The 69,709-nt window shown below is 54.6% G+C and overlaps 1 protein-coding gene and 1 long non-coding RNA gene across 3 annotated transcripts in view; both read left to right on the top strand.

The window, feature by feature from the left end:
* The window catches only part of LOC115638722, a 10,690-nt gene extending 1,065 nt beyond the window's left edge, over nt 1-9,625 (top strand). The window contains exons 2-3 of the long non-coding RNA XR_003997514.1: nt 2,659-2,926; nt 9,496-9,625. This is a non-coding gene — a long non-coding RNA (uncharacterized LOC115638722). The remainder of the gene's footprint in view (nt 1-2,658; nt 2,927-9,495) is intronic.
* An 11,246-nt stretch (nt 9,626-20,871) lies between these two features.
* On the top strand, nt 20,872-60,300 carry KCNN1 (potassium calcium-activated channel subfamily N member 1). 2 transcript variants are annotated; one of them, XM_030540652.1, is made up of 9 exons: nt 20,872-20,974; nt 29,300-29,743; nt 31,712-31,807; nt 36,677-37,095; nt 48,972-49,113; nt 49,667-49,777; nt 50,066-50,193; nt 55,810-55,879; nt 57,129-60,300. In XM_030540652.1, exons 2-9 carry the CDS (start codon nt 29,381-29,383, stop codon nt 57,414-57,416), a joined length of 1,617 nt encoding a protein of 538 aa, XP_030396512.1. In that variant the 5' UTR covers nt 20,872-20,974; nt 29,300-29,380; the 3' UTR covers nt 57,417-60,300. The 2 variants fall into 2 exon arrangements, with proteins under 2 accessions (XP_030396512.1, XP_030396511.1); XM_030540651.1 differs by lacking the exons at nt 20,872-20,974; nt 29,300-29,743 and adding exons at nt 31,501-31,558; nt 54,127-54,135.
* Nucleotides 60,301-69,709: the final 9,409 nt, after the last annotated feature.

Raw genomic sequence — 69,709 nt, 5'->3', positions numbered from 1 at the left:
GGCAGGGAAGATGTGTGTGTTGGGGCACTAGGGAGTGGGGGTTCTGTGCGGGGTGCTGGGCAGTTGTGGTGGGGCTGTGGGCAGGGAAGTGCTGGGCAGAGGTGATGGTGTGCAGGGTGCTGTGCAGTTGCGGGGGGGTTTGGCAGGGGGCGCTGGGCATAGGGAGTGGGGGGGTGTTCGTGTTGGGCGAGGGGGGGCTGTGTGGCATGACATGGGCCAGTCCCCGAGGGCAAGGGGCAGGCTGGCAGCAGAGGGCCGAGTGGGCCACTGTGCATCTGGCAACTGCCAGTTTGTAAATAGTGCCCTCACACTGGGCTGGGTGGAGTGGGGCTGCCTCTCTCATGCCCCATTGCCCCTGGCCAGCCCCTCGCTCTGGGGACCGACCTCCCCATGCCAGGCTCCATTGCCCCCATGGGGGGTCCACAGATATGTTTGGCACCAAAAGGTTAATCTGGCCCTGCTTGTGAGTCAGTCCTTTAGCTGCGTGGTGGCAGGTGCCACCACATATGATGGTGCTTGTTCAAGATCCCACATCCCCTCTGTGCAAAGTGCTGCTTATCCCAAACCACTGCACAGCTGCACCCCAGAGGAGGCTGCATTTCAGGTTCAGAGGAAGGGATTTTTTGTCAACAGAGGCTTTGTGACCCCAAGCTGGGCTCTCCGAGTGGAAAATGTTCTGACTCAATGTCTATTAAGATTAAGTATCAGCCTGCCGGCCTCTGTATTAAATAACGCCGCTTAGAGGACAGAATGTCTGTGCCTGGTACAAGATCCATGTTGTTCAATATGGTCATCGAGAATCTGGAAAGGGGGTGAACAGGGAGGTGGCAAAGTTTGCAGATGATACAATATCACTTTGGAGAGTTAAATCCAGAGCTGGCTGTGAAGAGTTACAAAGGGATCTCACTAAACTGGGTGACTGGGCAACAAAACGGCAAATGAAATTCAATGTTGATCAGTGGAAAGTAACGCACGTTGGAAACCATAATCCCAATGGTAACCAAACAATAAGAGTCTAAATTAGCTGTTATCACTCAAAAAAAGATCCTGGAGCCATCATAGGTAGTTCGCTGCAGAATGAGCAGATGTTTTCAGAGAACAGAATGGTAGGAGGCGTTAGGAAAGGGACAGATAAAACAGAAAATACAATGCCACTGTCGAAATCCGTGGGACCCCCACACCTTGAGTACTGCACACAGTTCTGGTCACCCCAGCTCCAAAAAGGTACAGAGAAGGGCAACAACAATGATTAAGGGTATGGAACAGCTTCCATATAAATTGAGATTTAAAAGACTGGTACTGTTCATCTTAGAAAAGAGACGACTGGGGGGGGGGCTATGATAGAGGGCTATAAAATCATGGCTGGTGTGGAGGAAGTGAATAAGGAAGTGTCATTTACCCCTTCACATAATACAATAGCCAGGGGTCACTCAATGAAATCAATAGGCAACAGGTTTAAAATAAACACAAAGAAGCACTTCTTCACACAACGCACAGTCAACCTGTGGGACTCATTGCCAGGGGATGTTGTGAGACCAAAAATATAACTGTTCAAAAAAGAATTAGCTAAATTCTTGGAGGATAAATCCACCAGTGGCTGTTAGCCAAGGGATTGTCCAGGTGTCCCTAAACTTCTGTTTGCCAGAAGCTGGGAGTGGACAACACAGGAAGGATCACTCAATAAACTATTCATTCCCTCTGAAGCATCCATCGCTGGCCACTGTTGGAAGACAGGTTGCTGGGCTAGATGGACCATTGGTCTGACCCAGTGTGGCCGTTCTTATGTTCATATCTGCATTGTTATTGCCAAGGAGTTATAATGCTGTGAGGATTGCAACTCTCATCCTTATGGCTTCATGTAGATCTTTGCACTCTGGATAACACAGCTGATACAAGGAGGCGCCTCTGTATGCCATGCGCTAAAGCAGGACAGAACCTTGTGGCTGCTTGAACTGGGGTTTGGAGAAGGCAGCTAACTGCAGTGGATATAGCTGTGCTGGAGAAGGGGTTCCCAGAGCAGAAATACCTTGGTTGTGGGGGGAGGGTGCTACACAGGAGGGATAGGGCTGGGTTGTGGGAGGCTGGGAGGTTGTTCATCATGGGCTGAGCCAGGTTTCAGGGGATGGGACTAGAGGTGGGTTTTGGAGGGGGATTCTCATGGCCAGGTGAACTGGGTTGAGGAGCGAGTGGAGAGGTTACCTAGAGCAGACCTGGCTGGGTTGCTGGTGGGTGGGAGGATGTGCATGCTGGATGGAGCTGGGTTGCAGGTGTTAGGGTGGGGCTGGTTTTTGGAGAGGTCGTCATGGCAGCAGGGGCTGGCGCTGGGATTGGCAGGGTTCCCCTGGTAGCGATGGGGGTGGGTTTTGGAGGGGTTGTGATGGCAGTGATGTGAGTGGGGCTGGATCACAGCAGCAGTTCTTTCCATCCACACTCTGGGGCGTTCAAGCCCTGGGAACCTCAGAGGTGCCAGGCCAGACGTTTTAATCAACTGTCATTACATGGCCGGGCAATACATTTTCCCTGGTGGAGACATTTGTATTGATGTCCTGACAGGGGGAAAGATTTAATAAAGCCCATTTATGATGACATCAATATAACCTATTAGTGAAACATCGGCTAAGTGATGGTTAATAAAATATTTACTTGGATCCATCTCAGAGGACCACTCGGCGATGCGCTCTCCCTGACCTAATTTGGGAGCCCACAGGAAACGCTGACCCCAAAAGCTGCTCCAGCCTCAACGTGTCTGAAATGCCTCTTGCTCCTGTGTCTCTGCCGCTGCGGACGGAGGATCCATTGCTGGGGTGAGGATGGCCATTGGCAATGTACAAAATGGGTTTGCGGAGAGAAGCTGGATTGGGGTGTTTCCAGCAGCTGGAGGAGCAGCTTCCTGAGGATTGCAAGCTAGAGAGAGAAGAAATCGCAGGTAACATATGAAATAAATGAAAGGTTGGGAGTGGTGTCTAGTTGTTAGCGCAGGGAACTGGGAGCCCGAACGCTTGGGTTCTGTTCCCAGCTCGACGAGGGGAGGGAGTCTAGGGATTAAAGCAGGGAGTTGTGAGTCACATTCCAGCCTTAGGTCTGGGAGTGGAGTGTGCTCTAATGATTAGTGGGGGTGGGGGGAAGGGCTGGGAATTAGGATACCTGGGTTCCTTTTTTGTGAGGAGGCCTCTTGTGTTCTACCCGCAGTGCTGTTGGGGAATATTGCCTAGTGGTTAGTGTTCGGTGGGACTGGGAGTCAGGACACCTGGGTTCTGTTGACTCACATGTGACCTTGAACAAATTGCTCCTGGACCTTTGCTTGCCCCAGCCAGAAGACGACAGCATGTTTGTCAGGAGAGGGAGGGGAGTTGTGAGGCTCTGTGGAGGTTGGCAAAGAGCTCAGGAAGAGCCCAGAGAAGAGCTGGGTATAAAGTCTGCTGGCAGGATGTCTCAGGGAGGTGCTGAAGTTGCAGCCCCAGCTGAGCTGCACTAGAACCAAGTAATTCTGGGGGTTGTGGTTATTCCTTGGGTTTCTTCTATGAGCCCCCGGGGAGCAGTCAGGTGGACGGGCGGCAGCGCAGGGACTAACCTGCCCATTAATAGAGCTGCCAGCTTCCTGGCACATTCACCTTCTGCCCCCCTGCCCGAGGGGCTGGGTGAATGACACAGGCAGGGACGTGGAAGGGGGAAGGAAGGGATAAGCCAATTCTCAATTACCCCTTTCCTGCCCAGTTCCCATAGCTGGAAAGTAACGAGGTCAAGATTAATGGAAGTTCTCCAGCCCACAGTGGACAGTGTGAAACCTGCAACCTCCGTCAGCCTCAGAAACTGGCAGTAATTAAAACATGGTGACAGGGGTGGGATTAGAAACCAACCTGGGCACTTAAGAGCCAGGCCTGGAGGGGGCATTAAAGCCCCACATTATCCCCGGCTTTCACCAGTAGACATTCTACCCCTCCCAACTGGGAATGGAAGTCAGGAGTCCTGGTTCCCTACCCCCACCAGCTGCTCCGAGCACCAGGAAACACTCCCCTCTGATCTACGGTAGCACGGAGGCGTCCCGACTCCCAGTGCTATCCTGGTCCTTCCACTAGAGCCCACTAGCGTCCCAGGGCCGAAAATGGAACTCAGGAGTCCTGGCTCCCGGCACCCTATGCGCCACTCATAGGAAGGCCCTGGGAAGTGGGGCCAGCTCCCCACCTGTGCTGCCTTGGCTGCTGACATCCAGGGCAGCCCACACGCCCGGTTGCACCTTCAGTCGTGGGTCGTCTGCACAGATGCACTTTTCCCTTGGCCACTTGATCCTGGCACGAGAAGGGTTAACGGGCTTTGGATTCTCCAGCCTTGCCCCCCTTTCCCCCATCCCTTTGGGTTATGGGTGAGGCAGGTCTGGGTCTCCTCTCCCCCCCGCCCCCATCCTGACCCCCAGGTGATTCCCCAAGGGCGCCAGTCCATTGCATGTTGAGGCTCCAGGGGTCCGTGTCCTTTGGAGGTGATGCCATTAGCTCCCTGCCCGAGCCCCACAAAGGAGCCTTAAGGAATCTCAGCCCTGGGAGCTAAAGCCCTGATCTTGGCTGGGGGCAGTGGGACCTATCATGCCACCCTCCCCCCGTATCCCCTCTCTCCCCTGCCCTCCAGGACTCACTCCCTGAGCAATGGGTGCTAGAGAGGGGAGAAGGCCAGGGTTGTCCTTCTCCGTATATTCCCCAGCACTGCGTCCACTGTGCTTTCAAACACCCTCCGGGGCCTCCGTCGCTCCCCTTGGCAAACAGTTCCTCTGGCAGGTAGATTTCTCCAGCAGGAGGCGTTTTCCCTGCTTTCCTCCTCCTTGTCTCTCTCAGACCTTCCCCGCCAATGGGCCCCTCACCCTGGTGTCCGTTCCCCTCGCTCCACACACGTGCTGACTCAGCTGCTGGCTGCGTTGCCATTTCCACACTGGGGTTTGCACGGCCAGGCAGGAGGGGCAGTGCCGGTTCTGGCTCCCAGCGAGAAGCAGGAATCCTTACAAATGCTTTGTGCCCTGGGGCAAGGGGTGGTATGTTTTGTGGGCTGGTGGGGGGCACAGCAGGCCTTTGAGATGCCCTCACTGATGGCTGGCCTGAGGCACGCCCGGGCCAGAGTGAAGATGGGACAAGCCCAAGAGCCGGAACGGCAGCTCGGTGGGATGCAGAGCGGAGGCAGAGGGCTGTGATGTCTTGTGGCTCATCCCTGCTATAGAATAGAACATGTGAGGTCCTGGCCAGGCCTGAAGGAATCATGACGCGTAACAGGCAGATGCCCCAAAGTGAGCGGCAGGAGTGATGGTAACAGGCAGATTAAAAGTGGGGGCCACTGCGCTTAGTGGGAGCAGTGTCCCTGTCACCATCCCTCCTCCCCCATCTCTGTGGGGCATCCTCCCCCCCCCCAGTTATGCCCTGTGATTCACCTAGGGTTTGTCTTCACTGCGGAGTGAGCTCAGGTTACAGCTGGAGTCCCATCCACACACAGCCCAAACCCGGCACGCCAGCACACTGGTGCTTTTACCAGCAGTTGGCTGGCTGGGCTGGGGGGTCCGAGCTACAGCTCAAGCGAGCACAGCACATTAGCCTCTGGGACACAGTGTTATTTCAACGGGAGGCTGCTCTCACTTGGGCTTACCTGGAGTTAACCCTGCAGGGAAACCAGACCAGATGACAAGCTCTTTCGGGGGAGGGGACTGCCTTTCATTGCCTGTGTATACTGCACCGAGCACTGGGGGAGGGCCCGGGGTGCGGCTGCTGATTGGAGCCTCTGGGCCATGCTGCAAAGCATCCAGCAATCGTGTGCATTTGCGAGGCAAATGGGCCCCATCCCTCTTAAAGAGAAAGGGTCCGGCTTTTAATTAACGTGACTCAAAATGTGGAGGGTGGGGCAAGCCTCCTTCTCAGACACTGAGGCCTGCTTCCCCGCTTCCTTTGCACATCATGTAATTGTTTGCACCAGTGGAAAGGGAGCGTGTCCACTCTGATCTGGGAGCAGTTTGCACCTTCTTAGCCTGGGTGTCAATGGCTGGGCAAGGCTTGGGGAGATGGGGGATCAGGCCTCCGGTCTCTGGCTGGGTGAGTCCCACTCTAAGTACGTCTCCTTTGTAGCCAGCCTGCCAGGTTCATTTTTCCTCTCCATCAGAATATTAAAAAGAAGTTGGAGACCATTTTCGTGCAATAAATTTGGCACAATGGAGAGAAAATGATCTGGCTCTGGAGCCTTGCCAGCATCCCCATATATAATACTCAGCGTCTGGGTGCTTGCCCTCCACAGGTAGTAAAATATCCTCTTCTGCTCTGACAGTGCTGCTCCCGCCCAGGACCGAATAGCAGGCTGCTTGTTCATGGCATTGCCTCTGCCCCAGAGAACAGTGCCCGCCCCTGCCCTGGGCGCTTTGGCTTTACAAGGAAGGGGAACACACTATCATTCGAGAAGGCAGCTGCACCTCTTGGTCTGGGTCAAATGATCAGACACAGCAAGTGTGCCCTAGGAAAGTCACACATCAGGCAGGGTAACCTCCCACTCCCCTGGCACGTCCCAGCTGAATAGAATCCAGGTATCCTGACTCCCCGTGCTGGGCCTTCACAACTCCACCCTTCCTCAAGATGGCCAGGGCCCTGCAAAATATTCCTAGCACCCCTTTATGCCTCACATCCCCAGGTATTCCTAGCACCCCCTCTCAGTCATGCTAGGTGGATCTGGTCTGGGGGTTCTGTTACAAGTTTGCATCGTGTTTGTTTGTACGCTGGGGGGAAGTTTTCAAACTTGAGGCCAAATTGTACAGAATTTGCCATATTAAAAAAAACAGTGATTCCAGGTGAAACTAACAGTTGTCATCTTTATTTTATTTACTAAGGCCTTTGATGGTGCAACATACATGGATCCAGACCAAAATCAATGGTCCTGATCCTCTTGCTTATACCAGTTTTATATTAGTATAACCTTATACGCGGCAGTGGAATCATTCCTGATTTCCACCAGCGTGAGCGAGGAAAGAATGGTTGAAATAAGAACCTGATTTTTGACAAGGAGAGGAATTAAGCATTAGAACGACTTACCTAGGGATGGGGGGATTCTCCACAGTTGCAGAAATGTAGAGTTGGAAGGGATCCTGAGAGACCATCAAGTCCAGCCCCCTGTACCGAGGCAGGACCAAGTAAACCTAGACCAACCCTAGCAGGTGTTTGTCCAACCTGTTCTTAAAAACCTCCAGCGATGAGGGTTCCACGACCTTCCTTGGAAGCCTGTTCCAGAGCGTAACTACCCTGAAAGCTTGTCCTAATATCTAAGCTAAATCTCCCTTGCTGCAGATTAATCCCTATCTTCTGTGGACAGGGAGAACAAATGATCACCGTCCTCTTTATAACAGCCCTTAATATATTTGAAGAGTCTTATCAGCCTCCCTCTCCCCCTCTTTTCTCAAGACCGAACATGCTCAGCTTTTAAATGTTTCCCTCCGAGCTCAGGATTTCTAACCCTTTGATCCTTTTTGTAGCTCTCTTCTGGACTTTCTCCAATTTGTCCACGTTTCTGAAGGTGCAGTGCCCAGAACCGAATGCAATGCTCCAGCTGAGGCCTCACCAGCGCTGACTAGAGCTGGACAATCACCTCCTGGGTCTTACATATGACACTCCTGCTGATACGCCCCACAATTATAACTGCATCACATTGTTGACTCTCATCCAATCTGTGATCCACTATAACCCTCCAGATCCTTTTTAGCTGTACTGTCACCTCACCAGTTATTCCCCATTTTGTAGTTGTGCATTTGATTTTTCCTACTTATGTGTAGTACTTTACATTTGTCTGTATTGATTTTCATCTTGTTGATTTCAGACCAATTCTCCAAATTGTCAAGGTCATTTGAATTCTAATCCTGTCCTCCAAAGTGCTTCCAACCCCTCCCAGCTTGGCGTCAGCTGCAAATGTTATAAGCTTCTTCTCCACTCAGTGATCCAAGTCATTAATGAAAATATTGAACAGTACTGGAGCCAGGACTGATCACCAGGGTACCCCACTTGGGACACCCTCCCAGTTTGACAGTGAACCACTGATAACTACTCTCTCAGTACATTCTTTCAACTATTTGTGCACCCACCTTCTTTTCCATCTAGACCCCATTTCCCTAGTTTGCTTAGGAGAATGTCACTGGGACTGTGTCAAAAGCCTGACTAGAATCAAGATAGATCACATCTCCTGCTCCCCGCCCCCACCCCGATCCACTAGACCAGTAATCCGTCAAAGAAGGAAATTGGTTTGGTTTGGCATGATTTGTTCTTGACAAAGCCGTGCTGGCTACTCCTTGGAACCCCATTATCTTCTGATTGCTTAATAATTTATTCCAGTATCTTTCCAGGTATCAAAGTTAAGATAACTGGTCTATAATTCTAGCGTTCCGATTTGTTCCCTATTTTAAAGATAAGTGCAATGTTTGTCCTTCTCTAGTCCCCTGGGACCTCCTCTGTCCTCCACGGGTTCTCAAAGATAATTGCTAACGGTTCCGAGATTGCTTCAGCCAGTTCCCTAAGTACCCTACGGTGAAATTCATCTGGCCCTGCTGACTTGAATACATCTCACTTCTCTATATTCTTTAATCCATTTCCACTTCCTGCTTGTTAATATTATTTGTGTTGCGTATCTGGTCACCATTAACCTTTTCAGTGAAATCTGAAGCAACATTCACACTGAACATCTCAGCCTTCTGGATCTCATCCATAATTAGCTCTCCTTACCCCATAAGTAGGGGACTTCCATCACTTATAGCTGTTTAAATGAAGATTAGATCTTTCTAAAAGATATGCTTTAGCTCAGCCACATGCTGTGCTCAGACATGGGGCAGGAATGACCGGCTGAAATTCTGTGCCCTGTGTTACACAGGAGGTCAGATTAGCTGATCATAATGGTCCATCTGGCCTTTAAATTTGAGTCATTAATTATTGCAAGAGGGGAAAAAAATCTTAAACTCTAGTCTTGTCACGTAAAAAGTTTTTCAGTTTCTCCTTCAAGGTGCTAATAATTATTCCAAAGAACATGTGGGCTGCAAAGTCCCACTGAACACTAGCCTTAAAGGATGTGTCTAACCCTATAATGCTGCATACAGTAGCTCTGCACACGGATTCTGTACCAGACCTATGGCAGGTTGGGAGAGATTTTTACTGATGATTTATACCAGTCTGATCCCTAGTGTGGACGCAGTTATACTGGTATAAGAGTGCCTTAGGTTAGTACCACGTATGCCCCTTGCCATGAGGGAACAGCTCTGCTAGTACATGTCAGGATAACTGGATCCACAGTAGGGCAGGTTGCACTGCTTTACATATACAGGGAACGCTAAAGTGGTTCAACTTTCTAGTGTAGACAAGGCCCCAAAGTGGCACCAGTTTACCTACACTGGTATCAAGTTATATCTTCAGTGTGATGTTGTGGGTAGCTCTGGGCTGGCTGTTTGTGAGTCTGTTGTAGCTCTTCCATGCTGATGACTTCTGTTTGCTCTCTTCCCCTCCCCCCTAGGTGTTTAGGGAACCCAATGGCACCTGGTCCCCAGGAGACAGACAGAGCAGGAGCCCTCGCTAGAACCGCTGCTCCCCATCCCCACGCAGACACGCCCCAGGTGCTCTAAGAGCCAAAGGCCGATTCCAGCTGGGTGCCCCTGGCGCGGAGCAGGTAAGGCGCAGGATGGCAAGGCCAGGCCCAGGTGCCCAGAGGTTGGGGCTCCTGCAGATCCAGTGATCTCCCCTGGGGTGCGTTTTGGTTGCAGTAGAGGGGCTCCTTTTTCCTGGCCACAGGGCAGGGCAGGCTGGGAGGTCCCTGCCTGCTTCACCTGCCCACGGAGTGAGAGGATGGGTGGGGTGGGGGCCGGAAGGGCTTCCCCAGGCTGCTCTCTGGGACTGGGCTGGTTCCATCTGAGCTGCTGCAGGGCGATGGGGGGGCAGCTCAGACCCCCCCCCCGCGGCCAGGGGGGCAGGGAACATCTCCCCCCGTCGAGGGGGCGTGGCCCAGAGCCGGGGGAGGGAGCGGGGGGGGGTGCGTCAGGAGGGCAGTTCTGGCCGAGCCCACCAATCAGGCGGCCGCCCGGGCTCCCCCAGCGCCCCGGGGAGCCGCGGCAGCGCCAGCGGGGCCGGGCTGGCCATGCCGCGGCGCTCGCAGGGAGCCGTCCCGCAGCACCACCCGCAGCGCGGCGCCTCGCCCCGCCAGCCCCCGCAGCGGCCGGGACCTGCCCTGCGCCACCAGCCCTCCGCGGGGCACCCGCTGCCGGCAGCGCTTCCCCGCGGGAGCCCCCGCCAGCTGCACCCCCGAGCCCCCGACCCGGGAGGGCCCGGCCCCCCCCGCCGCCGCTGCTGCGCATCGGAGCCGCCCCCTGCCCCGGGCGGCTGCCGCCTCCTGCGGGGTCAGCAGCCGGGCTGCGGAGCAGAGGAGCGGGCTCGCTGGCACCAGCCCCCGCCTCAGCCGGGCGGCCCCGAGCAGCGCTTCCCCCGCCAGCCTCCGCCGCACCTGCAGCCGGCGAGCCGCGGCGAGCCGCCGGGGGGGAGCGAACCACCGCACCGGCTCGAGCGCTTCCCGCAGCGCGGCCGCGGCCAGCAGCGAGCCGGGGGCGAGGCGGGGCGGCGAGCTCCGAGCCCGCCGCCGTGCCAGCGGCTCCCCAACTTCTCCAGCCCCAGCGGCTCCTGCGCCTCGCAGCGCTGCGAGGGGCGGCCCCGGAGCCCCCCGGCACGGCAGGTAGGTCGGGGTGTGTGTGTGTGTGGATTGTAAAGCTCACACAATGCAGCACTGGGGGGTGGGGGCGAGGATCCATTGCAGCCGGCAGAGGAGAGATCAGTAAAGTGGGGAGAGAGAGAACCCGATAGACCCAATGCGGGGCGGGGGGGTTAACGATGCTTGGCTGCAGGCAGATCTTTGTCCGAAGAGCCTGGGACTTACCAGCGCAAATGTAGGTACCGGGGTTGTGTTAAATACCCGATTTCTTTCTGTGTGGTTAGGAAGGGGGTAGATATATAGGTTCCTAGGAAACTGGGACATTTTTCTTTATCGATGTCCGCCCCCCCACCCCGGCCTGAACCGCTGGGTTTTAGAAGATTTTGATGACAGGCGCAAACTTTGCCTTCTTCCCTCCGCGCATCATGCTGTGGGGGTGCAGCCCTGGCCTTGCAGAGTGGGGTGGGGGTGTGGGGTGGGCTCCTCGCTCAGGTCTGGGTGCTGAGCCCTGCTTTCTGAGCTGAAGGCTGTGACGCTGAATTGGGGGAGGGGGGATTCTTGAAAGTGGCTGAAAATTCAGTGCTGGGCTTTGTCCTTCCCTGAGACTGACCGGTCCGCGGGGGTCTGTGCACCGGGGCCCAAGGAATGATTCAGGGATAATTGTGTTTGTAAGGGCGTGAAATGCTCTCTGGGGCCTTACCCAGCAGTTCTCAGCCTCGGGGTCACAATCCCACAGGTGTCAGGGGGTCATGCCCACCCTGCTCTTCCTGCAGTGTGAAATGGGAAAAGGGGGGCAGGGTCCTGGCTAGACCCCAGGTGTCCGGGAGGAGGGTGATCTCTGTGTGGGGAAAGGGGCCTGGGTTTGGAGATGGTTAAGAATCCGTGTCCTTGTCACTCCCAGTCTCTTCCCTTAACCTTGAGTTTCACCCCATTCTGTTTTCTGATTGGCTGGTGGTTTTCCTGTCAGTCGTAGCTAAGGTGCTGTTTGATTCCATCTCCGGATGAGTCCCAAATGCTGGCACTCTGGGGTAGGGGAAATGAAAATAAACATGCAGTGGCCTCACCTGTCTAGGGTCTGCTGACCTATGGCACCTGAACATGTCTCTGATCTTCCTCACGCTGGTGTTCAGTAAACCTTGAATGAGCAGGGGGCTTGGAATTAGGGGAGCGTTCTTCAAACGGAACATTGGGCAGAGACCCAGTCAGTCCAAGGGAATTAGTAGCTGTGGCAGATAGAGGTGAGGATAGCTTGTGTGTGTGTATCCATCAGCTCAGAGAACTATCCAAAGTAAAGGCTGAAGTTTTCAATAGGAGCCTAAATGAGTTAAGTGCATACATTCCATGGAATTCCGATGGATAGGGAGCACCCAACTCCTTTTACACTCCTTTGAAAATCTCACTCAATATATTTGGGCTTGATCCAAAGCCATTGAGTTCAGTGAGTTTAAATCAGGCGTTTACATCTAATGAAGGTCTTTGTGTCTTATTCGATCTCAGCTGGACCATTGGAATTTTCTCTTTTTTAATTAACCTGTTGATTGATTGCAAGGTTTTCTATAGAGGATAAAAGATCCCTGATAATTCATCAGAGAGACTGAAAAAACGAAATGCATTATCTTTGTGCTTTTGCCTTTTGTAACTTCTCAAAAGGGATCCAAGACTTTAATATTAGAAGTCCTGAGTTGCGAGTAATGGCTTGTATAGAAGGCGTTTGGAGCTTTTCCAGAGTAACACCTGGTTTGGTTTTTTATCATAATGTCACTTCCTAACGGAGTGGGAGTGTGGAGTATGGTCGGGCAGTGTCAGCCATGTGAAGATGGGTTAGCAAGTTTAGTGTCTGCAAACAGCTGCATCTCCAGGTAGGTATTGACTTGGCCGGCTTAGCAGGTCAGTGTTTCTGCAGTAAAGTCCAGCCATCCAACCCTAGAACTCTGCAGTAGCTTGACAGTATTTCCCAAACCTGGCTTGCAGAAAGAGGTGTGCAAAAGCCATTGAATTGCTATTGCAAAGTCAATTTATATGGATATGAAAGGAAGGGGCCTCTCTCTCTCTCTCTCTCTCTGCACCCACTGGGTTTATAGAATTAGCAGCAATGTGCATTTAAAATGGTCTGTCACCAGCAACTGTAGGTCGCAGCGACTGGAGGGAGGAGGCTGGTTGGGACTTAGGATAAGAGGGAAGGAAAATAGAAATGTCACACTCGTGTCTTCGCTGCCTCCATCACGGGCTGGGAGATGAATCAGAGCAGTGCTGGGGAAGTGGACTCCGAAATAGGTCCAGGAAGGGGGAGAATCAAATTTTTGAAAACTGCTTGATTAAATGTAGCCTTTTATCAGTATCGGTCAGTTCAACCCAGTGTGAAAATTTATCTTTTTAGAGCAAGGGAAATCCTGTGCTGTTTTGCAGGACCTTTGAATGACACCCTTTACTTTTAATACTCTTCCTACTGCCCCCCACCTCCCCCACACACACAAAGTGCTGGTGTCTTTCCATAAATGGTCCAGATCAGCTGGGGTAAATCAGCCCTAGTTCTGATTAAATCAGTAGGGCCAGGTCCCCAACCGGTGTAAATTTGCACCGCTCCATTGAAGCCAATGGGCCGGATCCCCACCTGTTATAAATCAGTGTCACTCTCTTGCTGTCAGTGATGCTTTCCTGATTTAAACCAGCGGAGGATCTGGCCCAGAGTGTTGCAATGGTGATGGATCAGTGATGAGATCAAAATCTACCCTTTTCGACTTTGTTTAGCTAAGGGACGGGTTGTGACCTGAGGATATTTGATAACTGCCTCTTGTATGGGGATTGTGGGAGGTTTTAAAAAAGAAACGTAATAAAGAACCTTTGTATGGCTGCAGATCCAGGCTTCGTGACTTGTCCTGAGCAGCATTTGTTTGCCGAGAAAGGCCTTCTAATCTATTACAGTGGGGGGACTAGGTGTGCAAAGGGAGGCTACAGCCGTGCAAAGGGAGGCAGGCAGCATTGAGCAAGAAAGCTGGGATCCCAGGGAAGGGAACTGCCCATCCAGTGACAGTCATGGGGTTCCCCACTACGGAGGCGAGTCCCGCGACACTGACACACGTGCAGCTCCCGAGTTCTGTAATTTGAGTATTTCCCACAATAAAATGCATCCACGCCAAAAAGTCCAAAATGCATCTCAGCGTTGCACCTGGATCTCAGAGCGACGGGGTCTATAAAAGGACACTCTTGCCCCCAAATAAGCATCCCTGGCCCACTCTTCCCCCCAGCCCCTGCCAATCACAGCCCCAGGGAAGAGGCTTTGCAATCTGCCCTTGAGAAGGGGTGGGATGTGTGTGTTTGTGTCTCTCTCTCATAGACACCCCTCTCCTAGTGACTTGTCTGTATCAAGAATGGAGGAGCTCTGATGTATGGGCCCGATCCTGCAAGCTTTTCTTAGCATATCTGGCTGACTCTGGGAGGGAAGGCTCCTGGCAGAGGGAAAAAGGGTTTTCAGGATCAGAACTGCTGCCTGGATCCTCTGATCTCCATGAAAGCAGGAAGGGGGATTTCTAGAGCAACAGCCTGATGCTTTGCTGTTCTGTGACTTTCACCGAGGATGGCAAAGCGCATCCCAAACAACCCCCTCCCCCGACTCAATAAACGATAAAAAGCCCGGGCCTGGGCAGGGGGTGGCAGCGCCCATTAGCATCAGGCAAGCAAACAGGGGAACGAGGGCAGGGGACACGTGGCTGAAGGTCGCGCAGTGAGTCGGGGACAGACCTGCGAACAGACCCGAGGCAGCAAGATTCCAAATTGCCTCTGTTATTCCCCCTGACAGCTGGGAGTAGAACCCAGGAGTCCTGCCTCCGCCTGCCCCATTAGCCCACCCTCCACTAAAGCAAGATTTGGAATGATACAGATGCTAAAAGCACAGCTGTGCCATCTCCCGTAGCCAATGAAAAGAAAGGGCATGGAGTCTTTCGCTTTCAGGGTCAGGGCTGCTCTGCTCTTACCAGTTGTTGCATGACCTTGGCCAAGCCACTTCCCTCTTTGGGCCTCCGTTTCCCCATCGGTACAATGCAAGATAATCCCTGCCTAGCCCATGCCCAAAGGGCTCCCAGCTCCTTGGTGGGGAGCTGGTGCAGAAGGGCACCCGCTAAAACCAAGAGGCAGCACAGAGCAGTCTCAGTCCGTTGCATGTCCTCAGTCCCCATTTAAAAGATCGTTAACAAGGTGCCATCTGTGTCTGAAGATAGAGAACAGAAATGTGCTGAGCCAAGCTGGAGCCGCGTTTATACAGGGCAGGAAACCAGTGGCAGCGCCTTCGCCTAGTGGGGGCTTTTCCAATTAACTTGATTGCCAAGGGGCCAAGAATTGCGTCTAAGGCGCAGAGTTTATTATATAACGTGACCCAGCAGCTGCAGGACCCACAGCAGATGCATGTAAACGGCTGTCGTTGCACGGGCATTTCAGTTGTGGAAGGCAATGCTGTGTAAAAGCTCAGAGGCTCTGGACTGAGACTCAGGAAACCTGGGTTCTATTCCCAGCTCTGCCACTGATCTGCTGAGTGACCTACGGCAAGTCATCTTCCCTTCTCTGTGCCTCAGTTTCCCCTTTGTGTGTGTTGCCTGCGGTATAAATCTTTGGGTTGGGGACTGTCTCTCATTATGTGTCCTGATCTCAGTTGGGCCTTCTAGGTGCTACTCTAATACAAAGCTAGAACAAGCATACGGAGGGAGTGCTGTATGCTAGGGAGAGTACACAACTGGGCATCAGGACTTCTGGTTCTCTTCTTGCCTTAAGGAGGGTGTGTGGCCTAGAGATGAAGGCACTGGGATGTCAGTCAGGACTCTTGGCTTCTAGCCCCAGCTCAGCACTTGGGCAAGTCACTTCCCTGCTCTGTGCCTCAGTTTCCCCACCTGTAAAATGCAGATAGTGAGTTCTGCTTAGCTTCTGTGGTGACCGGCACCATATGACTGCTGAGCACAATGATCGTCTGCTATGAATAACTCCGGAGTGGTTGCCTTATTGCGAATGCTTCCTTGTTCCATGCAATGCTCTGGACCTGAGGCCTGTTGCCGAGTGGATAATCAGCTGTTCTAGCACATCCGTCAAATAGCATTTAATAAAAGCCAATCCTCAGGTGGGAACTCGGTGCCAATGCCGGACAACGTGTGACTTACGGGAACACGGTGTGGCTCTTTGTCTCCCTCTAGTATCAGAGGGGTAGCCGTGTTAGTCTGGATCTGTAAAAGCAGCAAAGAATCCTGTGGCACCTTATAGACTAACAGACGTTTTGGAGCATGAGCTTTCGTGGGTGAATACCCACTTCCTCAAATGCATGTAGTGGAAATTTCCAGGGGCAGGTATATGTATGCTAGCAAGCAAGCTAGAGATAACGAGGTCAGTTCAGTCAGGGAGGATGAGGCCCTGTTCTAGCAGTTGAGGTGTGAAAACCCCTCTAGTGACTGGACCATATAGAGCAGTTTGAGTCTGTTACAGTCTTAAGGTGACTGCACCTGGCCCTTTAGTGCGGGCAGTAGGGGCTGGGGATTTGAGCTCCCAGGTGCAATCCGCACAAGCCGGGGTGTTGTTACAAGTGATGGCTTAAATGCACGATGCTGCATAACAGCAGTTGCATATGAAGGTTCCCCATGCTTTGCAGTTTGCCTGGTGATTTATGCTGAGAAGGCAAGAGAATGGATCATACCCTTGCACATCCTGAGGGCTGGGGCTGTGGTTCATCACTGTACGCTGCAGGGGATGCTGCCGGAACCCCACAGTGAGTTTCTCCCCTCTGTTTGCCATCAATCCCCACCCTACAGACACATCCCTGAAAGATCAGAGAGCTGGCCTCCCACCAGCCCCGTCCCCATCCACCCACTGTGGCCCCGACGGCCACTGGCTCGATAGGCTTCTTGCACAGCATGGGTGACATCACGCCCTGCTGAGCTTGGCTGTGCTGGGATTAAAGAGCAGAATCCCAGCGCTCCCCTCTGGCCCCTGCTGCGACAGGGCCGGAGCTGAGCCAAGAGGCGAAGGCCTGACCTCTGCCATCACATACCCCGGTGTCGAGTGGCTCCCATGAGTTCAACTACCAACGGCCAAATCCAGCCCAAAGTCCGTGGTGAGGGGAGCAGCCAGCAGGAAGAAGAGAGGCTGAGGGGGATTTTCCACCTCACAGAGGTTCCCAGCTTGGGGGTCACAACCCCCACCCTCCCCAAACTGGATCCCGGCCAGATCCTGGCTTGATGGGTGGGTGATCTCAGTGCACGCGAGGTCATGCTGATGCTTTTCGAAATGGCATCCCCTGTGCATGAGGCCAGACAAGACCACATCCGGTTTGGCTGGTAGCAGACAGAGACTACGTCATAGAAGAACAGGACTGGCTGGCTTATCCCCAGACGAATGGCCAGCCACGTGCATGTGGATCTAGCCAGCTTTAGAAACCCCCGGCACCAGCGGTGATGGAACAGTTTTTTATAGTGGGGGTGCCGACGGCGGAAACTGTGTATTTGAGGTGTTGTTACTACTTCCAGCCGGCGGTGCGGCAGCACCCCGGGTTCCAGCACCTGTGGCCTGAAGCAGGCAGCCCACCAGAACCACTTAGAAAGGCCGTTACTGAGCACAGTGGCCGGTGATCATCCTGTGTGGCGTTGGGATGGCTGGGAGCCCGCAGCCCTGGAGAGAGGCCAGAGCTGGGGCAAACTGCCGTCGCTCGGGAATTGTTTCCTAAGAGGCAGTGTGTGAAAGGTGCCCAATAGAAGCAGACAGCTAATTAATCTCCCCCTCATTTCAGAAACGTTAAGGAAGAAATAGTCCAGCGGCTGCCTTCGGGTCGTGGCTGACGGCACAGGCACGGAGCACTCCCATCCAGAAGACAAATTGCAGGCCCATTGCACTTAGAAAAAGCAAACCAAAAGGCAAAAAGAATGATCAGCAGAGGAAAATGTTGCATTTGAGACTGTCCTCTGCCAGCAACCCCGCCGGCCCCTTGTATTCCTTTAGCACAAGTGCGGGCATCGGGACACATGCGTTCTGTTCCAGCCACCGGGAGGGGAGTGGTGTGTAGTGGTGAACAGGGGATTGGGAGTTAGGATTACTGGGTTCTATTCCTGGCCCGAGGAGGGGAGGCTAATGTGTTTGAGCAGAGGGGAGAGGGCACCAAGGCTCTACTCCCAACCAGGATTTGCTGGGTGACATGGAAAGAAAAGGTGGGTAAGAGAATATCTTGGATTGGCCGATCTTCTCTTGGTGGAAGAGGTTGATATGATTGAATTTTCTCGCCTGTCCAAACTTACCCCAGAGCGATTCTTCAACTCAGAAGAACAGGGGAGAAAATCAAATGATTCCAACCTCACTCTGTCCAATACAAGATATTCCCTCCCCCAGCCTTGTCTCTCTCGTACCCTGGGACCAACACGGCTACACCAACCCTGCAGACAACAACATGTGACCTTGAGGAGGTCGCTTCTGGCGAAGGTTTTATCCCCCAGCTGCAGCCGTAGTAAGTAAGGCCTTGGTTACACTTTACAAGTTTTATTTGTATGACTATATTGGTTAGGTAGGGTTGATTTTTACCTGAAATAATTATACAGGTGAGAGCCCTCGTGTGGACATAGTTATATTAGTGTAAAGGTACCTTACACATATACAGCTTATTCCCCACCCTGTATGCGAATAGTTATGTGCTATGTGTGCATTCACACTAGGGTCTTTGTACCACTTTAACTAGACTGCATGCAGTGCTATTTTCTAATGTAGACAAGGCCTGCATGTCTCTGGGTCTCTGCTTTCTCATCTGTAAAGTGGGGGAAATAGAGCTGGCTGAGAATTTTTGACCCAAACTTTCTTTTTTGGGTGAAAGATGAAGATTTAGGTCAGCTGAAACATTTCACAAATTTGCATTGAGTTTGGCGAACCGTTTTGGTTTAAAAAAAAGTCAAAACACTTTGAACATTTTCTTAACAAAAAAAAATTTGACTTTTTGATTCAAAATTTTCGTTAGAAACTTTTTTTCAAAATAAAAGGGAAAAGAAGCTGGAAACTGAATGACATTTTTTCAACTTTTTGATTTGCCAAAAATGCCCCAAAGTGTTGGTTTTGGGGGCAAAAAGACAAAAGGCAAAAAGAATGGTCAGCAGAGCCCAAAATGATTTTTTCCCCCGGGACTCCTAGCAAGCCAAAAAATCCATGATTTGTGCAGCGGGAAGTGATAAAAATACTTATCTACTATCACAGTCTTAAATTGTACCTGGCATGAGGAAAGAATAATAGAGAGTTCCTGCAAATGAGACCATCCTTTCTCCTTTGGTGGAGGACAGAAAGGATCAGCCGGACGGAGGAGTTGTTTATTATTATTATTTATTTGTTTGTTTTTATTACTGACATTTTCTGTTGAAGCTGAATGATTCAAGAGGTTGAAGTGGCGTTTGTGAGGCCAGGTCTGGGCTGGCCCCTCACAAAACTGAGTGGACATTTTCCCTGCAAACCATTTCAGTTTTGACAAAAACCAAAATTTTTCCTTTGGAAGAATGTTCATGCAGCTAATTCCTGCCAGCTCTGACTCTGAGCAGAGAAGTTAGCTACAAAGCTCCATCCTGGGATGGAGAATCCTGGGGTCAGAGAGCTGCCCCAGCCACCCAGGACCTGGACACCTACCCCAAATTTGCAGTTTCTCATTTTCAGCTCTCACGGGAGAGTTTGCACATTATTGCGGGGGAAGGGGGGTGTCAGGGAGGTACCACCCTGATGCTCATAGTAATGGGAACCCAATCTCTTACCTGACTGCCCCAGACAGGGCCTGCTCCTTCCTGTCCTCACAACTGAAGCAGTTACATGGCCCATCACACCCTCTCTGCTCCACATAGTTTATCAGATTTTCTCCTCTCCCCCAGTTTAGCCTGGGCACCATCTCTGAACCTTTCTCTGGTCTGGGCTACAGAGAAATCCCTGTGGATGCTAATGCCACCTCTCCAACCTTGTCACGTCACAGCACAGAGAGCACTTAGCTGTGGCAGAAGAAATGGTGATGGGGTGGGGAGGGATTACAGTCCTCAAAAATATCAGGTCTCTGCTAGTGAAATTCATGCTCTGTCAGGGCCCGATCCTGCTCCTCTGAGTCACGGGGAGCTGGAGCGGTTTGCCTGGGAATGGATCCAGTGATTATGGAACTGGGACTTTGCCAGGAGAAGGGCCCACTTTACATATGGGGAAACTGAGGCAAGTGGGGTAGGGGAGGTGACTTGCCCAAAGTCACAGGGGAACTCAGTGCCAAGCTGAAAATAGAACCCAGGAGTCCTGGTCTCCCCCCCCCCCAACCACTAGACCACCCTCCCTCCAAACGTTGGGGACAGAACCCAGGAGTCCTCTTTCACTTGAGCTCTAACCAGTATCCTGACGTGGGGGGAGGGGGCGTCTTCCTGTTTTGATATCCCTGGGCATGAGGGACCCTTTTCAGGGATGCTGAGTCTGTGGTCCCAGCTTTGCCTGTGGGTTGTAACATTTCACAGCCTGTATCTATTTTTTTTTCCCCCAATCCCAAGCCCTATTTTTAAAACTGGCATGTTGGAAAGTTTGACTTTTATATTTAGCCAAAGTTCCATCCTGTGCTTACTCGCCGAGCTCTGTCGCTGCTTTGGTGCCCAGAGGCTGCTGAGAATATTATTTCAGCCCAAATATTTGTCCACTAAATCACGTACACAATTACGGTGATGACCCTGGACGAGCGCTCTCTATTTTTAATGCCTGCTCTTGGTGTGTGCCATGCAGGGAATCATGAGGAATGCCGCCAAACAGTTAAGAAAAACCAACCCCTCCAAGTAATTCCCACCACGCCCACAGCTGGCGTGAGACCATATCAAATCTGGGTTTTGTAAGAGACCTCAGCTCTTGATCCTTTTAGAAAACGGTTTTCGAATTAGTAATAATTCCGTATGTGTATTTCATTGCTGGTTCACTTCTATAGCGACTCAGGCTCTGTGCTTTGGGCAGGGGCTATCTTGCATTTTGTTTGTACAGCACCGAGTGTGATTGGATTCTGGGCTATGGCAAATAAATAACAGCAATATTAACCAAATTATGTAGTGAGCAAAATGCGAACTGCCCCTTTAAGAAGAAGGAGGGGGCACTTGGCGTGGGACCTTTCCGGGGGCCAGTGGGCAGGGTGTACTGCTGTGGAGTGGCTGGCACGGAGCTGGGGGATGAGGACTCAGCTTCACCACTGAAGTTTGCGGAGCTTTGCTGCTTTGCACCAGCTTTGGAGCTGGACAACTCGGGACGGCAATGCATTACGGAGCCTTTCGCTGCGACGTTGCGGGTTCAAATCCAGGCTGGACTGGTAGGGGGCAAAAGCCATCTCCAGCTAAAACCTCTTTGGGCAGCCCCTGGGTGCAGTGAGTTTGACGGGACTCAGCCCACAAGTCAGGGAGTGCTGCTGATGTTCTGGAAAGCTGCTGGCAGGGTTAAAGAGGTCAGGCTGGGCTCACTTCTGCGTCCTGCAGGCTGGGCCTGGGTGGGGGCAGCGGTCCCTCTATCCTAGGGATGAGGGAGGATCATGCCAGGGGCCAGTTATCAGGGGGAGCTTGTGATCCACGCTACGCACTCCTGTGGCTGGACAGAAGCCGGGATGTCCATCTGGCACCTCGTCCCAGCTCCAGGGGGCTTGTGCGGCTGCCACCTCTTCATCCACTGGGGGTAACCCCAGCGAACGGAGCGAGAGCTGACGAAGGGCTACGAGCATTGGCCAGGCAGGTTGGACCCAAGTGATTGCTGGAAAGAAAGGGTGGAGGCTGCTCTGAACTAGGGTTCTGGGAAAGGGATTGGGGAGGGGGAGACGCTGTGGGTTGAAAGAACAGAAGTACTTGTGGCACCTTAGAGACTAACAAATGTATTAGTTAGTTCTGCAATCGGTGAAGTGGGCTGTAGCCCACGAAAGCTTATGCTCAAATAAATTTATTAGTCTCTAAGGTGCCACAAGGACTCCTGTTCTTTTTGCGGATACAGACTAGCACGGCTGCTGCTCTAAAAACTGTGGGTTGAGGCGAGCGAGGAGCATGTGATGGAGCAGGTGGATTTGGGTGAGGGCCGGCTAACTCCCGCTGAGCAGAAGAGTGGGGATCTCATTTGGAGCAGCTCAGCCTTCTGCTCGTACAGTGGCTTTCATCTGGGGAACGGAGGCCAATGCCGATTCCGAAGTGTCACCCACAGCACCCCCTACCATCACGCTGGGGCATCGGGGTCCCGCAGCGGCTTAGAAGTGAGATCTGCTGAGTCCCCACAGTGTCCCCTAGCGCCACGCAGGACCAGTGGGGGGTCAATGCTGAGTCACCAGCACGCAGCCTGCGTCACCTGTGGCTGTTTTGCACCCTGGCCTGACCCTGCTTAGCTTGGGAGGTCTGCCGGCGATCACAGCTGGAGATGGGGTCACTGGAGAAGACACCTCTCCTGAGCAAGCGTGTTCTGCTGACTCATGCTGGGGAGGGCAAACTGGGCCCGGGGAGACAGAAAGCAAGAGAGGTTTCCTGGCACCAATTCCTCATGGGCACGGAGCCGCCGACTGCGTCCGAACCCCCGTCCCCATGGCACCAAGAAAACGCCGTCTCTTTCTTTTCTGCTGGTCTCTCTCTCCTTTCCATGTGGAGGGCAGGGGCTTTCTCGCTTGCCTTCCGCGCTCTCCTCATGGCCTGTGAATGCTGATGAGAGTATTGCTGAGCCTCTCCCTGGCCACGGTTCGCTCTCTGCTCTGTCTCATAGCCTGTGGATTTTGGAGTATTTGCTTTTACAAGGGTGCCTCTGATGGACTGCGAGGGAGGTGACATGAACTAGGTTTGAACATGAAATGGGTTTCTTCCTTTAACAGCCGAAGCGTGGGGTCTTTGCATCTCCCAGAGACTAAAGAGGCCATAAGTGGAGAAGACAGAGAGGATATCTGGGCATGCTGAGGTTTAGCAGAGGGGTGTAGGGGGATGTATGCACAAATGTTGTGTGAGATTGGCCCCAGGCTCATGTGTGCCTGTGTGTGACCAGTATGTGTGTGAGATCAGAACCGAGCCGGGGTGCGTGTCCACCGCTAGGTCTCTGGGACCGTGTGTGCACAGGGCTGGATCAACACATAGATAAACTAGGCATGTGTCTAGGTCCCAAATTTGGGTGGGATGAGGGGCAAAATATGGGGAGGGGGTGGTTGTTTTTTTGTAAACTGCTCCTGTAGTTATTTCGGTCGTCTGCCCCTGGCTCGCAGTCAGCCTGCCCTTTGTCACTGGCAAGCGCGCCACAGAACGTCCCGAATTTCCTGTGCTCTGTAATTCAGCGTGTCTAGGGGCTGCGTACGCAGGAGCATCAGTTCCCCCGCGGTCTCTCCCAGTGTCAGATTCCAGGGCAGCATGACAGGGTAATTTTTGCTTGATTTCCTCCTTCCCCCCCGTTTAAAGCAACTCCGCTACCCAGCCCTGTAATTACCCCGACAGTGCTGCATGGAGGGTGGGGTTCCACAGGCAGTGTTCTGGTGGGGGGCGGGGGGAGAGCAGCATGCCGGGGGCGTGAATGCTGGGGCTGTAATTATCCCAGGCAGCCATGTCACTCCCACTTGGCTGGAAGGAGGTCACTGCTGCCAGAGGGCTCTGGGGGAAGCAGACCCCTGGGGCAGCGCTCGGCAGGTCCTGGTGGGTGCAGGAAGACAGATTGGTACCTTGGCTCCTTGCTGCCTGGCCACTAGGGCTAACTGCTGCTTGAGTTGCAAGTGGGAATGAGAGAAAGGGAAAACCTACACTTGCCTAACGTGTGTGTGTGTGTGTGTGTGTGCGTGTGCGTGCGCAGTTGTTTGCACCCATCTCTGTGTGTGTTAGCATGTGCATCTACAGCAGTGTCTGTGTGAGAATGCATGTGATTACAAGTTGTGTATGCGTGTGAGAGAGAGAGAGCATGTGTGTATGATTTTGAGTGTGTGTCATCTGCATTGTGTCAGATGGCATGTGTGCACCTCTACGCTGGAAACTAGAGGCAGCAACGTTTTTCGACTGCAACTTTTATTTTTTTTCAGTGCAAAATGCAGGTTCGGCGACTCCGGAATGTTTTGTGAATTTGCCAAATGGTTTCAGTGGAAAAGAAACCTTAAAACAATATCTGCAAAACTCCAAATTCTGCAATTCGATGATTCAAAACGACTTTCTGTTCTGAAGTTTCCTTTGCTGCTGTTAAAAAATCGAAACCATTTTAAAATGCTCAAAATGAAAGCAAAACATTTTGTTCAACCCAAAGCAATGATCCCTTTACTTTCGATTTGTCAAAAAATGTGAAACTTTTCCAGGGCCGCCCAGAGGATTCAGGGGCCCTGGGGCAAAGCGGGGGAGCTGCGAAGCTTGTACTCACCCGGCGGCATTTCGGCAGGGGGCCCCTCAGTCGCTCCACATCTTCAGCAGCACTGAATGGTCCCCCTGCTGAAATGCTGCCCAAGACCCAGAATCACTGAAGGGCCCCCCTGCTGCTGAAATGCCGGCCAAAGACCCAGACTGCCACCAGGCCAGGGTTCGCGGGGCCCCTGCGGGGCCCGGGGCCTGGGGCAAATTGCCCCACTTGCCTCCCCCCCCCAGGGCAGCCCTGAACTTTTCATTTGCAATGTGACCCCAAATGATTTTTTCCCTCATTCTTTTTCGGCGTTGCCAGTGAAGCGAGAAATCCATCAGGCACACGGCGCTAGTGGGAACGACACTGAGGTATTACCCCATTCTTCTGGGGCAGGAGTTTCTGGCCCAGGGAAAATCTGATCTACCCCACCCTTTGGGACCTGCTTTGCTGTCTCTGAACCCACCTCCTGTGCTTTAATCAACTTCCCTGTAACTGGCATCCTGTGTTTGTCTCATCTCAGGTCCTTTGGAGACAAGTCTTAGGTCCGTCCCCCTCAGCCTCCAAACCCTGGGCCAGAACAGAACATCTCCACTCCTGCTGGCTCCCTTGACTTTGTTCTTGTGATCCTTGTTCATTATTTTCTGTTCAGATAAGCAGTGTAGCTCTCAAGGGCCCTGGATAGAGAGGAGATTTTGTTCCGTCTGCCTCCTGCTGGGAAGAAACTGGGGAGAGCGAATTTACCAAGGAGTTCTTGGCTGGAGTAATCCCATGCCAGCCAGGTGTGAAGTGGGGATGCTCTGGGAGTCCGCCTGTCACACTGCTGGGTCTTCTCTGCTAAGCCGAGCCAGTCCTGGTTAGTAGTTGGATGGGAGACCAACACGGAAAATGCAAGTGGTGCAGGAGATCCTGGTGTCGAAGGATCGTTCCTGAATTGTTGCTATGCAGCTTCAGATGGTGCCTTTCAGATGAACTGTGCAGCCAACCCGCTGTCATGAAGGATTCCTGTTGCTCTCTTTAAGCAGATGGTGCACTGCACCCTAGAGGTGGCTGCATTTCAATGGTCGGTGGCGGGATCCCTGTATGTCTGCTTTGGGGTGACAGCACTGGGTCAGGGCTGCTCCTACTGTGGGGTTATTCTCTGGAGATGAGTTCCTCCACACAGTGGTTTGTGCAGAGCCTGAAAGAAGCATAGTGCTGTAGAAGGGCTAAATATTATCGCTTATTCAGACTCGGATTGCTGCTTCTCTCACTAGATCAGTCACCCTCCAGGAGCTGCGGCTCCTCTGATGCCCCAGCCAGCACCCACGCACAGATCCACAGGTGACCTGAGCCATCTCACTCTGTGCCAATGCTCACCCGCTCCAGAGTCAACAGCCAGGCAGTACCAGTCGGCCCAGAATCTCCTGGGGTGATGGGGTCTCAAGGTTGAAGGAGGACACAGCCACCCACGGTCTTTGCGCCTAGGAAGGTCTCGGAACTATGGGGGAGACTCCCCACATTTGGTCTGTTGTCACATGGGGCTGCGGTTTTGATGATGCGGCATCACCCAACTTACCCCCTGTCCTTAGCCTCCCTGTTGAGGTTGCAAACAAGGACCTCTGTTAGGACATTGGCCTTCAAAACTCATTCCCGAGGAGCTGAAGCGAGACCCTCTGATTTCCGCCTCATGGCCACAAGATGGGATTGACTTTGGAGGCTGGGCTGGATTTGCTGTCCCACCCCCACCATCACCACCAGCTGGCTGCCACTCCCCTGCCCAAGCTAGTAGCATTGTTCCCCGTCACCCCAGTTGTCTGCAGGCTTCTTCTGGTCTCTCGATGGGATCTCTGAGGTGTCCCCAGGGACAGCCTGATCTGGGCCTCCTCCATAGCCTATGGACAGCACCAGGACTCCCATTGACTTTGGTGGGCTTTGAACCCAGTGTGGGGAGAGCAGGGCTCTGTTGGGTGGTGCGGTTCTAAGGGTATCCAGGAGCAGAGCAGAGCCCAATGCTGCTGTTGGGGATCTCAGCTGCTGCTTTAGAGGATGGAGCTTCTCACTTGCCCACATGCTTGGAAATGCGATGAGAAGCCATCCCTCGCGGGACCTTTCCCCGCTGCACGTGGGTCAAGCAGGGGGTGGATTATGGTGCTCAGCACCACGTCTGTCCCCTCTCCTTGTCTGCCTGGGAGAGCCCCCCAGCCCTGCTGCATTGAGGATCCGACAACTTTTTAGAAAGAGGGCTTTGATTTTCGAGCCCATCTTCAGTGCTTCAGGCTAGTGACAGTGCAGGCTCCTTCGAGCCCGATCGAAAGGCTTTTCATGTGACTGCTGGAACGGGAGGGGCCGTTCCACAAAGCTGGAAGGTGGCAAATTGACGTCTGGCAAAATAAGGTGTTTTTCCATCCAGGGTGCAGTGAACCAGTGGACATGGCAGCATTGAGGCTAACAGTGTAGCAGCAAAGAAACGTGTAATGAGACTAGCCAGCATTACAGCCAGCAAGTTATGAAAAATAAATTTCTTAGAGCTTTGGAAGGGCTAGAAACCTTCATGCTTCAGGGCATGAGCCCCAATCTCTAATAGGGGTCAGGAGGGAAATTGCCCTGGGACATGGTTATCCCAACAGTGCCTCCTGCAGGATTTTTCTCTCTGACACCAGTTGCTGCTGGCTAATGTAGGGGACAGGCTAGATATAGAAATGTCTGGGAACGTTTTTACATCCAAAAAAGCTGATTTGTCAAAACCAAAACTGTTCACGGGAAAGGGGGAGTTTGGACTAATCCCATTGGGGGGAAAAGTTTTTCAAAATAGTTGAAATGGGATGTTTGGCCATTTTCTAACTGAACCATTTCGGGTTTTGGTTCATAATGGCTTTTTTTTAAAAAAACAAGAATTCTTTTAAGTATATATTAAGTAAAATTTTGAAACAAAAAGTCAAAATCAAAATGAAATATGTAGAAACAATCAAAACAAAGCATTTTGATTGGCCCGCTCTGATTTTTGACTATCAGTTTGTGAAAATATTTGAGATTTTGACTTTGTCCTGATTCAGGATGGGGAAAAGTTTCAAAATCTCAAAAATTCTTCTGGGTTGGGAAAATAATTTCCTGCTCTATACTAGCTAGATGGGCCCACAGTCCAACCCAATGTTGTAGTTCCTATGACTATATATAGTCTTGTGTGTGTATGTATGTACGTTCACACACACACGTGTGTGTATGTACGTTCACACACACACGTGTGTGTATGTACGTTCACACACACTCACACACACCCTTTCCTCCTGTCTTCCTGCCCTGGCTCCATTGTGAGCAGAGAACCCGGAAGTCACGTTGCCTTGGACAGTGATGGTATAACAACCTCCTGCCAACTATACTAAGCCCAAACAAACTCGTTTCACTGGTGACCCTGCCTCAAAGCTGGAGCAAAAGGTGGCTTCGTCTATCAGCCTCGCTGCCCTGGCTCCAGAGCAGGATGAGGCATTATTCCAGATCTGCTGCGGGTGCTCTGTTTTGACATGCAGGCACTTGGCTAACAGACGGGAGATTCATTCCCCAACCCATGCCAGATGCAGGCCATTAATCAGCACCCGGGAAAGGCCTGTTCGCCAGCCAGCGAGATGGCTCCACACAGCTCAGGAAAAATCAAAGTCTCATTAGAGAGGCCCAGACAGACCTGTCCACCCCCCACTTGCTGCTGCAGCTGTTCCCTTCCTAGACTCTGAAATGCCGGGTCCCTGGACATCAAAGCAGTGGTGGGCCAAGGAAGGGGTGTGAGGGAGGGTAGCCTGTTCCTCACACTGTGATTCTGCCAGTGCTCAGTGCTAAGCAGGGTCAGATGGGAGACCAGCAGGAGCTACTAAGCTTTGGGATGCTGTGTCGGTCAGTAATCCCAGACAGTTGTTTTTGACACTGTCACCTAGGCGAGTCACTGGGGGGGTGGGGGCGCTTTGTTCTGAGCGAGTGGCCCAGCTCTTGTGGATCTGCAGATCTCTGGTTCGTGGATCGCAGATCGGATGCGGATACACATTGTGTATCTGCCCAGGGCTCTGCTCGTGGGCACTGGCTTTTAGATGAGATTTGAAACGATCATTCAAGTCGCAAGGTGGTCTTAGCATATGCTCGGCCTGCCTTGGGTGGCACATGGCTAGTATTCATGACCGAATTCGGTCGGCTGGTTGGATCATTAGTGTCCCCGGCCCAGCCCGGGTACTGACTGGGAGTGCGATATAACCTGCCTCTGTCCAACCCCCACCTGGGGGTCGTTGCAGCTGTACATGGAAGTCTTCATTTCCTGTTGCTGTGAGTTGTTATGTGGTTAGAGCACTTCGCCACAGAGGTGGCCGCATTTCCACACTGGTCGAAGGGATCCCCGTGCAGAGCTAAAGTTTGTAAAATCCTTGTGGGAACCTTTGGGATCAAAGTATTTTAACCAGCTGAGTTGTTTGTTTGTTTGACTTTTTTGTGGGCATCTCTGGGCATATTCAGAGGTGAGAGCAGGGACTGGCAGTCAGGACTCCTGGGTTCTATTCCCAGCTCTGGGAAGGGAGTGTTTTCTAGTGAATAGATCAGCTAACTGTGTCCCCTGGCATGTGCACCTGTATCCCAAGGGGCTGCTGAATTCTTCCTTTCTTTCTCTACTTTTTGTAGCGTGCCCATCACCACAGCATCTGAGCTGCATTACACCCCTTCCCATGCCTGCCTTGTCCTCTCCTCCTGGCCTACTGCCTCGGGGGTAAATTTCACCCTGCAATGGTCCCAAGGGTGGGTGGGGCCGGACAGACAAGCCCCTCACCTCTGTGTAGGCCCTTGCAGCCCAGCATGGTCCTTGCCTCTGGGCCTCCCCGTCCATTTGCTAATGGAGCCTTTATCCTCATGCTTGGTTGCCGTCCACAGTTCTGCATCTTGGTAATGTCGGGGGTCTCTCTGCCTTATGGGTAGGTGCCACGGCCTGCCTTCTTGTAGCTGCCAGGGGACCGGGGTTCAAGAGCAGCCCGGGGGGGGGGGGGGCGGTTTAGAGCCACACACCCTGTGCAGGCAGGCCCCATGGATCACCTCCCAATGCAGGCCCCATGGATCGCCTCCCAGTGCTTGCTCTTAGCAGTCATGGTCTGGAGTTTGAGACCAGCCCAGGGCCTGCCCTCCCTTCGCTGTCCATGCCGCGCGTCTGTGATGCTAGAGAAATAACACAGACTAATAATAACTAGCCCCCCGCACCCCCTTTAGCTCAAATCCTGCTTTGTAGAATGGAGGCTGCAGGCCCGGGGGACTGGGACTGAGAAGGGAGCGAGCTCTTCTCTTCCCCCCTCGTCTCTCTAACCCCATCTCTGTCTCCTCCCAGGTAAATGCAGACACCCAGGTTCTGAATCATGCTGGATCCAAGACAGCGTTCAGCGAGCCCAACCCCTTCACCGAGAGAGCCATGAACAGCTGCAAGTACAATGGAGGCGTGGTCCGACCCCTGAGCAGCCTGAGCGCCTCCCAGCGCAACCTCCATGAACTGGGAGCTGAGACCCAGCCCCTGCAGACCCTCCACAGCTCGGGCCTGGAGGTGGTGGTCTCCAAAACCGAGCAGGCCAAGGATACGAGCTTGCAGGCGGAAGAGGAGGCGGCGGCGCGCTCCCGGAGCCAGAAGAAGAACCAGAACGTCGGGTACCGGCTGGGCCACCGGCGGGCGCTCTTCGAGAAGCGCAAACGCCTGAGCGACTACGCCTTGATCTTCGGGATGTTCGGCATCGTCGTCATGGTGACGGAGACGGAGCTTTCCTGGGGCGTCTACACCAAGGTAGGGACCGTGGCTTGTCTTGAAGCCGAAAGGCCGGGGACCTGGCGGACAGATGCGCCTGGCTCAGAAAGGGGCTGGCGCAAGTCCTGGGTACCGAATAAGTCCCACTCACGCCCTGTGGGGGTCCAGGCCTGTATGTCGCCCTTGGAAAGCAAAGGATCCTGGAAGTCCCAGCCCCGGAGCATAAGTGGAACTTTTATCTGGTACCTACGTCTCACGCGGGCAGGGGGCTGGCCACCCTGTGAGTGCAAGACAGCTGTGTGCATATAGCACCTGGCACACCAGGCATCCAAGTGCCACCATAACACACGTAAGGGATAAGGAACGTGTGTGCGAGAGACAGAGAGAGCAGGCCTGCCCGCATGTTTGAACATCGGCTTGCTGTGGGGGTGTGCACACGCGGGCATGCCAGGCTGTGGTGTGGGTGCGTCTGGAGAAAGGAGGATGCATTTAAACATGTGTCCCAGTGTCTATGTATATGTGCGTGCACCGATGCAGGGATACGTGCACAGATCCATCTCTGCGTGTGCATGTTCTCTGTGTGCGCCCCCTCCCTCTCCCCGTGTGTCTGTGTTTGCACCGACCCAGCTTTGGCTCTCCTCCCCCAGGCTGCCCTGAGGATTAATGGACTCTGCCCGTCTCTGCAAGGTTTGATGCCAATGGGCGCATTGTGCTGACAGTGTGAACAGTCCTGGCTCAGCAAGATGCTCTATCGTTCTTGCTCAGCTGGCTTCTCTCCAGGGCTGATGAATCATCCTCCAATCGGCAGGGGTGTGGGACCAGATAGAATAGTTCATGCAAACGCCCGTCTGTCCCCTGCACGCTGTCCTGCAGTCCCCCTTTCAGCTGTTGTCCACGTGGGGAGGGTTTGTCTGGGACTGCAGAGCCCCAGATCTTGCCACTACAGAAGCTGGCATGCACATCTGTCACCAAAGAGTCAGCAGACCTCTGTGCAAGGCCCCGGGGATCAGAACAGGTCCTCGGGCTGCTAACATCCACGTGTCAAATGCATCCCTGGATGGAACTGATCATGCGGCATCTGCTCCCCTCAGCCACACTGGAGGCTGCCTCTTAGGGGCAAGTGTAACCCCCCAGAATCGGTTGGGATCTCGAGAGAGGAAGCCTGTTCAGGGGCTAACGCTCAGGGTTGGATTCTGGAGAGCTGGGTTCCATTTCTGGCTCCAACCCAACCTCCTGGGTGTCCTTGGGCATGTCTCAGCATCTCTGTGCCTCATTTTCCCTGTCTGTGAAATAGATGTGGATCCTGATGCGGGGAGCTGGAAGGCTTCGTGGATCATTGCTGAATGCTGGCTGACCATCAGTAGGGAGGGAAACAGGGTTAGGATTAATCCCTGCATTCGTGCTAGGGGGTATGTCCAGGCAGCAGCTGGGAGCGTGATTCCCAGCTTGGGTAGACATATGCTCACCAGCTCTGGTGGAGCTCGTGCGCTAAGAATAGTGACATGGCCATGGCGGCATGAGCTAGTCACCCGAGGACAGCCCCCTCTGAGGTCCTACGTACATAGCAGGGCTGCCAGCCTGAGCCGCTGCCCGCACCAGACCATGGCCACACTGCTCTTTGCAGCGCACAAGCTCGATCAGGGCTACCCCGGGCACATCCGCCTGCCCTGGAAAGTCCACCTCTCAGCCGCTGCGGAGATTTGCCCCGAGAGGCCAGCAGCCCAGCCTGGAGTTCAGTGCAGGTTTGGCCTGCGAGTGGCTGATGGCCTGCCCAAGGGATAGGCTCTCTCCTGGAGTCGGGGTCCCTGTGGCATGCCAGGTGTCGCCCAGCCATGGTTCGTCCATGCGAAGATGGTGAGTCCCTCCCAACAGCTCGGTACACGCCTTTCCATAAAGATCTGAGTGTGCCTATTGAACGAGCAGAGTCCAGAGCCTCCCTGCCACGGGTCGCCTCAGGACCGAAGGGGAAACCACGCCTGACGCTGCTCCTCTCTGTCTCCCTCTCAGGAATCTTCATATTCATTTGCACTGAAATGCCTTATCAGCCTTTCAACCATGATACTTCTGGGCCTCATCATCATGTACCATGCCAGAGAAATCCAGGTGAGCCGCCCACCCCAGCGCGTGGCCCCTTCCCTATTTCGCAGTGGGGGTGGAGTTTGTGCCGTGACCAGGAGTGTGAAATTCTGGGAATCCCATTGCATGTGCTCAAACCAAACCCTCCCCCTTCCTGAGACACGGAGCCAGTGGTCCTCGTGGGAACCTGAATTTGTCCAAACTGTGGTTCTCAACCTTTCCAGTCGACTGTCCCCCTTTCAGGAGTCTGATTTATCTTGCGTATCCCCAAGTTTCACCGCACTTAAAAATTACTTGCTTATCAGATCAGACGTGAAAATACACGAGTGTCACAGCACACTTCACTTTCTCATTTTTACCATATCATTTATAAATCAGCTGGAATAGAAATATTGTACTTACATTTCAGTGTGATCCTTGAGCCTGTTTTACACTTCTGAGCCTTCTCTGAAGCCGAAGCCCCGGACGGCATATGACCTAGCTTCGCTGAGTCCCCTGTGGCATGAGGCCCCAGGCAACTGCCCTGCTTACCACCCTCTGACGCCGGCCCTGCACTTGTGACCCCCCTAAACCCATCCCATGACCCGCCTGGGAGTTGCACCCCCCACATTGAGAAATACTGATCTACATGAGTTGAGTGACCCCTGGAAGACCTGTGTTCCCCAGGGGTATGTGTACCCCAGGTTGGGAACCACTGCAATACAGGAGATACTGATTAGCTGTAGCTTTCCTAGAGGTGGCCCTGAGCTGCAGAATTCACACCTTGATCCCAATTTTTCAACCCCTTTCTCCCCCCCAAAGTTCAAAGGGGTTTGGAGTGGGCATGGTTTGGGGCTGTCTCTGAGCCCTGCAACTGTGTCAGATCTAAGCGGAGCCGGGTCAGGACAGGCCAGAATTTTTCAGAAGAGCTGCGGGCCAGATTTCCAAGGGCTCAGCATCTACCGCTGGGCTCGGATTTTCACAAGAACTCAGCTCCCATTTAGGCCCCTGCATAAGGGTCAGATTTTCAAGTAGGGTCAGCGGGTTCCCACTGTGACACTTACCAGCAAATTTTCCCTAGCAGCCAGCACCTAAAGGGCTGGAACTCCGGCCCCGAGCTCTTTTAAAAGAATCTGGTGCCCACAGACCTAACCTGACCCAGCTCAGCTCCTTAGTAGATCCAAGGAACAGGCTGGTGCTGCAGGAAGCAGTGCTGGGAAGTCAGTAGGTGGTGCTGTTCATCTGAGGCAGTGCTGATCAACAGGTGAAATCCTGCCTGGGACATGACAAAATTCGTTCTAAAGGCACCACATCACACCTTAAAAAACATCCTTCCCTGTCTGACGAATTAGCCGGTAGGTTATTAACATTAAAACAAGCTGAGTCTTGCAATATGTGGTGTTTTACCGTAAAGTACCAGGTGCTGGAGGCAGGTGATGAGAAACTCAGCTTTTGTAAAAAGAGAACAACCCAAAATGTAGGATTTAAAAAAAAATAAAAAAATCTCATAATTTTTTGCAACCTGATTCATGATGCTTGAAGGCGTTAGCACTGGTGCATTCCTTCTGTGATTTTTAGGGGGCCTGGGGCAAAATCTGAAATCTAGAACCCTCACCCTTCCAAACAAATTCCTGCTTGTGTGGGGGAGGAGGAATCAGAAAACAAGCTCCCACTGCACTTACCCCACTATCCTGCGGGGCTGAGCCCAGATATCCACCCCAGGCATTGTGAGCTGGTACGCAGGGGGTCGCAACGCCACTCAGATATGGCCAAGCCGCCCCTCTGCCAGGATGGGGGAACTGACAGGCCAAACATGAATGGCACTGCAATCCCACGCACAAGGTCACAACGCCACTTGACTCGGGGGCCCTCTCAAACTGGGGACCCCTTTTGGCTGCTCCAGTACACGAGCCAGCTAGATGAACATTAACTCGGGTCCATCTACACAAGCTACACTCCCACCCTGTGCCCTCGCCTGTCAGCGATTTACATGCTGCCCTGGGGCCAATGACCCCACCAGGTGCAGAGCAAAGGAGAACCAGGCCCAGCAGAGCTCTGCAGAGACCCAGCCTTCCATTCACCCAGAGCAGGTTGCACAATTGGAGCTGGAATTGTACTTGATAACAGGGTTTTCTAGCTGGGGTTGAGAGGAAAACAAAAGTCTCCAGTGTTTAGAGATGGCACCTGGTGCCATGGAGACATGAGTTGAAGGAGCAGATACAGCAAAAATCAGTAATTTTTTTATCCAGGGACTTTCTGACCCGGGCACCTGGTCCATTTGAAGATCAGCACGGCAAACTCTCTCCTATCTGTGCTGCCTCTAGTTTGCAATCTAGCCCCTTTGGGCAGTAAACCATCCTCCTCCCATTAATGCCCATCGTATCGGCTATGCCCGATGTGACTTTGATCATGTCCCCTTAAGGCAAAGCACTATCCATTCTGCAGAGGCTGAGCTCTGAGCCCCCAAGCAGCTGTTAGGAGAAGTCACAGCATTCATCCTGCAGCCGCAGCATCTCCAGGAGAAAGTCGATAATAATGCTTTAAGAGCTTAGGGAGGTGGATTGTAATGCCTTAATTGAAGGAAAGCGAGCTCTCCCGTTCTGCGTAGCAGGAAGAGAGAGGCCGGTCTCAGATGAGTCCTGCCGTCTGGGACGCAGCTCTGTGGATTTGTACAGCTGCTATTTCCTCAGCTACTGTGTATTTAATTTCACTTTGCGGGGACTTTTCGCACGGCAACACAGGGAAATACTGATCCACCTAGGAAATCGTGGCTGGAAAATCCTAAAAATTGGCAAGAAGCCTCAGTAGTGCTCGAAATCCACGGGATTGGCAACCCTGAGTGTTCAAACCTCATGAGTCCAGCTCCCCAAAATATTGAGATTGGCTTCAAGTAACAGTGCTGTGTGCGTGCTGTTGGTTTGCCTTTTGGGTCTTCAGCCTTTGGGGTGACGCAGTAGTCACATTTTCAAGGTTTTCTCTGCAGCCACGATGGTTAGAAATTGACTTGCTTTAAAAATATATATATATAATTCTGATAAAATCACTGAATTCCAGAAGCCGGGACACCAAATACTTCAAAACTCATGTTCAAACCATGAAAACTGGCAACTCTGAATATCTTAGCTCCTTGACAGCAAGATATGTGGAGCGCTGACCGCCAGAGCCCCACTGCCTGGGGCTGAACCACGTAACTTAGTTTCGCGGGGCCCTCTTGATTAGCCGAATTTTTGATCATCCGATCTGGCCCCGATCCCAATTAGATCGGATAAACGGGTGCCACTGGATACCGGGGCCTGTATAGTCATTTACACTTGTCCAGAGACCAAACCACAATCCCTCTGATCTGGTAGCATTTTACAAATCTGAAAATGCCAGATTGACACAGGTATTTGGGCAGCCAAAGACGCAGATGGAAACTTGGGGGGTTTCCAGAAGTACATAAGCAAGTGAGGTGCCTACCCTGTTAGGGGGATTTTATACATTCCTGACTCTGATTCACTGCAGAGTTAACCAGGCTCTGACTCTGGTGCTGCCTCTAATCTACACCCAAACCTTTGGCCTGGGTTCCGTGGTACTTTAAACCCGGACTAGTTGGCTGGCCTGGGGGTACAGGCTAGAGCCCTGCTGCTGCCCTCTGGTAACCCACGTCATTTGCAGCAAGGACACAGGTTAAATCAGTCGAGTGCTGATCGTCCTCCAGCACCTGCTCTCAGTTCCCCTGGGCCGTGTTTTCTTTCCCTCTCCCTGCTCCCAAATCTGGCCCCAGATGACACCTGTAGGGGCAAAGCAATGGAGAATCAGGCCCGAGGGTATGTCCAAATTTGAGCTGGAAGATGTAAATACCAGCTCCAGTGGACATACCGGTGCTAGCTCTGAGTGAGCTTGTGCGCTAAAAGAGCCGTGTAGCCATGGCGGCGTGAGGGGCTCTCTGCCCCGAGTGCAGTCTCCCCAGAGATGATAGGAAAGTACTTGGGGCAGCCTGCCCGTTGCATTGCAGTGGCCACGTTGCTGTTTTTAGTGCCTGAGCTTGCTCAGAGCTAGCGCAGATCTGGCTGCTCCAGCTGCAGGGCAGGCATGCTCTGAGTCCCTTGGGAAGGTTGTTTATCTGTAGTAGCTCTGAGACATGCTTACTGGCGATGGATAGACAAGCAGAGAGAGGGGCCTGAGTAGTGGCCGCCCCACCCTGCCTTGACAGACAGAGCCAGCAAGCTCTGTGCAGCCTCTGTGAGTGCAGGGGAAGATGGAAAATCCCCCAGCAGGCCCTGGGACAAGAGCCTGCCAGCAAAGCTGACGCAGAAGCAGATGGGCAAGTAGTGGCTTTGGGCTGGGTGATGCGCGTAGTCATTACTCAGCCGAACAGCTCCAGCTGTTGCAGGTGGCACATGGGGAATGCATCTTCGGGCAGGGCTTCTGCCTGAGAGCCCTCCTGGCCATTTGCAGTGCCAGGCAGGCCCCAGAGAAGCCTGCCAGAGTCCCAGAAGAATAATGCAGGGCCGAGACTTCCCGTTACAACTTTATTATTGGCTGCAGTTATTGCTGAGAGCCACATGCGACCTGCTGCCGGTGACTGGGCGCAGAAGAAAAACATCCCTTGTTCAATGGGCAATACGAGCCCTCTATAAATCCTATTGCATTTAGAGCAGGGCTCGTTCAGTTACCCGTCTCTTCCCTTCTGCCCTGCACATCTGGCCCCAGGGGCGTAAGGGGCAGACAGGAAGGCCCTTGTTGTTATTTATCACCAGTCCAGGTGGGTGTCACTACAGGTGGGTAGGGGGCGGCACCAGGAGAGAGTTCAGTTCCCAACCCTGCAGTGACTCGCTGCCTGCCCTAGTGCATCAGGTCCTGCTGCTGCTAGGCCTTTCGTCCCATCTTAAAGCAACCCCCTGCCTCTAACCCCCCTCCCCTCTCCCTGCCCAGCTCTTCATGGTGGACAACGGGGCGGACGACTGGAGAATAGCCATGACCTACAAGCGGATCCTTTTCATCAGCCTGGAGCTGATTGTGTGCGCCATCCACCCCATCCCAGGCCAGTACCTCTTCACCTGGACGGCCCGACTAGCCTTCACCTACACCACCTCGGTGGCCGATGCCGATGTGGACATCATCCTCTCCATCCCCATGTTTCTGCGGCTCTACCTGATCGGGCGCGTCATGCTGCTGCACAGCAAACTCTTCACCGACGCCTCCTCCCGCAGCATCGGCGCCCTCAACAAGATCAACTTCAACACCCGCTTCATCATGAAAACCCTCATGACCATCTGCCCCGGCACTGTGCTGCTGGTCTTCAGCATCTCCTCCTGGATCATTGCCGCCTGGACGGTCCGCGTGTGCGAGAGGTAAGGGCTCCTCGGACGGAGGGTGGGGCAGGCTCTGCACACGGGCCCTGTGCAGGGGCTTGGGCGCTGAAAGGCAGCCTCCTGTGCAGCTGGAGACACGCCGGCCTCTCTTAAATAGACCAGAGCTGGGGACCCTTGCATATGTGATCCCGCCACCAGTAGAGGGAAAGGGCCCTTTGGTTGGCTGCTGCCAGCTTCAGCCATATGTAACAAGGGTCACCAGCAGGAAGCGAACCCACAGCCTCTGCATGGGAAAGCCACCTCCTGCCGGGGCTAAAGCCCCAGCTGTAGCTGACTCATAGGCCGCTGGGCACGGCCTGGGCATTGGCGGCTGACGGCCCCACTCTGCTAGCGTGAGCCGAGCTCCTCCGCAGATGTGGGGAGCAGCGCGGCATCACCAGCCCTTCCTCTCTGTGGCTTGTTCTCCCGCTCAGCCCAGCCGTCTAGCAGGTGGTCGGCCCCGGGGTTAGCCTGAGCTCTGCTGGGCGGGCATGACTCTGGCCTTCCGCCGACCATGATCCGTTATTCGAACGGACGGAGGTAGCGGCTGTGAAGGGCCGGGGCTTCCTGAGTGCGTGCTGGGGAGGGGGCAGGGCTGGGAGCCGATCCAGAGCGAGTTAAACACGCCCTGTGCTCTTGGCCTACGTTAGCTCTTCCTTTCTTTGCCGTTTCGGAAGTAAAAGCCACTGAAGGTGCATCGCTCCCTCCCCGCGCCCCCCTTCAGGCGGAGCGGAGGGCCCCCTCCATGCTTTGCTTTCCACTAAGATGAGCCTCTGAGCCCCAAAGCTGGTTGGAGCCGTCTCCCTGTCCTAGGATTCCTCCCTGCCTCTCCTCCCCACTCCGCCCCCTTCCACCTCTCTTCTCCCCTTCGCCGCCAGGCCTCTGCCCCCAGCCTGGCGTGTCGCAGTGCCGCTGCCAGGTGCAGGGGGCACCTGCTGCACCCTCGGGGCGAGGGCTCCCTCTTTTCCCTACAAACGAGGGGGAGCTCCTGCCCAGGCCGAGAGCTCTCAGGGTGGCAGTAACCCCCCTCAGCCATCTCAGCACACCCGTGGGCCACAGCCTCAATCAATGGAGCCAGTGAACTCAATGGAGCTGGGATCCTAGAGGCCAAGGCCAGGTTGATTTACACCCACTGGGGCTCTGATCCCATTGACTCCAGCAGAGCTGGGCCAGTTGATGCCAGCTGAGGATCTGGCCATTTGCCTCCTCTTTAACTTGGGTGGATCCCATCAAACAGGGGGCAGGTCCCGAGCTCTGGCATTTAAGGGAGCGGGCGCCTCGTGACTGACCGACCGTGTGCTCCTTCAGCTGCACCAGAGCCTTCGGCGCAGGTCGGAAGGGACCCGCACGGTGTGCCTGGGTGTGTGTGTGTGTGTGCTCTCTCCTCCTCCTCTCCTCTCCTCTCCGTCTACCACTTTTCTGCATCGGGACTGCTCATTAATCTGCTCTTGTTTTCCCTTTCTAATTGCTATGCTGCTCATAGGGACAAACTGTGAGTCTTCCTTCCTAGAAACCAATAGCCCTAATCCTGCACGGGAAGCTGCCTCCTACTGCCGAGCCTTGCGCCTGCCAAGAATTTAAGATTAGCTGCAGCTGGCGGGGTGGGCGAAGACGGCGGGGGGGGGAATCCAGTTTGTAGCAAAGGGGCTGTGAACCTTGAAAGCAGGCTGGAGCCATTCCACTTGGAACCTCTGCATTTCATGTTGATGGGGGCAGGTGCCTCCGATATTCTGCCTGCCTCTCCCCCCCCCCCCGCTAAGCCGTTCCAGATGCACCCAGGAATCCAGCACCACTGCTTCCCTCGACCTCCTCCCTTGGGAAGAGCTTGCCACTGGTTTCCAAGCCTGGATTCCTCACACTTTGCCGCAGGCTCCCATTCCATCCCCGCAGACCTCAGGCCAGGAGCTGGGCTGTTAACCCTTTAGTGGTAGGAGTCTGCTTTCCTTGGCATGTCCAGGTGGGAGGAACAGCTATGCTCTGGAGGGAGGAGCCCCCCTCCCCTGGGTGTGGTCTCACCTCAGCAGCAGATTGATTCTTCTGTGCATCAGAGTCCCCGGCCTTGGGGCAGGGGGGAGTTTTTCATCACACACCCTGTAGAGCCGTACCCCTAGGATCGGAACTGCAGCATCCCCACAGGGCCAAGATCTGCCCACTGGCTCAGATGGAGCCAAACTCCAGGCACCAGGACCAACAGGGCTCTAAGGGCCAGGGCTGGGCTGCCAATTCTCATCAGAGCCAGTCACAAGGGAAGCAGGCTTCTTGCCCAGGTCCTGGTCTACAGTTAAAACGTCGCTCAGGGGTGTGAAAAATGGCATCCCCCTGAGCGCTGACCTCACCCCTGGTGTAGACGCTGGGGGTAGTCCTGGGTCCAACGGCCCACTCCCCTTTCCGGTGCAGGAATCGCTGCGATATATACAGCAGGACCACAGACTCCTGCACCCTCCCCACTCCGGGGACAGGCAGGTACAAACACAGGACTTTCTCCAGGGAAGTCTTCGCCATTCTGGACCTTCTGAGGCTGGTATTTCCTCAGCTCCTCTGAGCTTTGCATCGGCTCTGATTTGCGATGGGGATTCTTGGTTGCTGTGTTTGGTTCCAGCCCGGACTGCAAAAATCTAGATGACGCCCAGTGTGGAGAATCCACCTCTATACAACAATCCACTTCCTTTCTCTAGTGCCTTTCATCGAGGGAGCTCAGTGTGTTTTCCAGACGGCCTGGGTGACTCCTTACAATCCCAGCCTGGGAAACAAGTGGCGAGCATCATCCTCATTGTACAGATGGGGCAACTGAGGCACAAAACGAGGCAGGGAGTCAATGGCAGTGCCAGGAATAGAGCCCAGAAGTTCTGACGGCCAGTCTGCACCAGCCTCTCTGCTGAGCTGCATTTCACTGCTCGGTCAGATGTGATGAGTTGTCAGAGCTCAGCGGGCAGGATGAGGTTTTTCTCTAAGAAAAGTGAGAGAACCCTGGGTTGGCACTGAGGCCAGGGACCAGAAGACCCACAGACTGAACTCCCTTCTCGCCCCATGGAGGTGAGGCTGATTACCAGCATGGTGGGGCATAGAGGAGCTCTGCCCTCCAGTCACCCATGCTGTGCCACCTTGGCAGAGGACCCCGGCCCTGAGGGATTCCAGTCTGGCCCCTCTCACCAGCCGCTCAGTTGGATTTAAAATGCTTTTTGCAGGATAAAAGAAACCAACGAGGGGCCAGTGCGAGGTGGAGAATTCCCTCCCTCAACCCTGTCCCGCTGGAGCTGCCCACGCAGGGGGACCAGCACAGAGACTGCAGGGTAGGGGTGGGGTCAGCGCAGGGTGCTGCCATCAGCTGCAGCAGCTGTGCTCATGGGGGAGGCGAAATGGCTATTGGTGCCTGGTTATTAGCCTGGCGTCATTTGTCAGTGAGGAGCAGCAGCAGTGAGGTGTGAGCACCACTCAGGCCTTGAGGAGGCTCCCGGACCCCGGGGTTCCCTTCAGGAAAGTAGGGGTTTTCAGCACTGCTCTACTATCCCGTGCCTCTAAAAAGCAAGTTTGGGGCCAGTGGAAACTCCTGCTGTGACAGCCCTGGAGACCGGAGCAGAGCAGAGCCAGCTTTGGCAGAGAGAGACCCATCCACATTGCCCTGCCGCTGCATCTCAGCCCTGACCCAGAGGGGAGTTGTCTCCATGGCTCTTGGGTTCTGGGCCAAGGCAACCAACCAAGTGGCTAATTGAAGGGCTGCCTGTCCACAGGGAACTGGATTGAGTCCCAACCATCTTCCACCTGGATGTGTATCAATCACCATCCAGAAGCTGTTCCTCCTCACTGCTATTCAGCTGGATTTGACCTGGCATCCTAGAGGAAACCTCAAAGCCCTGCCATGCTGCAAGGCGCACTGAACCACCCGGCCTCCCTGGCCAAAAGGCCATTAAACCAATCACCAGCGAAATAATGACCCTGCTCCCCTACTGCTTCGAACAGCCCAGCGTGTGAACAGCTGCTCCAGGTGATGCTCTCACCAGCAGGGCACTGGGAAAACCGGGGGGAACTCGCCCCAAAATTTCATTTGGTTTTTTTCTATCAAACAGACAGAACTAGTTCAACTTGGGTGAAAAATCACCTTGTTCCCACCACTGGGAAATCCTTCTAGTTGTCCTCTCTGTCCTCTGCTGTATCCCTTCTGTTTCTGTCGTCCTCCTCTTCCCTGTCCCATTTCACCCCTTTCTCTACCCCCCTGCAGCCTCTGTTTTTGTCTTTCTCTTCCCTCGGGCAATCCCTCTCCAGCATCACTAAGTGGAAGATCGAAGTTCAGAAAGGTTCCAAATTCTGCGAAGATGGCATTCTAGAAAATCTGGATGGGCAAGGTTCCGGATTCTGGATTCAAGAGGTTCTAGAAGAGCTGGACCCAATTGGTTCTAGAAGAGCTGGATCCCAGGGATTCCAGATTCTGGAAATAAGATGCAGGTGATTCTCTGGGCAGCTTGTCTCTAAGCTATATTTCTCACTAGGGACAGGCTGGCAGCTCTTCGGAAAAGGCCCTGAGGAAGACAGGAGCAAGCACGGCAGAGAATGGAGCAACCTTTTCTCTGTTGAGCCCCGCTTGGAGGCAGCTCAGTGTCAAGTTCCACCATGTCAGAGAAGCAGCGTCCCACTGTCTCGCCTCTCCTGGCCCTGCTTGTCAGCTGCCTCTCTTGTAACGTTGTGTAAGGCTACCTTGGGCTGCACCCGGGTGCCAAAGGGAAGCTGAATTTAGTGCATTGCATGTAGGACACAGCTTTTTAGTGAGTGAGCAGGGCGGCAGTGCAGTACAGCAGTTAGAGCAGGGGAGTGGGAGCCAGGACGGCTGGATTCTATTTTCAGCTCTGGCCCTGGCCTGCCATATGACCCGGAGGGCAAGTCACTTCCTCTCTCTCACTCTCTCTGCCTCAGTTTCTCCCCTTTAAGTCTCCATGCACACTTACAGTGCTGCGTAAATAGTCAATTACTCCACCAACCTTTGTGTGGTTATTATGCACCAAAATATAACGGGGCATTTATCCTACTGACAGATTCCTAACATTCCCCTCGCTCACACCAATAGTGATTGAATCTGAAGATCATCAATACCCCCTGCCTAGCTCCTCACGTCCAGGCTCAATATTAGCGTGATGGGCTCCAGAGAAATGTCCATGAATAATTAGAGCTGAGGAAATTAGTGAACAAAAATTCTTGCTTAGATTCCAAAGCAAATTTTGAGCTATGCCTTTTTGGCATTTGCCTTCCACAAAAGTCTGACCTCTTTGACTTTACTAGCCCGGATCCTCGTGAAATGGAATATTAAGGCAGAATATTAGCCAAGAGTGAATTCCCAATGAGGGGCTCAGTTTACCATTAATCCATCTCTTGTGCTGTCCTTTACCCTGGGGCAGTGGTTTTCAACCTGTGGTCTGTACACCTCTGGGGGTCTGCAGACTATGTCTAAGATTTCCAAAGGGGTCTGCCCCTCCCTTTGAAATGTTTTAGAGGGTCTGCTGCAAATGAAAGAAGGTGGAAAATTACTGCCCTAAGGCAAAGGAGGGGTGTACAAGGCTCCCAATACAAGGTGGTAACATTCTGTACCGGTGAACAATTCATTGAACAATTCCCTGGAGATCTGTCAAGGCGGGAAGTGTAGGTCAGTGTCACAAGGTGTCTAATCACAGGCCAGAGAGGATACCAGGTGACTCGCTGAAGCATTCTCCCTGATCCATGGATGAAATTTACGAACGATGAACACGGGTCAGAATCTCACCCTCTCCCATTGAGTCATAAATGGAAGAGAACCAAAAAAAAAAAGGTAAAATTTGTTGCATAAATGATTCATTACAAATCATTCACCTGGTGCCAATTTATTATATGGCGCTCAGGCTATGGTTCACAGACTGCGGCTGTGGTTTCCACAAAGCAAAATGAATCAAGCCACAGGTGGTTCCATTTCTTACTATGTGGATGCAGCAATAAAACCTGGAAAAGAATCAAGACAATCAACAGCAGCTGGAAAGGAAACATTCACTCCTCGTTATTTACAGAATGAATGAGGGTTTGGCTAAAATGTCTCCGAAGGTCTTTCTTGCAGCTTCGGGTGTTTTTTCTCCATCTTTAGCAATGCAAGTCAAATGCGCTAAAAGAGTCCTAGGAGTGATCCCTGCAATCAAGAGGAAAATGAGGGCTAGAGGGAAGGTGAAGGGCAGAGATGGAGGAAGATTCTGCTTTGGGGCCAGGTTTTCACCTGCTGTGCGTAGTGCGGGGAGCCCCTTAGAAACTGAGTCACATTCAAACCCAGTCAGTGAGCAGCACTTCTGGAATCCTTTGCCCCACAAGGGTGACCTTCGTCTCTGGGCAGAGGCTCAGCATGAGGCCTGGGCACCGCTTAATTCCCACTTGTGCCAAGGGGTGTAAGCAGGACTTAAGCGGTACCTAGACTTTGGCCAACCTCCAGCCAGACCTGAATTTTTCCCCATAGCAAATGCTGTCATGTAATGTCCTCTCACAATGGCTGCTTCCTTCAGCAGCTGTCTTTAGCGGGGTTCAGCTCAGGAATTATTCTTTTTAAAGAACGTAAGGTCCTTAACTTAGCCCCAGTCCACTGTCACCAAGTTAGCCAGCCGGGGAGAGAGGGGATGGGGGTGAAGTTAACAGCTCAGGGTCTTCATTCCAGCTTCTGCTGCATCCATTCATCCATCCCGGCACCTACAGAAGACCAACCTATTACACCAAGATTATTTTTTTTACCCATAATGTTTCACCACATCATCTCCTTTCCACCAACAGATGAGCAGTATTTTTCCCATAGTGCTTCCCTGCTGCAGGTCCTTTCCCACTGAGGTTCCAAGCCAAACTTTCAAAGGTTCACTCAACCCTTTCTGCAAAACCCCCTTTTGAGAGCAAATGCATGAGAGGGGGTGGAGCAGGGGCTGGGAAGGCCGGGGCATGTCTGACTGTAGGGATCTGAATGGGGCAGCGGGGGTCTGTCTGAGGAACGCAGCAATCCTAAATTCCAAGTCTCCTGTTGCTTGAATCTGATTTCTGACTGGTTTGGGGCTCTCTCTTTCTCTCTGTCATTCTTGGTCCTTTATTTTTGCTTTGAGTTTTACATTCTCTTCTTTTCTCTCCTTTCCCCTCCCCTGCATGCCTCTGGAGCCCTGCTGCAGAACTTTGACAAGTCTGGCAAGATTTGCAACACTGCTCAGTGCCAGTTATTTTGGATTGGGTTTTTACCACCCCGGCCCGGCCTCTTTTTTCCCTTGGGAGCCCTGTGGTTTTGTTTTTTTTTCCCTTCTTTTTCTGGGTTCACTTTTTTCTTCCTGGTGAAATTTTGCACTCAGGGTTTCTGGGCAGGGCGGACATCTCAGACAGAAGCATTTGGTGTTAAGTTATTAGATGCTGGTTTCAAAAGAACACCGCCCCTGGAATTGTGTCTCAGTGCTGAGATACATTTCGGAGGAGTGAGGTGGATCAAGATGGGCAGGAGGGAGCCTTCAGAGCCCTGCTGAGGTGGAGAAAGCCACCCTGCCAGTCCCCGGTGCTATTTCTGGTCACTGGCTCCTCTACACGGGATGATTTAGTTGGGGGTTAGTCCTGTTTTGAGTAGGAGGTTGGACGGACTCGATGACCCCCTGAGGTCCCTTCCAACCCTGAGATTCTATGATTCTATACAAGGCTCAAGTAGCCAAAAATGGGAAGACGTTTATTTCACTACGGATGAAATTCAGCCTGGTGCAGAAGCCTGTGTGAGTCCCATGAACAACTTAAGTCCTACGTAAGCCCTAAAAAACAGGGCTTAAGTCATGTCTATGTCTTGTGCTGGCTCTCTGCACAGGAGTGAATTTCACCCCACTGTCCATTCTCACCCCCACTGCCCGCCACTCCAGTTCCAGCTTTGGCAAAAATGATTGCGACCCAAAGACATCAGCCCCGGCAAAAGTGACTCATGGAAGTCGGTTGAGGACTAGTGAGCCAAGGGCAACAGAAATCAGTGGGGAGAGGTTTTCTTGCACCTCCGCTGCAGAGCTTTGACCTGGTGGCTCACAAAGCGCTTTATATCTCTAGATGGTTAGTTTTAAACCCAAGCAAATCAGCCGTGGCTTGAAAGTAGCTGTCCTCTCAGGGCTGGCCCGTAGCCTTTGGATACCGAGTGGGTGGCCCTCAGATGGTGAAGTGAGGAGAAGCCAGAGTTTGGAATCTTTGTCCAAACTCGAACGTGGTTTCTGCTTTCTCCGCGTGGGTCTGAAATGTTTGGTTTTGCCAGGGGCGGCTCCAGGCACCAGCACACCAAGCACGTGCCTGGGGCGGCAAGCCCCGGAGGGCGCTCTGCCGGACACCGCAAGGGCAGCAGGCAGGCTGCCTTCGGCGGCATGCCTGCGGAGGGTCCGCTGGTCCCGCGGCTTCGGCAGACCTCCCACAGGCGTGCTGCCGAATCTGCGGGACCAGGGACCTCCCGCAGGCAAGCCGCCGAAGGCAGCCTGCCTGTCGTGCTTGAGGTGGCAAAATATCTAGAGCCACCCCTGGGTTTTGCACTGCCTTTATGCTTCCTGCTGGGACGCAAAGAGCGCCAATCCTGCCAGCAATGGTCACTTCTTGTGACATTTCCCTCCAGAAGCAAGAATCTCAGGAAATTATGTACAAGAGCATGTTCTCCTGAGACCTCAGGTACCCAGATACCACGGTGACGGGTGACCTGATTACAAACTTAACTAGGTAGGTCTACACAATTCTGTAGCTTCAACTGGTTTGTGTGGATTGGCTGACTCAGTATCTGACCCTTTTGATTGGCTAGAGTTTGAGGACTGCTGGGTTCTATTCCCGGCTTTGCCATCAACTCACTCTTTGATCCAGGCTTCCCCGCCTGTGTGCCTCAATTTCCCCACCTGTAAAACAGGGGATGTTGCCTACCTGCTGGGGCTGTTGTGAGGTGAAATTAATTTCACGTGCTTTGAGATCCTTGGAGAAAAGATGCAGAAAGGCCAAATTATTATTCATTGATCCCTCAAGGTCCTTGGGAGACTTAATTCTCTACTGAACTTCGCAGAGGGCACAGGTAATACGCGAAGCACTTTCCTTCACCTTCATACCACCTTTCAGATGTTTTGCTCTCCCCCCTCTGCAGATTTCTGTTGTCCCTGGTTCAGACCCATCCGCAAAATGTCACGGCTAAACCGCTAAGAGGTTGTATCAGGTGCGAGTTTCTCCCCCCTCTGCGAATGCTGGAATAGAATGTCCCCTATGACAGAGGCATGTGGTTGGCCAGCTGTGTCATACGTGTGCCTGGCATCTCACTTACATGCCACATCTGTGTTCTGCACACGTTGTCAGGTGATTTCTAACACACCCGGCTTCCCCCCCTCCTCCCCCACACCTCGATGGATTGTTCCACTGTGCAGTCACTGTGTAGATCTCTTGTTCCCAATGTGATCCCCACATGGTCATGGGGGGACAGGGCGGGTCTGTAAACTGATGCTCTGAGTTGCCATTTATCTTCATCCAACGAGTCAGCCACCCCCGGGTGCTGCAGTGCAGGCTGGCTGAGCGAACACGGCTGGTCACTCTCCTTGTGTCCATGTCTGAGCAGTAGCCTCTGGCAGACTCTCTCCTGCAAGGTAAAAGGGCAGGTTCCAGGAGTGATTTTGGCCTTGCTATGTTAAATTGCAGAGAGACTGTTACCCTGCAGATGAAGAGGGGAAAGAGATTCTTCCCCATCTGCTGTGCTTATGGGGGAATTCACCCCTATACGCAAGGCTAAGGCCTTGATCTTACCTGAGCAGTTCAGAGATTGAGACCAAGGCCCCTTTATACCTGTCTGGGGGTCTAAAGGGGCCTTACAGGGGGCATAAATGTAGTTGAATTCAGTGGTTCTCAAACTAGGGCCGCCGCTTGTTCAGGCAAAGCCCCTGTCTGGCCAGGCCGGTTTGTTTACCAGCCCCGTCTGCAGGTTCGCTGGTCCAGGCCAATGGAGGCTGTGAGAAGGGCGCCCACCCCCATCCGGTCTCCCGGTACGCTCCCCCTGTGTCAGGGGTTGGGGCGTCGCATTCCCCAGCAGATCATTCCCCTGCATGGGAGCATTGTCCACTGGCCTTTGCCAGCCGCTTTCATCCCACTGTGTGCTGCTGACAAAGCCACTGGGGAGTCCGGCCCCCGGGATCTGCACCCTTCACAGACCTGCGATTCCCTTGCCCCTCCCCAGGAGCAAGGAAAAGTCCTTAGGTCACCCTAGTCCTTCGATCAGTCCAGCACCAAAGCCAGTGGCAGGCTAGACAACAGCAGAATTCTGTTGGAGAAGCTCCTGGCTTTTCTCTGTCCAGGAGCAGGACACATGCCAAGAGAGGCAAGCAATGGGGAGGAGTGATGCAGAGCGCGGTGTCAGTGACCTGTGAGGACTCTCTGGGCTGCTAGGTCAGCTGCCCAGACCACTAGCAGCTACTTCACACCCCGATCCCATGCAGGTGCCAAGGCCAGACAGGAAAACCCTGTATATCTCCAGCCAACGTCCCTGGCTCGCCTTTCCCATTCCAGGTCCCGGTGGAGGTTTCTTGGCAAAATGCCTCCCCCTTGACATGATGTGCTGGCTGCAGATGTTTCTCTTTTCAAAGAGGCTCCGGGTTTTTAAACAGATTCCATCTCCCCTCAGCTGAGACCTCTGAAATCTGACAGCGCACTTGGCTCTGAGACCAGGGGAGGGGGCCCCCGCAGCCCCGGGTGGAATTTTGAACCTCATTCACAGGCTTGAAGCAGGGGATTCCGATGCGAAGCCCTGATTCACTGGTGCTGCGATGTCCAGCAGTCACCATGTAACTGTGTGGAAAGAGAGGCAAGGCCGAGGGGCCAAAGCACTGGACTGGGAGCCAGGAGGATGCTGTTCTGTCACCAATTTCATCTGGACAAGTCACTGAGGGTGAAATTAACCTCTGGGCAGAGGGGCCGGCACAGGAGGAATCACCAACAGAAGAGTCACTGTGCTGACCTGCTGCCCAGGGGTAAATTACCTCTCTGTGCCTCAGTTTCCTTGTCCAACATGGGGCTCCTAACACACTCCTGTCCCACAGGGTTGGGGAGGATGGATTCATTTGTGTTTGTGAAACACTTCGGCAAAGGCTGTAGGCTGGGCTATGTAAAGGCATCAGGTGCCTGTATCTCATGGACTGCCCATGAGATCAGAGCCCTCGCTCCTTTGGCTCCCTGGACAATCACAACGATTAGACTCCATGTTCTCACTCCATTGCCTGCAGAGACAGCAGAGGGAACCACACGGTGGTGAAGCAGCCCTGCTCAGATCCTAGCAGGTGTGAGCCAGGCAGGGATGCGCACAGAGAGAGCGTGCCAGGGGGTCCCTAGTTCAGATCGCAGCCTGATGGACACACCCCTCCTTAGCTCCACCGGGAAACCCCCGCCAGCCTGGAGTCTGGGCGGCTAGGAGCCAGCCCTCTGTGCAGAGCCTGGGCAGTGCAAGAACTATAAATCTCAGCAGGTGGGGATTATGAGCCGGGCTCCGCTCCCATGTACACTACTTTTACATCACTAGCTTTATTCTTATAAACAGTGTTTGTTACTGTCGTGCCTAAGGACCAGCTAGGAGGAGGAGCCCTGTTACGCTAGGCGCTGCACGGAGCCAAAGCAGTGGCCAGCCCCTGCCCTGAGGGAGCTGCCAGTTCAAATAAGGAGTTGCAGTGTTGTCGCAGAGCAGAGATTCTGGCCTGGTATTTTGCAGTCGGACGGAAGCCCTCTTGGCCTGATGCAGAGCCCTGTGACAGCCCCAAGCTGTGGCCCGTGTTGGATTAAGATCTGATGAGCGACTCTGAAATGCTCGTGTCGGGGTGTGCATTGGCACTGGTGCCGGGGGAGGGAGGGAATGGATAACGCTTGACCTGTGTTTTATTGCCCCTCGGCAGGTATCACGACAAACAGGAAGTGACCAGCAATTTCCTGGGAGCGATGTGGTTAATTTCAATCACATTTCTCTCCATCGGCTATGGCGACATGGTGCCGCACACTTATTGTGGGAAGGGGGTGTGCCTGCTCACTGGAATCATGGTAAGCCCAAGGGGGCCTGGGGAGGGCTATTGGCCAGGGGGCATCCCGGCTGCATAGAGAGAACTAAGTCGAAAACCAGCTCTGCAGACATAGAGGCCATATTTCTGCTTTTCTAACCACCCCTGCTTGGAGTTTGAACCTGCAGCCTACAGCACGAAAAAAGCATATACCTCTGTGGCTTGAGCTAAACAGGTGACTCCTTTAGCTGGCAGCTGTAGTAAGCTCTTATCCTCTTAGAAAGACAAGCCACTAGAAAGAGACGAAGAGACATGTTCTCCTAGTGAGGGTGAAATACCCTATTGCTCACTCCCTGCAGCCATGAACAGTGCAGGCTCCCATGGCATGTTAAAGCGTCCCTGCAAACTTTTCGGGATTCAGTGTGATCACCACCCGGAGCCCCTATGAAAAATCTAGTTGGGTGCTGGCACCTCTTCTCCTCAGCTCTAGCTCCCTTGCAGGCAAACATCTGCCTCCCACTGGTCCTAGCAGCCTCTCTCCTGGTAGCCCGAGTTCTGCTTTCCCTTACCCGTGCCCCTGCTTATTTCGGTCCCAGGGCGCTGGATGTACGGCCCTGGTTGTCGCTGTGGTGGCCCGGAAGCTGGAACTCACCAAAGCTGAAAAACACGTGCACAATTTTATGATGGACACACAGTTAACGAAGCGGGTAGGAAATCTCTCCCACTCCCCACGCCTGTTCCTTCCCCCACTGCCCCAATCTCCCTGCACCCCGCAAACCCCAGCCATCGCGTTTGGGGGGGGGGAATTCAGCCCTGGGAATCACAGGATTCTGGGATTCCCAGGGGTGGGGCTGAAGGGAGTTTTATGTGGCATCTAGGCTGTGTGTTAACCTCCCTGCCCAGGGTGAATTTCCCCCTGCAAGTTGGCTCAAAACACGATCAATGCCCAATCTACTCAGCCCATTGACTACCATAATTATTCCTGTTTCCTCCAGGTGAAAAATGCTGCTGCCAACGTACTCAGGGAAACTTGGCTCATCTACAAACACACCAAGCTGGTGAAGAAGATTGACCATGCCAAAGTTCGGAAACACCAGCGTAAGTTCCTCCAAGCCATCCATCAGTAAGTCCAACACCTTTACCTGCTTCATATTTGGTACCCTCTGGAGTTTCCAGGCCGTGATGTTGGGGGAGTGAAGGGGAAGGGAAGACACAGAGTGGGGCAGGAGTGAAAACGAGCTGATTAATGTTTTTAACATTCCAAAATGTGGATGAAAAAGATAAAAATTTTAACTTTTTTTTTTTAATTGTGTTGAGAAAATGAGAGAGAAAATTCTTGTGGTTTCAAATTTTAACATCAAATTTTGCCCCCCCCCCAAAATTATGTCAAAATTTGACATGATAAAATTTCATGTCAAAATTCCAAAACTTTCCCATGAAATTTGGTCAAAATTTTTGACCCAAGAGAGAACACAGTACAGTGTTTGCCAATTGCTTAGTTCCATTTTTCAACCAACTTTGCAGGAAGTTGAAATTTTCAATTTCAGCAAAAATATCTTGTCCAGCTTTTAAATTTTGATGGAAAATTTAATCTCAATTTTGAGGAAAAAATGGGGACAAATATGGCTGAAAGTTCACTTTTGTCAAATTTTCAGCAATTGACAGATTCCTACAAATTTGCCTTTTTTCCCTCCTGTTTTTCCAACCGACTCGCTGAAACTTTTCAAATTTTGAGATTTTTGACCAAAAAAAAAGGGAGAAAAAAATTTCTAAACATTGTCCACCAATTTTATTTCTTGGTTTTCCATCAGCTCCATTTAAAATGACCCCAGTCGCCAAACTTAGGATCTCAGTTTTTCAATATAAACATCTCTTGCTCCCTCCTGACTCAGAGGGAATTCAGCTTAGAATATTTCCCCAGGGACTCATTTGCAAGCCTTTGGGTCCTCTAGGAACCTCACGGATGAGTCCAGATTGCCCCTTCGTGCTACTGAGCACTAAAGCACTTCAAAGCCCAATTACAACCAAGATGATGCTCTGCAAACTACCCCACAGGGTACCAGATTTATCCTCTCTGGGCCTGTGGACTCCCGACCAATGCATTGAATCAAGCTTTCAGCATTGCCTCTATCCAGACCCCTAGTCATCAAGTCACTGCAGCATGTGCTTATACGCTTTGCTGTCTCGGGGCCCCGACACACTCCGGTTCTTGCACAGTAAGAGGAGCCATCTGTGCTCTCCCTGCCCTGGCACCATCATGACAGGCCACCGTCAGATCTCCGCCAGCAACACAGAGAGCAGAACAGGCGCCGATTCGCTTTCCTGTGGCTGGGGGGGGGCTCCGTGGACTGACAGCAGCAAGGATACCGGCGTAGTGCTGGGCAAAAGGGTCCCACTTTGCCTTGTCTTGCTATTGCAGACCCAAACTGCCAGCAGCCCCTCAGCGCCCACCAGCTTCCATCCTCCTGGGCTGGGCTATATCTTGGTGATGCCAGGGGCTCTGTTATCGTTGGCTAGTGCTGCTTGTTCCCCTGCGGTTGGGTGCAAAATTCCCCTTACAAAAGGGCATAGAAGTGCAGGGCCAGGGCCAGTGTAGTGCAACCAAGGAGCGGCGAGGTGTCATCCCTGGCGCTACGATCTCCATCGGGGCTGAGAGAACCAAGCAGCGTAAGACAGATGTGACGCGCCCGTGGCATCCCTGCTGTGTGGATAGAGGGCTCCATCTCCCAGGTCACTGTGGGCCCACGCTCAATTCTCACCCACCTGAGCATGGGGAGCAAACAGGGCGTTCGAAGGGCACAGTAGGTGGAAATCCAGCCTGCGGGACCCCAGAACGGGTCCCAGATGCCCCATGTCAGAGGGGTCCCCGTGGGCTGGGCACATGCTTGCACGGGATTTGCCCCCTGCCTCCTCCTGGGTGGCCGTTTTTGAAACTCCGGCTCTGAAAAACAAACCCCTTCAGCCCTTGCTCAGGGTCGGTCGGTTGGTCTGTCTGTTCTCTTTGGCAGGGGCGAGGGGGAATGAAACTCCAACGTCAGGCACATCGCTGTGTCTGCAGACTGGCTTGGCTTTTTTTCATTGGTTCCCCATCGTGACACACCTCCCGTGTCCCCCTCCCCCGCAACACACCCACAAAGGCCCCCGTGCTGCACAGAGATAGGGGAGGGGGAGAAGACACCACTTGCTCGGGGTGTACCTGGAACATGACCCTGAACGAAAGGGAAACCATTGGGAATAGCTGGGTGGGTGGAGGGATGGGTACGTATAGGGATGGATGGGTGTATATGCAGAAGGAATGAGGGAGGGAGGGATGTGTATGGGGATTCATGGATGAACCAAAGCCCAGGCACTAAGAGGGGGCTGTCTCTGGGAAGAGGGGCCTGGGGTTTTACCCACCCCACATGGACTTGGAGGGGGGGGGAAGGGATCTTGGGGCAAAAATCTCTCTGGGGCTTGGTCCTGCTTTGAGCAGGGGGTTGGACTAGATGACCTCCCAAAGGCTAGAGTCTCGGCTGGTATAAATCGATTGCAGCCAGCAGCCCCGGTAGCTGCGGATCTGGCCCGCAGTCTTTGCTCCAGGAAGTTTTCCCCTCCCCACCCATCGCTGATGTCTGCACTGCCAGCCCAGCTGCGCTCATGGTGGCTCTGGCCAAGCCAAGCGTTTAGGCTGCCTAGCCGGTGTGTTCCCTTGATGGGGAGGAGCAGCAGCACTGATGGCCACGCTGCCCACTTAGGTTGGGCCCCGCCAGCCCTCTGGCGTGGGGCAGTGGGGCCAAACTCGAGTGCACCAGGGCTCCCCGCTGGGGGCCTGCCCAGGCCACCCTGCTACCAGCAGCCTGTCCCCCTTCTCAGGGATTGGGAGTAACGCTGCCTGCCCGCAGGTGGGGGCTGAGCCTGGCGCGGGTGAGGCATGGCGGCCTGCCCCGGGGAGGGAGCCACAGGGACTGATGGTGCATATCACTTCCAACCTAGCTGGGGGCACCCGCCCACGCGGCAGGACTCCAGGGTTCTAGTCCCAGCTCTGCCAAAGATTCTCTGGGTGGCCTTGGGCATGTCCCTTCCCCCTCCGTGCTTCTCTTTCCCCAGCTGTACACGGGGTTGAGCCTCACGTTTAAACAATCACTGTGGATAAAGCACCTAGAGAGCCCCTTAGAGTAACTGTCCCTTAGAGACAGCAGTGGTGGGTGCCCGGTCTCCACCTTATAAAGCTGGCTACTGGCACCAGATGTCCTGGCACAAAGGCAGCTAACAGATAGGCTTTCCCACAGGCAGCCATGGCAGGCGGGCAGGTTTGAGCTCTGAGCACTCCCCGTCGTGTGCCAGTGACTCACCCTTTGGCATCAGAAATCCTGAGACCAATAGCCTGGCGAGCTGTTCCCACAAGGCCCCAGAGCACTAGAAAGTGGCGGTGACCCGACTGCCTTTCCAGAGGGTCACCCCAAAGCAGCCATGTGGCTGGACGAACCCCAGGAGGCCTGGAGTCGCCTGGCCCCTGCTAAGCCTCTTCAGCTTGGAAATAGCGAAGCTGGAGATTTGCTGAGGGTTGCAGCATTTCCACTCCCGGTGCCTGGGTCCTTCCTTGCCAGTCCCCCGGGCTGATCAGCGTCCGTTCTTCTCCTGAGTACCCTGCCCTGCCCCCGGGTTCATTTCGCCAACACGTTCTGGTTTTCACTCTCCACCTGCCCCCCAGAAGTACAGCTCTGTCCTCTCGAAATCTGTATCACTGTGACCTCAGCGGTGGAGCCCTGACCTCAGCCCGCAGAGCAGGAGGGATTTTAAGGGGCCGTCCCCACAGTCCGGGATCGAAGCCCTGAGGAAACGGGCAGAGGAACCTGGGGAGACTTTTCCCCCCAGCGGGACAAGATGCTAAATGCAATCGGCTTTGTCAGTTTCCAGATCTGTGCAAGTGGGTTGGGCCTTTGTGTGCGAAGGGGTGCGTGGCTCTGGGGGGGAGCCGGGCGGGGCAGGGGAGGGCACCGGCTGGTGTGACAGTGCGTGTTGTCTGTTGGGTTATTAAAACGTGCTGTTTTGTTTTTGTTTTGCCCCATCCCTCCAGAGCTCAGAAGTAAGTCACCTACGTGGAGCTGCCAGTCTCTCGAATGTGGCCTTGTGTTGTGCATGGTTTTGTTGAAACGGAACATTTTGGCCATTCAGAGCCCCTAAATCTACCCTGTGAATCCCTGTTCTGTCCATGGCCCAGGCGTGGGGGGCATCTGCCGAACTGACTCCCCCCTCATTGATCCATTCAGCAGCCTGAACCCCATAGCTAGCAGCAATGTAGCAGCTTACCAGGGCTTCTCTCCCTGCCGGGGGCTTGTCACTTGGTGTGTCTCCGCTGCAAACCGAGGCTGACTGCTGCCCAGGGAGGGAATCCTGCACTAGCTTCAGTCTATGCATGGCAAAAAATAGCAGTGAAGCCACAGTAGCATGTGCTGGGCGGCTTGCCTGGGAGCCCAGGTCTGTCCTCACAGAGCCAGCCCGTGACAGCGGCTGCGTGGCCTTATTAGCCACTTTGAAACTAGCGCAGGGCTGCTCAGCCGAGCTGCAATCACCCACTCTGATTGCAGCGGAGACGTCCCTAGAGCAAGCACGGGCCAGATCCTGCTCTCGGGCAAGCTGGCACGTTAGCCTCAGCATCCCAGCAAGGCACTAGTTGTGAACAGAGCTCCTTGTGTCCCCACCGCTCCTTGCCACCCTGACACTAGAAAAGGTAGGGCTGGATCCTATAGCCCGGGGCAGCTGGATCTAGGGGGCAGTCCTGGAACACGTGATCTAGAACTGCTTAGAACTCCCGAATTCCCCCCTCGGAGCCTTGGGTGGAGTTTCAGGGCACGGCAGAGGAAGGTTTGAGGCAGTGAGATGGGAACTGCCCAGTGCGGCTGAGCAGAGGCCAGTTTAGGGCACAGGGAGGGAGCTGCTGATGGGGGTAGCAGAGAGAGGAGGGCAGAGATACCTCCATCCCTTTGCTTCTGTGCCTTCCCAAGGGGTTGAATGCAAGGCTGCCCAGCCTGGAGCAGGGGAGGGAGGGCTGCCGGGGGTGTTAATTGCAGAACGGGTGTGTGGAGGGGTCTGGGCAGCAGCCAGGCCAGGGGTGACTGCAGCCGAGGGGGGCAGCACCTGTGGAGAAAGCCCTTCTAAACTGTAACATCTCCAGTGGCTCTCACTCATACGAAGGCTTCCCCACTCCGCATCAGCCCAGCGCTACCCCGAGGTCACTTTTCAACCGCCCAGCCCAGCGCCGCCCCGAAGGGACATTTGTTGCATCCCCCCGTCGGCCCCATCTCCTCTGCATCCAAATTCACCGCAGGGCATTTCACTCCCATTTCCAGGCCTAGCTGCATGGTAGTGGTTCTCTGTAGCTCCACCATCTGGTTGTTGGGTCGGTGCTCTCCAGTGAGGCCGGAGCCCCATTTACTCATCCAAACCCCACAGGGCCTCAGACACCAAGGTTCCTCCTTGCTCCCAAGTGCCCCCGAAAGCTGATTGCCGACCTGGCCCTGGCTCCTGGAGGGAGAGATTTGTTCTCCGGCAGGGTGTGGTGGCTCTGGAGCAAGAGGATCGGCCTCCTGCCCTGAGATTCCACAGGGGCCGCCTCATTCGACAGCTGCATGTCTGTGCATTGGAGCCAGCCAGCCGGGCTCTGGAACGCTGTGCATGTCCTCGGGAAGGGCCGCCCCAGGCTCCGTCCTCCGGCTGCCGGACAGGGGCCACTGACCCACTGTCACTTCTTTTGCTCTAGATTGAGGAGTGTGAAAATGGAGCAACGGAAACTGAATGACCAGGCAAACACCCTGGTGGATTTGGCAAAGGTGAGTTACCGGGAGACAGCCGGCCTCAGCACATTGTGCTGCACCTGGCCTGGGCTCTAGTGCAGGGCTGGGCAAACGTTTTGGCCTGAGGGCCATATCTGGGTGTGGAAATTGTCTGATGGGCCATGAATGCTCACGAAATTGGGGTTGGGGTGCGGGGGGGATGAGGGTGCAGGCTCTGAGGTGGGGCTGGGGATGAGGGGTTGGAGGTGCAGGAGGGTGTCCAGGCTGGGACTGAGGGGTTTGGAGGGCAGGAGGGGAATCAGGGCTGGAGCAGGGGGATGGGGCGCAGAAGGGCGTCGGGGTGCAGGCTTCAGGTGGCGCTTACCTCAAGCATCTCCTGGAAGCAGCGACATGTCACCCCTACACACACACACCCCGGCTCCTACACAGAGGCTCAGCGAGGCAGCCCTGCACACTGCCCTGTCTGTAGGCGCTGCCCCTGCAGTTCCCGTTGGCCGTGGTTCCTGGCGATAGGAGTTGTGGGGGTGGCGCTTGGGGAGGGGCAGCATGCAGAGCCCCTTGGCTGCCCCTGCGTGTAGGAGCCAGAGGAGAGACATGCCACTGTTTCTGGGAGCTATGTAGGGCCATGGGACACTTGGAGCAGGGCAAGCCCCTGACCCCGCTCCCCAGCTGGAGTGCCAGAGCAACGCAAGCCCCCAACCTCACTCCCCACCAGAAGCTCAAGGGCTGGATGTGGCCCCTGGGCCATAGTTTGCCAGGACTTTTGGGTTCTGTTCCTGGCTCTGGGAGGGGAGCAGGAGCTAGTGCTTCAAGCCGGGGGCTGGTAGACAGGAATCCTGGGTTCTATTCCCTGCTCTGGAAAGGGAGTGAGGTCTGGGTTATGGGAGGGGGAAAGGGTCCAGTGGTTAGGGCTCTATCCCGGCTATGGGAGGGAAGTGAGCTCTGGTGTATTAGAGCGGATGGGGGTGGGCTGGGAGTCAGGGCTCCTGGGTTCTATCCCTGACTATGGGAGGGAAGTGGAGTCTAGTGGTTAGAGCAAGGAACTGAGTGTCAGAACTCCTGGGTTCTATTCCCAGTTCTCCACTGGCTCTTACCGTGTAGCCTTGGCGGAATAATCACTTTGGTACGTCACTGTCCCCTGGGTCTGAGCCCTAACCCTTGGGTATGGGTACCAGGAGCCCTTTAATGGCTAGTGCCTTGGGAACTGCGAGGCCAGGAGCCCTGCGGCTGCCTGCTGAGATGGTGTCGTGTCTGAGCACCTGGCCTCGCCCCTTCTCTCCGGCAGACCCAGAACATCATGTACGACATGCTCTCCGAGCTCCAAGAGCGCAACGAGGACCTGGAGAAACGCATCAACACCCTGGAGAGCAAGATCGACTCGCTGGGCCTCAGCCTGCATGCCCTGCCGGGACTCATCAGCCAAGCCATAAGCCAGCAGCAGCGAGAGCTGGCCAAGCGCTGCGCCCCCAGGTTCTGCCCCATCTCCAACAGCTCAGAGAGGTCCTCGTGGACGCCCACACGCCGGCGGAAATCTCCTTCCACCGCTCCCCACACCTCGTCGGACAGCGGGTGACACCAGGGGGCAGGCCCAGCGCTCAGGCCCGTTTATGTCTGGCCATTGTGTGGCTGATCCTGTTTGCTTTGTTCTGTAAAGCCCTGTACAGTTAAACTCCTGGAGTTCATCGTGCTGGAGTGAAGTTAGAGCTGCCGTATGTGGGAGTCAGGGCTGCCTTTAGTGCGAGGAGGAGGGGCAGGGTGGAGAGAGGCGGGGGGCAGGGAATCCGAAGTGGCGCCCAGTGCCCTGGTGCTCATGGGTGGAGGCAAGGCACCGCTCTAGGTCATCATGACAATGGGTCGTACAGAAGCAGCGTGGTTTAATGGTTAGGGCACAGGGCTGGGAGACAGGACTCCTGGGTTCTTTAGGAAGCTTTGGGAAATGGAGGAGGGGTCGAGTGGTGGCAGGAAGGGGATCTGGGAACCAGAACACCTGGGTTCTGTTGGGAGCCAAGAATCCTAGGGTCTAGTTCTGGCTCTGGGAAAGCAGGGAGATCTAGTGGTTAGAGCTGGAGCGGCAGGGAGCCAGGAGTCCCAGCTTCTCTCCCCGGGTCTAGGAAGGGGGTGTTGTCTCATGGTTAGAGTAGGGCAGGGACTAGGGATCAGGACTGCAGGGTTCTATGCCTGGCTGTTCCACTAGGTAACCTCAGCTTAGTCACTTCACCACTCTGTGCCTCAGTTTCCCCATCTGTAAAATGGGGGATAACGATACTGACCGTTGTAAAGTGCTGTGAGATTCCTGGCTGCAATATTAAGCCAATACAGACTGTGAACAGGGCAGGCGCAGCCGATCTCGCCCGGCCCCAAGAGCTTGGCTCACGATGGCTTCTGACCACAGCGCCACACGGCAACCGGACCCAGGATGGGTCTGAATCCGGCTGCGGATTGTGGAAGGAACTCGGTGTAGTGAACGCTGGGTGGCGGGGAGTGCAGGGGGCAGAGCAATGCCCTGGCATTGCAGGGAGGGGGAAGTGAGCAGAGTGGGGATTTCACGCAGAGCTGCCTGCCCCACGAACCCTTGGAGCTCTGCCCTGGGGAGGGAGGGAGGGATGGGCAGAGGGGGCTGCTCCCCCCCTTGAATGATGTTAAAAGCTAAACGTTGTATGAACTGCACCCCTGGCATCAATCTTCCCGGTGAGTCACTGAGGCTTTCGATCATCACAAATGGCAAGAGAGTGGTGGCCAGGCGCCGGGGAAGGGGAGGTGGGTGCTGGGTGTCGGGGAGGGGAGGAGAGGTGGGTGCTGGAAGGAGAGTTGTCCGTGAAACATCCCAGGGCTTGACAAAGCCCTGGCTGGGATGATTTAGTTGGGGTGGTCCTGCTTTGAGCAGGGGGTCAGAGTAGGTGACCACCTGAGGTCCCTTCCAACCCTGCGATTCTGTGATCCCCGGGCTGAGCTGTGGCCCCACCACGAATGGCCAAGGTCCCTGCGCTCGGGGGAGAGGCTGCAGGTTGCTGGTTAATGGCTGTGACTCAAATATACTCAGCGCAATCCACAAAGCGCAGGGAGGCAGGGGCCCAGGAGGGACTGGACCAGGGGCATTCTCAGTGCTGAGCATGAGGGTCCCAGCTGTGCCTGTCCTGGCCCTCTAGGGGAGACATGGTCTGGGGACACGAAGCCGTCCCGGGGATCAAAACCCAGGTGGAGGAACCCGCCAGGGAGCAGGGACCAGGCCCAAGCCAGGGTTCTGGTTCTGTCCCAGTGGACAAGTTCACCCTCTAGGCCAAACTTCCCGGATCACAGGTGCACTGTGTGGGGTTTTTAATCCGAATCCTAGTGTAGGACGGGTCATTGACACAAGGTAATATCATGGGGTGACACCAACGGCCCCGTTCTCCCCATCCTGCTGCTCACCCCCCTCCCTGGGTTTTGTGAATGGGCTCAAGCCAGCGCTGACTGAATACCCGAAGACACACACAGGATGCTCAGCCAATCACAGGCCTCCTGTGACTGAACGTTCTTTGAGGCGGGTACCTGGCGCACCAGACCGTTCCATTGTGATTTACCAAGGGAGGGGCAGCGCGGGGCAGGGCTGCTCCCCATTGTAAATGGAATTTTAAATGTTTTGCAAGGAGAGATTTCCGCACTTTGCACCATCATTTACACCAGTGCAAAGTCAAAGGCTGTCGAGTCAGAGTAGCAGCGTTTCATGCCCACTTTGCACTGGTGGAAATGGCTGCACAGCAGCACAGGACCTCGGTCCCCTGGCCTCCAGCTTCACTCCAGTATGTGGGTTCTGATGGCAGAATCCAGGGAACTTTCAAATAAACCCTTTTCCTTTGGAGCCAAACTTCAGATCCTGGCCAGAGCGGTGGGGGGACGGGGGGCGAGGGGTCTGGTCCTTTGTGACTTTTCCTTAGGAATATCGAAAATTTTTTTTAAAGGGAAAAATAAATAAAGAGTCCAGTGTATGGCCAGTGTTTTATATGCAGGTTGCGGCGTGGCGAGGTCTGTAATATTCAGAATAGAATATTAAGGTTGGAAGGGACCTCAGGAGGTCATCTAGTCCAACCCCTTGCTCAAAGCAGGACCAATCCCCAGATGAACAGTTTACTTCTTTCTCCTCCTGCTATGTCAGCTTGTCCAGAGATGCTCGTGTTATCTCGGGGTCTCTTGGGGAAGCCTTGGTTCGGGGTTCCTGGATTAGAAGATGATCTGCGAAGGGAGCCAGCTACAGAGCTGAAGGAAAGCCAGAAGGTTGGCTAGTGTGTAACTCACTGGTGAGTGAGTGTGTCTAGCAGGGAAAGCTGGGGCAATAATGGATTTTTTGGTTCACTGTCAATTCCGGAGGGATAAAATTGTTCTGGGTCGAACCGCAAACAAACGTACTTGAAATGTGGGGCAACTCCAAGTTGGAAAAAAAATGTATGTGAGGTCAAAGGAAACACTTTGTTCAGCCTAAAATGGGAAACAGTTTGTTTCCGCTTTGAGGCTTCTGAAGTTTGTCGTTTTTTTGAAAACACTGTGAGCTAAAAAATGGAAACTGTCCAACAAAACGTTTTGATTTGATTTTTGTCACGGGATTTTTCCGACTGAGCCAGTTCGGCGAAAGCGGCACAAATTCACAGGAGGTTTTGGTGTTGCCGAACCTGCGTTTTTGGCTACAAGAAGTTTCGGTGGAACATTGTCATCCAGCTGTAGTTCTGGGTACCCCTCTGGGCCCAAGCCACAGCGCTGAGTCTGGGCAGCCCCAGCTGGGGCACCTTGGTGAACTGCCAGGTGTTTGAGCTCTGGAGCTGCCCAGTTCGATCCCCTGGGATGGCAGCTGTCAGGGTCCTGCAGCTCATTCCTCAGGCTTGATAGCAGCAGCTGGGCCAGATCACGCATCCTGTGGAAGCCAGTAGGAGCTTTACTGTTGATTTGAGGAGGAGCAGGATTTAGACCTGTGGGCCCAATGGGCTGCAGGTGAGGTTCTGTCCCCGCACAGGACACCTGCCCACATGGCTCCTGGCCTTGGTTTGGAAACCGATCGTCCCGTGACCTGCAATCCGAGCCCCACCATGCAGCACAGGAAAGGAGCCCAGAAATCCAAGGCTGGCGCACACAACAAGTAGCCGTGCCCTCCGCAGAACCCGGCAACCAACGAGGATGTAGGGGACGTGGCACCGCTGAAGGGTGAGCTGTGACCCAGGCCGGTGCATCTGGGCTATTAGCATCAGGCATAGAGTCCTGGGGGGGCCGGAACGAGCCTGAGCCTTGCCCCAAATATCTGTATGGACTCTTTAGGAGGTACTAGATTCACACCCAGCAAGCCAGGTGATTGAGGGGAGTGCTGAGTGCTGTGGGTGGCTGAAAGCCAGGACTCCTGGGTTCTGTCTTCAGCTCTGTGAGCCTGGGGGTGGGGGGCATTCATTGTGGCTGGTTTGGTTTGATTTGATTTCATTTTTGAAAAATCCTCCTGCCAAGCGCCTTGTGAGGCGTGAAATGAACCTCAGCTGCTAATTGAGGGCTGGAATGGCAGCTGTTTGGGAACTATCCCCCTCGCCCACGTACGCCCGTCCCGTCCCATCCATCACTCTCGGCTGCTTAGCCGGGAACGCATCAATAAGCCGCGGCGCTGCCCCTTCCCATTATGGATCCAGCCTGTGAGCTGCCCTGGCCTCATCCATCAACCTGCCACCTCGGCTTTGCTGAGAGCCAGAGCCGGGGAAGGAATAGTCTCCGCTGCGCTGCGCAGGCCCCGTCTGTACGTGCCAAGCTGGTTCCCTGCCTCCCCCTGACTATATATAGTCCAGTGGGAACTGACTACAGAGACGGGGGGCTGCAAGTCGGGATTGAGGGGCACCAGCGAAGCTGTGTGGATGGGAGAGCCCAGGCTGGAATAGCGACAGGCTGTGGATCAGGATTGGGGGGGACCAGTGGAGGGCGGGGGGAAGAGTCCAAGGCTGTGGCTGTGTTTGTGAACTGAGTGAGCCAAGCCTGGAACAGGGCTCCCCACCCCCAGCTGGGTTTGGGTCAGTGTCAGCTACTGGCACCTCGTGCATTCCCTGGCAGGCTCAGCGTTTAACACTGGCATCAGTGGGCCAGGTCCCCGGCTGTCTGAGGCAGGGCGCAGCTGATTTCGCTGGAGAGGCTGTGAACTGACCCCTCTGGCTCAGCTGGGCAGGTGAAGTGATGGTAAAGGGGGATTCTCTGGGGAGGCTGCTGGACGCAGACAGACCCTGTGATTTTTTGGGGCTCCCAGTGTCCCCCTAAGCCAGGGCCAGGGCAGCTTTGGAGCAGATAAGACGGTTACTCACCTTTGTAACTGTTGTTCTTCGAGATGTGTTGCTCACATCCATTCCAGTTAGGTGTGCGCGCCGCGCGTGCACGTTCGTCGGAAACTTTTTACCCTAGCAACTCCAGTGGGCCGGCAGGTCGCCCCCTGGAGTGGCGCCGCCATGGCGCCCAATATATATCCCTGCCGGCCCGCCCGCTCCTCAGTTCCTTCTTGCCGGCGACTCCGACAGTGGGGAAGGAGGGCGGGTGTGGAATGGATATGAGCAACACATCTCGAAGAACAACAGTTACAAAGGTGAGTAACCGTCTTTTCTTCTTCGAGTGATTGCTCACATCCATTCCAGTTAGGTGACTCCCAAGCCATACCTAGGCGGTGGGGTCGGAGTGAGAAGTCGCGGCATGGAGCACTGCAGTTCCGAAGGCCGCATCCTCTCTCGACTGCTGGACCAGGGCGTAGTGGGAAGCAAAGGTGTGGACCGATGACCAGGTCGCTGCCCGACAGATTTCCTGGATGGGCACACGGGCGAGGAAAGCCAGCGACGACGCCTGCGCCCTGGTAGAATGCGCAGTCACACGGCCCGTAGGGACATGGGCCAAGTCATAACAGGTCCTGATACAGGACGTAACCCACGAGGATAACCTCTGGGAGGAGATAGGAAGCCCTTTCATACGGTCCGCTACCGCCACGAAAAGCTGGGGGGATTTGCGGAAGGGTTTGGTCCTCTCTATGTAGAACGCGAGAGCTCTACGGACATCCAGCGAGTGGAGCTGCTGCTCCCTGCCTGAGGAGTGAGGTTTTGGGAAAAAAACCGGGAGGAAAATCTCTTGGTTGACGTGGAAGGCTGAGACCACCTTGGGTAGAAAGGCAGGGTGTGGTCTAAGCTGCACCTTGTCTTTGTGGAAGACCGTGTATGGGGGGTCCACCACAAGGGCTCGGAGTTCCGACACCCGTCTAGCTGAGGTGATAGCTACTAGAAAGGCAGCCTTCCAAGAGAGGTAAAGCAGGGAGCAAGTAGCTAACGGCTCAAAGGGGGGCCCCATGAGCCGGGACAACACCAGGTTAAGATCCCAGGTTGGAGCAGGGGGACGGACGTTAGGGAATAACCGTTCCAGCCCCTTAAGGAATCTCGACACCGTCGGGTGAGAAAAAACGGAGCGACCGTCCGCACCCGGGTGAAAGGTGGAGATAGCTGCCAGATGGACTCGCAACGACGATAAGGCCAGACCATGTTCTTTGAGGGACCAAACATAATCTAAGATTTCGGATACCGAAACTTCCATAGGGCGGAGATTTCTCTCTACGCACCAACAGGAGAAGCGTTTCCATTTTGCCGAATATGTGGCTCTTGTGGATGGTTTCCTGCTGCTCAAGAGCACCTCTCTCACAGGCGTGGAGCAGCGCAGCTCGGAACCAGTTAGCCACGCAGGAGCCACGCCGCTAGGTGCAGCGACTGCAGGTCTGGGTGACAGAGGGACCCGTGGTCCTGGGTAATCAGGTCCGGATGAAGGGGCAGGGGAACTGGGTCGGCTACGGCCAAGTCTAGCAGCATGGTGTACCAGTGCTGTCTGGGCCATGCCGGGGCCACCATGATCACACGAGCCCTGTCTCTGCGCACCTTCAGGAGGACCTTGTGAACCAGAGGGAACGGAGGAAACGCATAGTACAGGTGGGTCGCCCACTGGATGAGGAAGGCATCCGCTATCGACCCCGGCTCCCTGCCCTGAAAGGAGCAGAACGCTTGGCACTTCCTGTTCCCCTTGGACGCAAAGAGGTCCACCCGGGGATAACCCCACCTCCGGAAAATGGAGAGAGCGACGTCCGGTCGAAGGGACCACTCGTGTGACAGGAAGGATCTGCTCAATCGATCCGCCAGCGTGTTCCGTACTCCGGGAAGGAAGGAAGCCCTGAGGTGAATGGAGTGGGCTACGCAAAAGTCCCAGAGTCGTATCGCCTCGAGGCACAGGGAGGAGGACCTGGTGCCGCCCTGCTTGTTGATATAATACATGGTCGTCGTGTTGTCCGTGAACACGGCTACACAACGACCCTGAAGCTGATGACAAAACGTTTGGCAAGCAAGGCGAACCGCTCTCAACTCCCTCATGTTGATATGTAGCCCCACCTCCTCCTGGGACCATAGGCCCTGCGTCCGCAGGGTCCCTAGGTGGGCCCCCCAGCCTAGATCTGAGGCATCCGTTGTCAGGGATACCGAGGGCTGAGACGGGTGAAAGGGAAGACCCGCACACAATACGGACTGGTCCACCCACCAGCCGAGGGAATCTAAGACCTTCTGGGGGACTGTGATTAACATGTCTAGCGGTTGCCTTGGTCTGTAATGACTGATAAGCCACAGCTGGAGAGGCCTCATGCGGAGCCGAGCGTAGTCGGTCACAAAAGTGCACGCCGCCATGTGGCCTAACAGGGTTAGACATGTCCTCACTGACGTCAACGGGGCTGACCGCAAGCGTTGAACGATCGCCGCCATGGTCTGGAACCGCTGCCGAGGCAGCGAGGCCCTGCCCACAGTGGCGTCCAGGACGGCCCCGATAAATTCCACCTTCTGAGTGGGCCTCAGGGTGGACTTGTCTGTGTTTATCAAGAGGCCCAGACTCGCAAACATGCCGGTGATCACGCGGACATGGCTGTACACCTGCTGTTCCGACGTGCCCCGAATCAACCAATCGTCCAGATAAGGGAACACGTGGACACGGTTGCGCCGAAGATGCGCCACGACAACTGCCATGCATTTTGTAAACACCCTCGGGGCCGTGGACAGGCCAAACGGGAGGACCGCAAATTGATAATGACGAGCCCCCACAACGAAGCGGAGGAAGCGTCTGTGGCGTGGCCAAATGGCAACGTGGAAATACGCGTCCTGCATGTCGAGGGCGGCGTACCAGTCTCCTGGATCCAGGGATGGAATAATGGTCCCCAGGGATACCATGCGGAACTTCAACTTCACGAGGTATTTGTTGAGTTCTCGCAGGTTGAGGATAGGCCTGAGGCCCCCCTTGGCCTTGGGGATCAGAAAATAGCGGGAATAAAACCCCTTGCCTTTCTCGTTTTCGGGAACCGCCTCTATAGCTCCTTTGCTGAGGAGCGTCCGCACCTCCTGCCGAAGGAATTGCTCGTGAGAGGGGTCCCTGAAGAGGGACGAGGAAGGAGGGCGGGAAGGAGGGAACGAAACAAACTGCAGGCGGTACCCCGTCTGCACCACGCTCAAGACCCAGCGGTCCGATGTTATTTGGGACCACGCCGGGAGGAAAAACGAAAGGCGGTTGGAAAACGGAGGGGAAGGATCCGTAGGGGAAACTGTTACTGCGCCCTCGAGCGCACCTTCAAAATGAAGGCTTAGGACCAGGCGGGGGTTTTGAGGAGCCTTGGCTCTGCCCCCCTTGGTTCCCCGACTGCCTGCGCCTCCCGTTCCTGCCGCGGCGCCTGTAAGGGTCCTGCCGCTGGCGGAACTGGGAAAACGGCCGACGGTGCTGCTGTTGCTGCGGCCTAAAGGGTCTACGCTGTGTCACGGGGGTGTGCATCCCGAGGGACCGCGCAATGACCCGGTTGTCCTTTAAACTCTTAAGTCTGGGGTCTGTCTTATCGGAAAACAGGCCCTGGCCTTCGAAAGGAAGGTCCTGTATCGTGTGCTGGAGCTCTGGCGGAAGGCCGGAAACCTGCAGCCAGGAGATGCGACGCATCGTAACTCCTGACGCGAGGGTACGGGCAGCCGAGTCCGCAGCGTCCAAGGAGGCTTGCAAGGCCGTGCGCGCGACCTTCTTGCCTTCGTCCAAGATGGCCGTGAACTCTTGGCGAGCATCCTGTGGCAGCAGCTCCTTAAATTTGTCCACTGCCACCCAGGAGTTAAAGGCGTATCTGCTCAGCAGGGCCTGTTGGTTAGAGACCCTGAGCTGCAGCGCCCCAGCCGAATACACCTTACGGCCAAGGAGGTCCATCCGCCTGGCTTCTCTGGATTTGGGGGCCAGAGCCTCCTGGCCGTGACGCTCCCTATCGTTCACCGATTGCACTACCAGTGAACCGGGAGTCGGGTGAACATGTAAATATTCGTACCCCTTAGAAGGGGCCATGTACTTCCTCTCGACTCCTTTCGCTGTCGGAGGGATGGAGGCCGGGGACTGCCAGATAGTATTGGCATTGGCCTGAATGGTCCGTATAAACGGCAGGGCAACCCTGGTGGGAGCATCGGAAGAGAGGATGGTAACAATTGGGTCCTCTATCTCCGAGACCTCCTCTGCCTGCAGACTCAGGTTTTGAGCCAATCGCCTGAGGAGGTCCTGGTGCGCCCTGAGATCCAGCGGGGGGGGACTGTTGGAGGAGGTACCCGCCACCGCCTCATCCGGGGAGGAGGATGATGAGACCCCAGGCACAATAGTGTCCAACTGAGGGTCTTCCTCAGCCCTCGCCTCTGTCTCCGGAGCCGCAGCGGAGTCCTGCTGTTTGGACCCTTCGTCCCCTTCCGGGGAGGGAGGGGGGCGAGACAAAGAGGCTTCAGGGGCCCTACGCTCCGCAGTCGCCGGCCTAGCAGGGAGCTGCTGGGGGCCCTGGGCCTGATGGTACGCCCAGGGTGTCCAGAATCCCCACTGTGGGGGGCCTTGGTCCTGCAGCGGCGGATCAGCAAACAGCGCCGCCTGCCGGTCGGTGCCCAGCGCATAGCCGCTGTCCGTCTGGGAGGACACGGACGGCTGCCTGGAGGGCCACGGCGGGGCCGACCCTGGATGGTACGGGTCTGCGCGGGCCGGCACGGAGGATCGTCTCGGTGCCGGGGACCGGTGCCGGGAGTCATAACGGTGCCGGGACCGGGATCGGGATCTGTCACGGTGCCGGGCGCTGCTTCGGGACCGGGATCTGTCACGGTGCCGGGCGCTGCTTCGGGACCGGGATCTGTCACGGTGCCGGGCGCTGCTTCGGGACCGGGATCTGTCACGGTGCCGGGCGCCGCTTCGGTGCCGGGACCTACTACCAGCTCGGTGCCGGGAGATCGACCGGGACCGGGACCTGCCACCAGCTCGGTGCCGGGAGGTCGAGCGAGATCGGGACCGGGACCTGCCACCAGCTCGGTGCCGGGAGGTCGACCGGTGCGGCGAGTAGCGTCGGGACCTGCTCCTGGAGTCGCGGTGCCGGTGTCGACTGGAGCCTGACCGCGACCGTCTCGATGCCGACCGGTGCCGCGAGTGCGACCGGTACCGCTGAGGGGAGCGGTGCCGGGACTGCGAGCGGCGTCGGGATCTGGAGCGCCCAAGACGTCGGGGCCTGGATGGCGAACGACTGTCCGTGGGCGGTGCCGACATCATGGGCTTGCCTCTGGACGTGACCCGCACCGGAGGAACCGGGGGTGGCAGCCGAGTAGGCTCCGTCAGGGCAATAAGGTCCCGAGCCGAGGCGAAGGTCTCCGGTGTGGATGGGACCATTATCTCAACCCCAGATCTCATGGGGGAGCTCGGCGGCACCGGACTCAACAGACCCGCCGGGCCCGGAGTCAACGGTGCTGACGGTGCCGGCGGCGCCGCGGCCGATGTCGAGGCCGGGCGTTCAAGCCGGGTCTGCCTGGCCGGAGTATTAGACTTCGACGGCCTAGGCACTGATTCCGGTGCCGGAGAAGGTCGGTGCCGAGGAGTCTTCTCGGTGCCGGAGCGATCCGGTGCCGGTGCCGAAACCACGGTCTGCGAAGTCGACGGGTCAAGTGCCGCCTCCATTAGGAGAGTTCGGAGCCTCTGATCCCTCTCCTTTTTTGTCCTCGGCTTAAAAGCCTTACAGATGCGGCACTTGTCAGATCTGTGCGATTCCCCGAGGCACTTCAGGCACGCTTCGTGGGGATCGCTGGTAGGCATGGGCTTCTTGCAGGCCGCACACTGCTTGAAGCCTGGCGAAACAGGCATGAGCCTGGCGCCCGGTGCCGGGAAGGGCTAAGCCCCCGGCAAGAAACTACTTAACAGCTATTTACTAAACTATCTACTTAACAATACTAATTAACAACTATATAGAACTAGAGATAAGCGATAAACAAGCGATAGAAACTAGGAGAGCTAGGGACGTGGAGGACAGCTATGCCGCGCTCCACAGTTCCAACGACCGACACGGCGGTAAGAAGGAACTGAGGAGCGGGCGGGCCGGCAGGGATATATATTGGGCGCCATGGCGGCGCCACTCCAGGGGGCGACCTGCCGGCCCACTGGAGTTGCTAGGGTAAAAAGTTTCCGACGAACGTGCACGCGCGGCGCGCACACCTAACTGGAATGGATGTGAGCAATCACTCGAAGAAGAACAAGGGCTTAGCGCTTCCACCAGCGTGACTCTTCCCCAGCCGGAGAGGAGAGGCCTCTGCATGAGAAGTGAGCTGGGCAGGTCATTGTCTGCCAACCAGAGATACCAAGGGCCCTGCTGGGAGCAGGCCAGCAAGAGCCCAGAGCCACCCACTGCCCGGCCCTCCTGCCCCAGGAGTGTAGTGAAACATGCCAGGCAGGCTGGACACAAGCAGCTGGATTCGTGTGGGGATTTGGGAGGGGGTGTATTTTCATTAACAGAAATGCACAGCAGGGCTCCAGGGTGTCTGTGCGGGAGGGACTGGGGGAGAGGGTGACCCAGGAATGCTGGGCACCACTAATGGGGAACTGGAACCTTTGCAATGAAATTGGGAAGCTGTCTAGGCCAGTGGCTAGTGCAAGGACAGATGGGGATCAGGACCCCGGGGTCCTAGTCTGGGCTTGCAGAAGACAAAGGGGAGCCTAGTGGTTAGAGCAGGGAAGCCAGGAGCAGGGACTGGGAGTCAAGATTTGCTTTATGACCTTGAACAACTCCCTTCCCCCTCTCTGTGCCTCAGTTTCCCCACTGGTAAAGTAGGGAGAACACCTCCCGCCCTGGGGTCCAAATGTGCAAGGCAGTGTGGGGGCTGCGCTGTGATTCCTGGATGGAAATGGCATGTGGTGCTCTGTTTTCTGTTGCCCGAGAGTAGGTGGCTCACAGCCACAATGATGGTTTCTGCTTTGGGATTTGGGGGTTGTAGGAGCCAAGCCACGGGGGGCTGTGAAATTAGTGCAAACCCAACTGGGGGACCCCACAAACACCCCCCATCTGCCGTCCTGGCTAAGAGCAGCGCTACAAGAACATGCAGGGCCCTGCACCCCACCAGGGATTTATCGGGGTGTCTACGAGAAGCTCCCTGCTGCTCTTGGCAGACCCACCATCTTCCTCTCCCACTGCCTGAGCCTTGTTCCTGAGCAAGGAAACCTAGAGGATCCCAGCATGATCCAGCCAGATTTTACCAACAGACCAATGCAACAGGCCCTGCTCTCCAGCCTCCCCTCCCCCCGTCAGGGCCAGATTCTCCCAAACTGCTTGGCAGGGTGGGTCTGAGGGACCTGCCCCAGAATGGGAGTTCTGGGGGTGAAGCACGGTTGAGCTAAGCCGGTTTAGACTGGAAGCGCCTTGGGGCAGAGACGGTCTGTTCATTGCGTGTCTATTCAGCGCCTAGGGTGCCGGGGGGCTGGCCTGTGACTGGGACACCCTGCTGTTCTTGCAATACAATGACTCAGAAATGATGATACGCCTGAAACCCGGCCCTACCCAAGAGCTGAGATCTCTGG

Source organism: Gopherus evgoodei, chromosome 22 (genome assembly GCF_007399415.2).
Source record: "Gopherus evgoodei ecotype Sinaloan lineage chromosome 22, rGopEvg1_v1.p, whole genome shotgun sequence".
NCBI lineage: Eukaryota > Metazoa > Chordata > Testudines > Testudinidae > Gopherus > Gopherus evgoodei.
This window is presented reverse-complemented; position numbering and strand designations above follow the sequence as displayed.

Bases quoted from the DNA above. Each gene is read 5' to 3' on its own strand.
- KCNN1 (XM_030540652.1), top strand. From the start codon at position 29,381: ATGAACAGCTGCAAGTACAATGGAGGCGTGGTCCGACCCCTGAGCAGC. The intron at 31,808-36,676 runs GTGAGCCGCCCA...CTCCCTGCCCAG, and splicing joins ACCATGCCAGAGAAATCCAG to CTCTTCATGGTGGACAACGG. The intron at 49,778-50,065 runs GTAGGAAATCTC...TGTTTCCTCCAG, and splicing joins ACACACAGTTAACGAAGCGG to GTGAAAAATGCTGCTGCCAA.